We start from the raw sequence: 72089 nt of genomic DNA on the forward strand, positions 1-72089 counted from the left end.
TTTTTTAAATTGCACTATGCAGATGACTTAAGTTATTATGAACAACCCATAAGATCAGATGTGTTTAAAACTCATAAATGCAGCTAATGTGAAAAACATTAAGAAATCGACTTTGATGTCTGCTTTTTTCAAAAATGATAACCCTGTCTAGATCTGTAACTCCTATGATATCCCCTTCTCCAAATAGGAGACATACACCTATCTTTTCTATCACATTTTGTTAAGGACTTAATATGTTCTCCCAAAATTCGTATGTCGAAGCCCTAACCACCTCCCCACCATGTGGCTGTATTTGGAGATAGGGCGTCTAAGGAAGTAATTAAGGTTAAATGAGGTTATAAAGCTGGGGCCCTGATCCCACAAGGCCTTACCACTCTCTTTCCTAAAGAACACAGAAAAGAGGTCATCTGTGTATAAAAGGCAGCCATCCATAAGTCAGAAAGAGAGCTCTCACAGGAACTGAATTGACCAAAATCAACCAAGTTGATCTTGGACTTCTGGCCTCCAGAACTGTGAGAAAATTAATTTCTGTTATGTAAGCCACCAAGTCTATGGTATTTTGTTATGGCAGCCAAGAGCAGACAAATACATAATTATTTCATATAATTTGTATATTTGTTTGGTACTTACTTTGTACCAAAACAAATCTTAAGCTATTGACTGATTGGATTCTACTAAATACAAGCTTCTTCTACTATCTGGACTTTGTATTCATTCTGCAAATTGGGGATTGTGAATGTGTGGCACCCATGCTACCATTCTCCATACCTAAATAAAATGGTAGACATTGCTAATTAATCATAGCATTATTTCCTACTGAGTCTAGACCGGGTCAGCAATCCAAGCAGCCATCATCAAGTGATGATGAGGTGGACATTTAAGTTGAAATCTATGCATCGTTCATGGATTAGACTATAAGCTCATTGAGTGCTTGGATATTATCTTATTTCTTTGTTATAGCCTATAACCCTTCACATGATAGAAGCTCAGTAAATATTCACTGAATTAAATAAATTGTATCCTGAGTATAAACCTTCTATAAAGAAAGATCCCCATACAAGAGCTCTGGGCCTTGAGTCAAGATAAGCTTGTCTTGATTCTACATGAATGCATGAGAAAGAAAGCATCGTGTGTACTTCTAACTTTGACTGAATTTTCATCAGGTATGAATAATGAGTCATAATAAGGATCATACGAGTAATTCATAACAATAATACATAATTCATAATAATGAATGGTGCATTACGCATCATTATATATGAAGTTCAAAGCTGGAAGATACAAGGACACAAAGGAGTAGAAAGCTCAGCCCCTTGCCTTGAAGAACTCCCCATCCAGTTGAGATATTAGACTCTTACACATGACATTTCACTCACAATATGAACAGAACGTGACAAGTGCAACTGCCAAGTGAATGGTTTTGACAATAGAAGCATAAATGTTAAGAGGAAGATGGTTGCATGTTCCCCAAAGAGGTGCATACTCTCTACACTGCCCTGCCCCATCATATGCAAAGCAGATGGAGGGGAATGATTTTCTCAATTCTTGAGCAGCCTGGGAGATGCAGTATATCCTCCCTTTGATGACTCAGTAACCCACGGTCAAAGTCTTGTCATCCTGATCTAAGATGTTCTTACCTTCAATAGCAATTCACAGCAACAGAAAAAACCCATCTTTGGGACAAAAATTCTAAAAGCTAACAAATTGGTGGCTTTCTTACCCTCTGACAGACACTTCCTAGGGCTACACATACCTTACTGAGTTAAGTCAGGAGAGCAGCATTTCAATTTTTAACTAAGAATGAATTCGGCCTTGCTGGACTAGTGGTAGTGAATCACTATTATTCTTAAAATCACCGAGAAAATAGCCCGTCACCCATCACATGTTAAGCGATAAGCAAATCAGCAATACATATTTATTAGCATTTGATTACAGAGAAACTCTAAATCATTCTGTGAGTCTGGTAATTTTCTTTCTTTTTTTTTTTTTTTTTTTTTTTTTTACCAGTGAAGCCCTGATAATTTTCTTTTTAAGTGGAAACTAGATGAAGAAAAAGTATCAAGTTTCCCATGCATGAGGACTCAAAATACCCTTTAAAGACACTGAAACTTGTACCAAGTGGCAGCCGGAGTTCTCAGAGCAGTTCACTATAGTAGATACTAAGAATCATGTCCCAGATTACTTTTTCCCTGGCAGTCATCCAGTTTACTTATAGAATGAGATAAAAGGAAAGAAATATCCCCAGGCTCCATGCTGGGTGAAATAAGGGGGCATCCCCTGTTCTCCTCTAAATTAAAAAAACAAAACAACGCAGAGTCTTGTTCTCAAGATGTAGAACCACATCATCCCACCTTCAACCTTTCACCTTCAACCCCACTTCCCTAGGACATCTGGATCTCAGGATAAAATGAACCCAGACTCTGGTTGATGGAGCTACATATTTTTAAGAATAAGGTTAAAATGACCTCATGTTTGAGAAGAGCTGGCAATTGGTAGAGCTTTCCCTGTTTAAAAAGGAGAAAAGTTTTGTGTTACCAAGTGAATCACTTTCTCCAGCTGTAAACAAATAACTGAAAGAGCATGAAGGACAGAAATACTGAAAAAGGAGAGAAGGAAGGGGTGAAGGCTACCACTCTTATTCTTATTTTTGAGGAGGTAAATAGGCACAGGACTCTTTCTGGTTCTACCTCTCCCAGACCAACAGTGGACAGAGGGGGAGAAGGGGGGTGGCAAGGGCATGCATTCAGTCCCCCACACCACCTGCTCTCCCTCCCATCACCTGCTCAGTTGGAGAAATCATTGTGTAAGTGGTTTTCTGGCTCTTCTCAGAAGAGAAATCCCCAAAGGAATCCCCCAAAAGTGATGAGTTATTTGGCTGAGATCCCGGGGATGAGAGGGAAGAAGGAAAAACAGAGGAAGAAAATCAACATTATTGAGCTCCTAGTTAAAGCCAGATACGTTTAATCTATTTAATTCTAGCAATCAGATATGAGACATTGAATTCAGATGAGACCTAGATTTGAATCCCAACTCTGCCACTTACTAGCTATCTAACTAAACCTCTCTGAAAATCATAGTCTTGTCTGTAAAGTGGGGTTGTTAATAATAATCTTCTAGGATTATGGACAAGATTATGTGAGGTCATGCCTGTATACTACTTAATGTAACAAATGGTAGTAACAATTTATCAAAAATGAGCTCTGTTTTATGTATGAAATATATGACTCAGAGGTTTAGGCAGCTCTCCCACCAAGTGATACCCAAAAGACAGCACATTTCCCCCTGGGATGATGCCTGACTCGTTCAAAACATTATACAAGTATGCACATGTCTTTAAAAGGCACATACATTCTATACATTCAGGAGTCACTTACTAAAATCCCTTCATAATAATGTGAAACAAAGATCTTTGAAAGTGACCTTGAGATACTGCGTGTCAGTCCCTGCCCCAGGCCATCCTATTGGTCAGAGTGAGAACTCAGCGAGCCGAGGACTCCTTGGAGCTCGTTCCTGACAAACCAGGCTCTCCTGTTGCCTTCCTCCACCTCTCTTTTGGATGGGTTCCCTTGCACTTACTTCCCTAAACTTCAGTGGCAGCACCCCTGCCCACTCCTGATGGGATTCTTACCCATGGATCTTGTGGTAGAAATAGAATTCTCACCAAATACTATACTTTCTCTCCTACATTTCCTGAGCCCCTTAAATTTACAGGGCCATCTGATTAGTTCTAACCAGTAAAATGTGACCGGAAGTTACATATATCACTTTTGCACCAAGGAAGTGAAAAGCCCATGTCAGATTCCCCAGTCCTATTTCTCCTGTTGTGGAGCATAAAGTCTACAGGACCCAAATGATGCAGAGAGTAAAGTAGCAGAGACTTGATTAGCTTGGGTCCCTGAGTGACTGTGTGGAACAGATCATCACACCGTACCACACTGGATACCTTGTATAAGAAGTCAACTTTCATTTTGTTAAAACACTAGTTTGGGGGCTGTGTGTTATTACAGCACAATTTAGCATACTCTAATTTATACAAAATGCAATTCCTGCCTATAAATTAGAAGTGGATCTCTTGTTCTTGGCCACCTGTCCATGACTCCCATGTTGGTTCTCATTTTGCCTTTTTGATCCTAGCATGCTTTGCAGCAAGTGCAGAACCTGAAGCTCTAGTCACCCAGGAGTTAATTATCTGAATTCCTCCTTCTCTTTTCTACCCCAAATCCTACTTCAACCCCGAGTTGGTCAGGAGCTGAGCCAGCTGGAGATTAGTTAAGTCACCAAATAGAGAATGGAACAGGGAGTTTTCAGCTGAAGCAGAGTCATTAGAGCATGGGAGGTGAAAGAAGAGAGAATTGACTTCGCAGAGATCAGGGGGTAAATGTGCTCAATCAGATGGGGTTGCTCAGAAGTGGGAATTAAAGTCAGAGACTTGGATCCAAGAGCTTCAGGATGGGAAGATGAGGCCAAAGGGAAAGTGGGTCATGATCAAAGTTTTGATGGTCCTGGGCAATTCCCTCTAGCCCTGGTTGGTGTACATGGCTTACCCCTACTAGGCTCAGCAAGTGAGTATGCAGAGGTAATTCTGATTGGCTTCAAGGATCAGGTGTCTACTAGCACAGAAGCCCTGACCAATCTGCTGTGCTAGGTGATCTGTTAAATCCTATTGTGCATGTTAATGCACTGGGAAACATGGTTCATTCCATGCTCCTTGGTGCAGGGTCTCTCTTTTCCCCCAGATGCAGCAATTCATACATCTCTTACCAGTGGTCTCCAACCTAACATGCTTAATAACTTGCTTCGTATTGTAAAAGCTTACAACCTTATTCACTTGTGTAATGCAATTTCCCCAGAATAAGCACAGAGCTAATTGAGGAAGTTAATGACTAATTTCTCAAGCCAAACAAGATGTTCACCTTACCTTTTGACATTCAGGTTTGTGACCAGATTATCTGATTTGGCTATGAAAGCAATAATCACACCTTACACCCCAAATAACATTAAAGATTAATGTGCAGTGGAAAAGTTAATTAAGATTATGAAATATTAATTATCCTTTTTGATCGTTTCATTAAAAAATCCATTCTTCCTTCATTTGCTCTATATTCAAAGCTGAACTGTAGATGATGTATCTGAATTTACAAGGCTATAACCAGTGATATTTACAAGATAAATCTTCATATCACACACTGAATATTCAATGAGAAGCAGCACACTGCCCAGTAGCTCCTCTATTATTGATACTCTGCATATCTGGAGAAACTGTACATCTTTTCATATAGACCAAATTAAGTTTGTGATTAAAGGAAAAGTCAAAAAATCCATCTACTTCAGGCCTCCAGATATAGTGAGAGGAAATGTTGCCATCAACGAGTTTTATAAAATGATCCAATTTAAACTGAGCCAAATGCTTTTACTGTGAAGGAACACTGAGTTCACTTCTAGAGTGGTTCCCACATCATTAAATTCCACCTGACTATATTTAAGAACAGATTCCATTGTTCAATTCTTTTACCTTTCAGAAATTGTTTTTTCACTTTGTGCTTATGGGACCTCATATATCTTATTCACCTTCTGCCAATGTAATAATCCCCATCCCTGTTGAAACTGAAGAAAGAAAGAGTTCATGAAAATGTGTGCATTTAAAATCTGAAATTTTAAGATATTTTCAAATTCTAAACCCCTTTCTTTTATACAAAGCTGGTGCTACTGTTAGAACCTGTGGAGATGGTATCAATTTAATTTTTGTTGTGCTTTTCAAACCACATACAAGTTTTATTTGATGTTCTTGGCATGTTGGTTAGTATATTACTAAACAGACAAACCAAGTTGAAATGGGGTAGCTTACCAGAGGCACACCCCCTTCCCCAGATTTTACAATTGTAGTAGAGCTCTTGTCAGAAACTTCTGGGGCTTCTCAAGGCTCCAGGGACTTCTTGGAACTCTGTCTAAGGGCTTTCCTCTAGCAGTGAGAGCATACTTGGCCACCCTTAGAGCCAGCAAGAGTGCTGAAGAGTTAAAGTCTCCAGGAGAAGCCCTTCACCAATGACTGACAGGAATTTGGTGTATAGATACCATCTTACTTGCCTTTCAGCTGGGATCATTCTGAAGCATTCTACACTACTTCCTAGAGTTCCCCAACAGGGTAACTCTTTGATACATTATCTTTCACCAGCCTCCTTCACCTACTTACTTTACTTCTTAATTCCTTTACTAATATTTCCTAGGATCACCTCCTAAATAAACTACTTACACTTGAATCTTTGTCTAAAGGTCTATTTCTTAGAGGAAACCAAAGGCAACTTCCTTGTGCTTTTGAGTGTTCAAAAGAAAAAGTCATCTGAATGCCTTGATGGATAACTGAACAGAGAAGGGGTGATCCTGGGTCCTTGAGGTGATTAACCACAGAATTGGCTCTGATCCTGACTCAATTACTGTAGTAGTTCTGGATGGTAGTTGTGCATGGAAACGAATAAGAAAACTTCCAGCCTTGGAGTCCAAGCATGGGCAGCTTGGCTAAGGTTAGCTGAAGGAGTGGAATCATATCCCCCAAGAGTTGTAGTAGGAAGAGCAGGGCTCTATCACCTCCTCTTCCAAGGAGGGGACCAGCAACTGTGTGCAGGCAGTGCGGCACTGAATTTCTCTAAGCAACGTTATTTGGTGGTGGGAACGTCAGCTACTGTGGTTACTGAACCCAGTGATACTCAACTTGGGTGCAGAGGTTGGTGTAAAATTTTTGGATTGTGGAAGCTCCTAGAGCTATGGTAACAAATATGGTAGTCGCTAGCTGCATGGGGCTATTTAAATTTTAATCTAAATTAATTAAAATTAAATGAAGTTAAAAGTTCAGTTCTTCATTTGCACAAGCTACATTTCAAGCATTCAATAATCACATGTGAGTAGCATCATGGCAGAAAGTTCTATTTGACAGTGTCTCCCTAGAGTTATTGAGCAGTTCAGGAAGAGGGGAAATCTCAAGGAAAAAAGACATACTAAACTCTTGACAATAGGGATCTAACACATAGCACGGTGACTATAGCTAACAACATTCTACTGTATACTCGAAGTTTGCTAAAAGAGTGAATCTTAAATTTTCTCACCACAAAAACGAAACAGTAATTATGTGAGGTGATGGAGGTATTAGTTAACACTACAGTGGTAATCTTTTTGCAATATGTAAGCGCATCAAATCAACATATTATACACCTTAAGCTTATACAGTGCTATAAGTCAATTATATCTCAGTAAAACTGGGAAAAAACACAGAAATAAGTAGTAAGATAGCCATTCTAAAAATAAAAAGATGTGCCTTTATGTGTACCCTAAGTTTGTGAACAGTTCATATTAGTTACAGAATTATAGAAGTTACAAAATTACAGAATTACTGCAAGAAAGTTTAGAAATTATACAGGCCAACCTCCTGAACTAATGCATGAAAATAAGATGAGTGTACCTATGAATACTGGAAGAAGTAATGCATAAATGCTAAGGGAGCTATAACATCTCTATTGCAGTTAAAGAAGCAAGGATTAATTTTAGTTGGGGTCAATAAAGGTAGGCTTCGTGGAGGAGGTGGCATCTTCAATAAGCCTTGAAGTACATGTAAGATTTCAGTAGGTGAAAAAGTGAGGATAGGACGGGCACTTAGACTGAAGTCAGAGGCAAGAAAGCAGAAGGCAAGTTCAGGGAAGTTTTATTTGTCAGATTGTCTCTGGAGTAGACAATAAAGATGGACCCGTGAGCTGCGGCCACTTAAAGGAGAATGAAGTCTCCCTCCTAGCACAAAGCCAGACCTAAAGACCCTTTCTGGGAAGACAGACTTCATATCTTTTTTCCCATTTATCCCTCCTTAGCTAGCTATTGTTAGGGCAACAAAAAGTGATTTCTTACCACAAGACCACCTCAAGAGTTCTAATGATCTACACCCTCAGAGTCAGCCTCTGTCTACAGTTCTGCAGGTCTTGAGGCTAATTCTTAGTGGTGCCTTTACTCCTTTGCTCAGAGCAAACAGAACAGACTGCTGTTTCCATGGGGTGATTTCAGGAGAACATTCTATTATGATGCTCTGTCCTAATTCCCACCCTAAAACCTTATAAAATGGCCAATGAAAGAACTCTAAGTAGCTTAAGCAAATAGGGAATTTGTTGGTAGGATTCTGGAGGAGCTCAGACAATCAGAGAGAGCTTATCTCCCAAGCTCTTAGCAGGACAGGGAGGGCAGCGCTGAAGCTCTCAGAAGAAAACAGACTTGCATGTCATCTGGGCTTTCCCTGTCCCACTTCTGTGCTGTTCCCCCTGGGGTGGTCCTCATCTTTTCTATCTGCAGACAGGCTCTGTCACCCAGCTGTGGACATGGCACCACAGCTGCAAACTTGCATCCTCATGATTCTGTCATCAGAGAGGGCAGCTCCCATTTAAGTACTCACAAGGGAGAACTCATAGGGCATCTCTGGATCCATCACTGTGGTCAGGGAACTAGGGACATGTAAAATGATGACAGTCCTCATTTAGACCACATGACCAGGGGTCAGGAGACAAGAGGAGTTTCCCTCAAAAGAAGGGGGCAAGAAGGGTAAGACAGAATCTGGCTCAGATATAACCACTAGAAAAATTGTTGTGGTCAGTCACTCAAAATATCAGGTACAGGGAGCACCAAGAACAGAATTTTGAGGAAAACAGGGGCAAGAGTTTGCAAAAGGATCCCCAGTGCCAAGTCCCACTGTGCCAGACTACCAACCCAAGAGGTACAGGAGGCCTGATGTTAGCCAAACCATGGCCTTCTCCTACTTAACTCCAGTCTTGTAACCCTAAGGCTACAGTCAAGAGTACAGGGCAATTGCCCCCAGTTTGCCACACACCCATAAATTCCCAAAGCACAGAACTTTTCCAAAAGAACCTTGCTGCCATCCAAAGCAACGCTAAGCCCTGATTTCCAACCTCTCCTCTATCAGCCTCAGGATATTTCTTAGGCATACTTTGCTCCTTTCATTAAACAAATACATTTTCTAGGATTTGAATAATAAACAAATGCAAAATGTATCAGTCTGATGGATGACAATATATTTTAAGACACAAGAATGCTAAAATTAAGGGTGACCCCCAAATGGGAAATCTACTCAAGGAGACAGTGTTCTTGGCTGGAAACAGGCGTCCACATCATGGTATTCACTGCTTAGAGAGCTGGAGGCATTACTGACCTGCAACTGGCCCCTGCAACAGTTTACCACATTCACTCAAATGCAAATGTATCCCTGCAGAGAGAATAAAACTTTCAAAGTCCTTTGGAGAAAAGAGCCTTTTAAGCTGGATCTGCAGCTTCCGGTAGGTGCTCATTTTAGAGGAAGGGGCAGCAGTCTTGTGGGCCAGATCAGATAAATCACCCAGCCTTCAAACAGAGACAAGGGATCCCAAACACTGATTGTTCACAGCCTATAGGATCCTTGAATATCATTGCTGACTGCCAGTTTTATGGATATTTCCACACTGGCCAAATCCAACTGAAAATGTGGTATAAACTGTGAAAACTAAAAGCAAATGCATTATTTGCCTCCAAAATCAGCTTCTCTTCCTGACTTCCATATAGTTCTCAATGAAGATACCCTTCTCTCTGTATCCCAGGCTTTGAAACCCACCTCCTGATACCTTCTTTCTCAGTCCCTGCAGGTAGCCACAAAGCCTAGCAGTCCTTCATCCTTGGTCTTTCCTAGCCCATCCTTTGTGCTCCAGCCCACTGGACTGAGACCCAAATCTAACCTACCACCTGTTCTTGATAAATAAAGCTTTACTGGTACACAGCCATTCTCACATTTCCATATTATCTGTGGCTGCTTTCACACTACAATAGCAAGGCTGAATGGTTGAGACAGAGACTGTTGCCTCTCAAAGCCTGAAATATTTACTATCAGGCCCCTAACAGGAAATATTTGCCAACAGCAATATTATTGCAACAGGTCTGCCCCACTCTAATTGCTTTCCTGTTCTTCCTACTTTTTAAAATGTCCCTTAACCAATATCCTGTACTCAATTACTAATGGATATTATCACACACACACACAAAGACACACTGTTTAAAACTTACTAAAAGCACCTCATTGCCCTTAGAACAATGCTATGTCCTACATGATGGGGCGTGGCTTACCTCTCCAACTTGCCTCCCTCCTCCACACTCCAGCCACTAGCTGTTCTCATTTTCTTCAGGCATCAAGCCCTTCCTGTTCCAGGGCCTTTGCACCTGCTGTTCCCCTGAGTGAAACCCTCTTCCCCACCCACTGTCATCTGGACAATACCTCTCACCCTTCAGGTCTCTGAGTCAACGTCAACTCCTCAGAAATGAGTTCACCCTTTCTGATGATTTCTCTCACTCTGTTCTCTCCCAGTACCCTCTCCTTTTTGTCCATGGAGAGAAATGAAGCATTTATTTGTTTGCTTATTGGATTATTATCTGTCTCACTGATCACGATAGCTCTAGGAGGCCAAGGGTTGTGTTGTGTCCATTTTACTTAACATTCCACATCCAGCAGCTGTCAAATAGTAAGCTCTCAACTCATATTTTTTATGAATGAATGACCTTCTGTTCATTCTCAAATATTATTCACTCTTTGGCCTGGTACAATCTGGCTCTATTCTACTTTACAGTCCTACTTGCATGCCTCACTCTAGATGAACTGAGATAACCAGCATTTCCTACATACACACTGCACTTTTTCACCTCTGAACCTTCCTCATTCCTCTCCCCCACTGCCTCTTCTATCATTTTTGCTTAGGAAAATCTTTCTCTTCCAGGCTTAATTCAAGCAATTATCCTAGGAAGCTGTGTAATAATGAATAGTTTGAATAATGTAAAATCAAAGACATATTTCAAAAGGATGTTTCCTGAAACAACCTTTAATATAGTATCATACCTTCATGCCAAAGTATACAGTTCAATAAAAGTGACTCTCTGTGGGCAGGCTGTGATGTATTCCTGATTCTTCGATAGGCTTCATTCAGGGACAAAGTTTAGAGTGTGGATGGATGGCTTGCATAACCTTCAGGTTGTTTTCCATTAATATTCTTTCTCTCAGCTCCAGTTTTGAAAGTAATTGCATAATAATGAGTACTGACAGGTACCTTTACTCTATGTTTCAGTTAAACTGAGCTGGGAATAGAATTGATAACTTTGTGTGAAACCTGGGGATCCTGACTAAGATTCATGCCAAAGAACAAAGAACACCAACCCCCATTCAGTGATAATCCGGTGATAAGAAAGTACATCCTTATATCAATCTTGATGAGGTACTGTACCTAGGATATAGCAACCTGTCTACTGAACATTTTTAACTCATCATAATAAAACTTTATCATTTGCATAAAAGAGAATGCTTCAGTATCTATTGCCTATCGTCTATGTCCAGTTTATTAGAAGGGATAGCAAAGTATCCCCCCAAAAGTTAAAAAGGAGTGAGGCTATAATACATTTCTGTTGTGTGTGTACCTGTCCTCTCCCTTGTTTCACACATAAAGAGTGTAACTTTTTATTTCTCTTGCTTCTGAACTGTTTACTCATAGTAAGTTTATTTTTGACAAGAACCCAAATAATTTTTTTATGTTGCTGCTAATCTACAGCTTCCTGTTACTTATGCAGTTGTAACTGTAGGACTCAAGTATAGGAATGTACACACACAAATACATGCGTACCTAAATTTTGTTCTCCCTCACAGTCTCTTTATGTCAAGTGTGAATTTCATAGGTATGGACTCCATGGCTTTGTTCAAGACATTTATGACTCTTGAATCCAACAAGGGACACAATAGCTTCAGCATACCTCTAGTCTCTTCCAGTTGACATTTACTATCAATCAGTACCCTAATCAGTACCTCAACAAGCTCTTTGCCTTCACATCCAGTCCTTTGACATGAAAACATTAAACAAACAATATTGAGCTCCTACTGTGTAGCAGGCATCTCGCTGGGTACTAAAGTTTCAGCAGTTTAAAAAAAGAGACCATTTCTGACCTCATGACGCTTATAGGTGGGCCATAAGGCTATCTAACAAGAAGTAACATTTATTGAATCAGCCGCTATTCTAAGCACTTTAGATGTATTGTGTCATTTAATCTTAAAAAGAATCCCTGAGGAAGGTGACATTAATTATTTATACAGAAGGAAACTGAAGTTAAAGGAGATACTGTATGTGGGACTATAACGTAGTGCAGCCACTTCGGAAAACGCTCTGGCAGTTCCTCAAAGTTTAAATATAGAGTCAACCCGACAATTCCAGTCCTGATTATATACTCAGGAAAAATGAAAGCATACGTTTATACACAAACATAGCATTATCCATAATGGCCAGAAAGTGGAAACAACCTAAATGTCCATCAACTGATAAATACACTGTGGTATACCCAGATGTTGGAATGTTATTTGTTGATAAAAAGAAATGAAATATTGATACATGCTACAACATGGATGAATCTTTTAAACATTATGCTAAGTCAAAGAAGCCAGTCACAGAGGACCATATATTGTATGATTTTATTACGTGAAATGCCCAGATTAGGCAAATTCACGGTGACAGAAAGTAGACTGGTGGTTGCCTAAGGCTGGTGGGATTGGGGGAAAATAGGCAGTGATTGCTAATGGGTACAGGTTTCTTTCTGGGTTGACGAAAAGATTCTAAAATTGATTGTGGTGATGGTTGCACAACTGTGTGGACATACCAAAATCAACTGAATTGTACACTTTAAGTGGGTGACTTGTATGATCTGTGAATTATAATTTAATAAAGTTGTTACTAAAAATTGATGGAGAAAGAAAAGAGTGCGAGGGAGGGAGGAAGGAATGGGGGACAGAGTTCTTTAAATATGGAACACTAAACACATTCATTTATCTCTCCCAAAATACCAGTAGAATACTGTGAAAAGAATTTTTAAAAAGGCATAACCCCACGCGGACAAATGATATGAGAAAATAATACTGCAAATAATACTGCAAAATGCCCATCATTGTGAAATTTCATAACACCAGAATTCTGGAAGAGCAGTTCCTTCAAAGTTCCAAGGGAAATTCTGTCTAAAGCAGAATTCTATACTTAGCAAAATTACTAGTCAAGTGTGAGGGTAGAATGTAGACCAAGGAAGAGGAAGTCATGTAATCCGAAAGATCAGGATTCAACACGGGAGAGAAACAAGCAAAACTCCCAGATTGATGGTGAAGGGGAGCTTCTGGGTGACAGCTGGGCTGCAGGCCCAGAGAACAGCCAGAGCAGATGGGAACAGAGGGTAAGAGGATTCTGAAATGCTTGTCTCCAAGGTGAGGGAGGTTGGGAGGTAGGGAGAACAAGAGATTACTGGAAGTGAAGACCTTGTAGAACGAAGGGTTCAGCCTTCAGGAGTTTAGGGGTGAGCTAAGCAGATTAAAAAACTAACAGAGCAAGTTAATAGCTCTAGAGAAAACAAAAGGTGCTATAAGAAAAGAAGGGTCAAATTGTAGTTGCTGAATCCTTCCAAGATACCTGGTAAATCAATTTCCTCTTCCCCGTGTAAGTTTCTAACAATTTGATAAATAAAACTGAGAAATTCAGAGGAAGGAGAAAATATCACTTTTTTTCGTGATAAGGTTGATTTGGATAATGTAAGTTAGTTGGGAAAGACAAAGGGCCTTTGAACCCCAGAACTGGGCATATCTTCTCACCCACTCCAGGGAAAGCTTGTTCCTTGGTAACAAACAGCTTCCAGTGGGGCAGAAGGAAAAAGGGCTGATGAAAATTTACAAACCAAATTAAGCCACACCTTCGCCCCCTAGAGAGAAGGAATGACTAAATGAGTAAAGGGGCAGAAAGAACAGAGAAATCCCACCTCATGGAAGAAAACATCAGGAGTGTGGAATACGCTTCCTTCCTGACATTAATGATGCTGTCGTGAAAAGCGATTTCACCAGAAATGAGAATAGAGCAATGTAAGAAGCGTCAGGGAATGTGGGTATTTATGACAGTGGTGGCGTAAGACAGCTAAATCCCCATCCTCAAAACAGAAATGCAACAGATAGTGTGAAAATGGAAAGTCAAGAAATGACAGTAAAACATATTATGGGGCAGCAAGTAGCCAAAGAAATAGCTGAAAACAGCTCTAAGAGTGGAACGTGGCAGACTTGGGGAGGAAGGGCTGGGTGGGGAGATGGAGAGCAGAGAACTCCTGCCCTTTCAACATGGACTTGTCTGTACTGCTGTTGAACTTTAAGACTTCGGATTACGTTGGATCAGTGAATTTGACAATATTTGACTATTTATGGCCTCAAAACTGGCAATCCCATATATACGAATATATGTTCATACAGTTCAACCTAAAATTTTAAAAGAAATTCCATTTAAAAAACCTTTTTAATGGAAGGAAAAGGAACGTGATCCCTGGAGAACTTTCTCTGCCCTTTTCTCTAGCCCGGTTTGCGTGCCTCCCTGAGCACCCCTCCCCGCCCCCAGCACCCGTTGATATACTTCTACTTATGTGGGTGGTTCCACAGCATTGCCATCATCTGACCCTATCTCCCCTGCACTGGTTGTGACTACTTTGAGGGAACGGCTCTGTTTATAAAGGGAGCCCACACAGCAGCAGGCACGAAGTAGGCACAGTTATTTTCTAAACGATATAACCTGTTTTAACAACCTTTGCTGGGTGCTTGGACCCGATGCTTCCGTGCCCGGGTGTATATAACAACCCTTTAATAGTCTATCATAGGATTATACTCAGAATCTACATCAAGTTCATTACTTGCAATTTGTAGAATCTACTGTAGTCTCCTTTTTTTTTTAGAAAAAACATATATCTTTTTAAACAGAAACCTATTTTCCCATCCAGCTGCTTACCATGGTCCACGTTTACATATTGGAAGTTCTCTCAGCAGCTGGAGTGCTGTGTGTCTGCACCAGGAGACCTGACCTCCCTTAGGACCTCTGGAGGCCAAATAATTGCACAGCTTAGGTCTCAGACTCCAAATCAGATGGCCAGGGTATACGTTGTGCCCCTTCCCTTCCCCTAATTACATGAAATTTAAGTAGTTTCACCTCCCTAAGTCTATGGCTCCTAATATCTAAATAAGATAGTGCCTAAAAGCACAGAGTTATTGTACAAATTAAATGAGATGACACAGGAAGCATTCAGATATGTGGCTCTTTCTATCTGACATGGGTTTCCTCCAGTCTGGACTTCTATTTTCCTTTCATCAATGTGTGTTCTATGCTTTTCAATCCAAAGATCATTCTCTGTTGTCAAAATGAGGGTGAAAGGAGGTGGAGGAGTGCTGATTTTGTTTTTGTATTTTTGGTCGGCACACAAGAATCACTCCAAGTAACAGGCCCACTCCCCCACTCTGCCTTAGGGGAGTTGCTCTGAATATAATTTTATGGGGTTTGTTGCCCTGAGCATTTCTTACTAGCTCATGGGAATTTAAACCTCCATAATACCGTTCCCACAGGTTTTGCCTCTCATCTCTGGCTCCAAGCACTCGCTTCTCTTTGCAAGTATTTTTTTTTACGGTACGCGGGCCTCTCACTGCTACGGCCTCTCCCGTTGCGCAGCACAGGCTCTGGACGTGCAGGCTCAGCGGCCATGGCTCACGGGCCTCGCCGCTCCGCGGCATGTGGGATCTTCCCGGACCGGGGCACGAACCCGTGTCCCCTGCATCGGCAGGTGGACTCTCAACCACTGAGCCACCAGGGAAGCCCGCAAGTATTCTTTTGAAACCAGAACTCATCAGAGAGCTCCTGTGTAGCCAGCTTGGCTTTTCTAAGCACGCGTTTTTACCCCTCATTGGGTGTTTGCATTTGTGTAGACAGAGCACCGTGGTTTTGAGAGCTCCTCATCCCTCCAAGTACCTGCTTTTCTCTGAATTCCAGGACTCGGGGTCTTGGCCTCACCAGGCCCAGCTTTCCTCCCTGGCCCTCACTGCCTCAGTGATTCTCTCAAGGTTCCTCTCACTCTCCATCACCTTCTCTTGGCTAGAATTAGAGCTCAAGCAGCAATTCTGCCACTTACTTTCTAAATAAGCTGGAAAATAACAGCTAATCAGAAAAACCCTACTTGTGTGAAGGTGTTCGTGGAAACTTACAGTACAAATGAGTAAGCACCAGTTTTCACTCAAAGAAGCAACTCTAATTTTGAGACTTTCTAACAGTTTGTTTAGCCAGCAAAAGAGAGAATGTTTGGGGCCCTGGATAACTTCTTGGTATCCTTTAAATCATAATGTTTATCCAAATGGCCACTTCCTCTAAATAAGAACCATCTTGGTGATGAGAAGATGCAAGTCCTCTGCCGTTACCCAGCTGGAGAGCGTGGACGAATTCCTTCCCTTGAACCTCTGCTTCTCAGCTGTAACATGAGGGTGTTGAACTTGATCCCAAGGGTCTCATCCCTATGAAAGTTTTGGGATTTTAAGTAGACTGAGGGTTTATTAGACTGAGGGGTTTTCCTGATGTCTAATATTTGACCTAATGTTAAACAAAATACTAGATCAAAGAAGCTTATTAGAGTTCAAATAAAAATTTTCCAGTATTAAGTAAAATGTAAACATCCCATCTCTTTCCATGTTTCCTTTTATATATTCAAGTTCTCTTTTTCTAAGTATTCACTCCTTTGCAATGAGGTCTCCACCAAGCCTGTTTTTAATCTATTGTTCTATTTCCCCAGTAGATGGCACCCAGTCACAACTTTCAAATACCTTCTGCCTACAAACTCAGGGCAGACAGTCCAGAAAATAAGAATGTGGGGAGCGTTTGTTTATCAAACACAGATAAATAAGAGGAAACTTATATTAAGCATTCACCTAAAATATTTATTGAGTTTCCTAAAATTTAAATAATAAATTAGGTTCTACGTATAAGGTGTCATAATTAGAGTGTTTTGATACAGACACGTCAGACTGTTGTATGTTAGAATTGAGCGCTACCCTTCAAAATTATGCAGCTATGAGATTTTGGCTGGTCCAAGTGATGCTGACACATTACTATTTTTAAAACATTTAGAAAACCATTTTCTGGTAGATACTCCCAGGATCAGTTTCTTGTCTACATGAGAAAAACAGTCTCAATGCCTCCTTTTTGACAATCCCTCCCCAGTAGCATCATCTTCCTTGATAATCCTCACATCAAGAGTTGTTTTTTTCTCCCCTTGGAAAAACTATTTCCAAATATTCCACCTCAATGAAATTTGACCATCCACTTTTAATTATTTTGGAAAGAACAGAACTCAGCAACTTACTACCACATTTTCAGCCCATGTGCTCTGTCTCCCAGCTGGCTGCTTTTGCCATGGTGGGTAGAGCATGGCCCATATTGTAGGAGAATTTATTCTGGTACACTGGTAAGCAAAGAAGCCAGTAATAGATGAGGTGGGAAAGACCTCTAGCATTGGGAAACATGAATCCTTACAAATTTGAATTTATTCTCTTGGAAAAGTAAGAAGGTGAGCAAACATCTCACCAGACTCAGGCCATAAAGAACCAGCCCCTGCTTCAAGCCTGGCAGTGGATTAGGAACCCCAGTCCTACCAGTATAGGTCTTATAAGGATTGGTCTCACTGCCCTTAGCCTACATGCAGAGCTCCTGGGACGGGACAGGCAACCTGATACCCTTGGAGCTAGAACCATCCATAATCCTTATCTGAGTGCATTCCTATTTCCCTATTGGAAGGAAAGCCCTGCCCTGAACTATTTCTCTGGGAATCCATCCCTGGTTCTTTAAACATGGCCAGCCCACCCCTTCAATGCACAGGGGGGATGCTCAAACACTAACATCCAGCCCGACCAACAACCCTCACCTCAACTGTGACTGACCTGTCCTTTTCTCCCCTTATCTCCTCAGGTATTGAGTTCCATGACCTTTATACTCCAGCTCCTAAAATCTACTACAAGCGTTGCTGTCAGATTCTGTAAACCTCTGGGTTTGGGCTTCTCCAGGTATGAGATGGGGTCCCACAGGCCCCATCCTCACTTACTAACTCCCTGCTGTCTGCTAGGAGAAAGGATCAATACCTGACTCTGACTCCCTCATTTCTCGCAACTGAGAGCTTAAAGGATCGGGAACATCAACCCATCGATGAGTTATACTCTGAAACCACCGGGCTGAGTTCACCCTAAAGACTGGTTGCATGATCTTCTAGACTTCTAGCTACATGAGCAATTAAGTTTCCTAGTTGCTTAACCCAGTTTGATTCGGGTTTTCGGTGATTGACTCTTTCAGCTCCCTCTGGTGGTTGAAGCCTCACCCACAGGCCACCGTGAAAGTTGACAGCTCTGAAGCTCTGCTGGTTTATAGGCCCAGTTTAGTGGCTTCCTAAGGATATGAGGATACTCATTTCAGTTAAGTAGTGGGGGAACTAGGCCATCTGGCTCCCAGGTTAGGTTTCCTTGGGCAAACCCTCACCGACTCTGAATTGCTTTCATTTTAACCTTCAATTATGTTTTCTCCACAGCCTGAAAATCCTCTGCTCAAGGAACTGGCAAACTAGGATGACAATGACAATTCTATCAACAGCCTATATCTCTATAGTAATATTTAAGTTTTCCTAATATTTATTGAGTATTTACTATGTGTTTGTCCCTGTTCTAAGCACTCTTCTTATATTATTTAATCCTGAAAACAACCCGAGGGGTTGGTATGATTATTATCCCCATTTTTAAGAAGAAAAGATTGTCATACATTTTCTCACATGCCACAAGCCAGAGAGAAAAACAAATACTCCTCTCTCAGATTCATCCACACAAATTTGTGACTCAAATGAGCTGTTTAGTCCATAAAGAGGCCTCAGGCTTACAGCAGTGGCCCAGGCAGGTCTTTCTGCAGGAGCTACAGAGCCCAAGGGGAGGTGGTGGGCCCATGGGGGACACTATCACCAAACTGCTCTCAGAAATTTCGAACCAGGACTTTTAGGAGTAACACATGGGTAAGGGCCAGCTTCCAAACAGACTTGGAACACAGAAGAGAAAGGATCTAGAGATGCATATGACATCTGATACGTGCTACCACTGTGATCTTCCAAAAGGGGGAGCAACTGTCCCAGTTTGCCTGGGACTGAGGGGTTCCCATCATGTGGAACTTTCAGTGCAGACACCAGGAAGATTCCAGGAAAACTGGGATGAATCACTCTGTCTTCCAAAGAAATTCAGTTCTATTTTGAAATATAAGAGACTGCAGGGGCCTCCTCTCTCCCCTCAAAGTTCACAAGACTCCTAATTTCATTGGCTTCCATCTCCCTCCAACACGCCTAAACAGGGATGGGGTCTACGCATCAAGTTCTACGTCACCTGCTGAGGGCTTTCCTAGTTGGCTGTAGTACATAGGAAGAAAATCTCTTGCTTCTTGCAAACAGTGATAAACCTGTGGAACTTATTACCCCCCAAAACAGAACTGGAATAAAATATTTTTTTTTCAAGTTTGGATGCAAAGGAGTTCAGAACATGCTACTCCAAAGTATGGCCATTTGGCATACTGATTATGCTGAGTTAAAGGTTTTGCAAAACAGTAGATGCAGGAAAGGTACTCTGATCTTCCTTTTCCTTGCTGAAAGCAGGAGATAAAGTTCCCATGTGCAAGTTGCCCTCCCTGTACAAGGAGGAAGAAACATTCTGGGGAGTCAGGCCAAGAGAAATCTGTACAAACAGACCTTGTTAAAATAACTCTCATCTTCCTTTAGTCATCCCATATATTTTAGTTACTTTTCCACAATTGCCACATTTTATTCAACCTGGAATATAAACACTTAGGCCTAGTCACTGCTTTGGATCTTCTTTTTTCTTGTGAGGGCTCCTAGGTACATATACATAAAATTTGTATGCTTTTCTCCTGTTAATCTGTCTTATGTCAGGCCCAGCTGGAGACCCTAGAAGGGTGGAGGAAAATTTTACCTTCCCTACAGATGAACTAATGAAATTCAGATCTCAAAGGATTGGAAACATTAAGATGGGTGTAAGGAAAGAAGTGATGTCACCCTATGAATGTCCCTCAGGCCTCTTAGCCAATAAAATTGTAGCCTAGGTGGACCATGGGTCTGAGTCGCTATAACAATTCTTACAGCAATTATTATGGGTGTTAGGGGAGAAAACAATGAACAAATAACCCTGACTAAAATAAATACATGACTGAAAGACGTCAAAATAGAAAACCAATTAGATATAGCTAAGTGATATTTTTATCCTTTCTTCCATTTTGCCAAATTTAAAATACAAGGGCCAAGACGAAAGATAATTCCAGTTTCTGATTTTCTTATCTTCTTCTCGTATTTTAAATTTTTATACTTCAAATGGCAAGTCTTCCTGAGATTAGGTAGGCACATAAAATTCTGTAGCATAAGGGACTCGTCAAGGATTTCCCTCCTGGACAGCCAGGCCTGATCCTTTAGTAAGCTCTACCACCCAAGCCCCACCCAGCAGCAGTTTCAGACAACTGTCCTGGACCCTGTGCATTTCCGGCTTGCCATACTCAAATCCGTCTTCCAGCTGTTGAATTTTGGCTCTGAACTCTGCTTTTAGTCCCTGCCTTTAGCCCCTACAGGCATAATATTTAAACCTCCTCCATTATCAAGATTTTAGCTACAGGACTTTGTCTGGCTTGTCCTTTGGGTTCCTGGGATCCTCCATGGGCTTTGATAGGAAATCACATCCCTATCCTTGACCCCTCAGAACCTAAGCCACTCCCCAGTTACTTAGGTGGGCAACACCGGCCTCTCCTATAGGAAGTAGTCAGGCCTGAGATTCAGGCAATCAGAATCTGGTAATAACTGTTTAACCCCATGGGCCTTCATATTTCCAGATTAAAATAAGGTTAATCCCTGCCCTTGCCCACCTCTTAGGCTACTTGGACCCCTCAGAACAACTTCAGAAACCCATGAGGAAGACTGTTATGATCCTAGGAACATCGTTCTACCCAACATTACCCTTGACTATGTTTAAAAAATAGGCCCCATGATTTCCGACTTTAAAAAAATAAAAGGAAAAAAACAGACAAGGTTTACCCAGACAAGCAAAGCAATTAGAGGGATTTAGGTAAATACCTTGAACAGTTAAAAAGGAAGATACTGTCTAAAACTGATCCCCAATCTTGATTTGTGCTCACATCTCCAGCCTAGAACCAATCAGTAGTACAGCGTTAGGAAACCACCAATAAACCCCATTTGGTATAATAAAATGGTGACCATAATTTTTACTCCAAGGGAAAAGACACAGGTAATGGAGACATTACTGCCTAGAAAATTGAGTTAATAGAATGAATAGGATTAATGGAAATGATCCATGCAATTCCAGTTTTCTAATATCACTGAAACCATGTCTCTTGCTCAGCAATTTCTCCAGAAGCGTCTGAGTCAGACTTTTGGTATCCTAGAGGTCTGGTTTTGTACTACTGCTCAGATTCCCAGGTTCAGAAATACGCTACCCGGTGGAAAGGGTCCTCATCCAAGAAATGAGACAAGCTTTCAGATGAAATACCCTTTGTGTCCTCCAGTGCCTCTTTCATTTGCTCTGTCTCCCTTATATCTCTCCGGGATAAAATTCATGTCACTTTTTAAATAAAACACATCTGCTTAATCCTGCCCAAAAGAAACTTCCATTGTCCTATTTAATAGTCATTTGATCTACTAATGAACATCAAACAGCACAGATTAAACAGGAACCCTCTCCCGAGTCCTGCTTTATCCATTAAACACATGTGAATCTGCAATGATCTCGCCTCTCCTTGTGCCCGATGACTAATTGAGTTTGAGACAGTGGCTGTCAAATGCTGGAAAAGGAATGATTTATGCTAAGGATATTTTTGGTCTCTGATATACCCAGCTTCAGAGGGAATAAAAGAAGTCATTACCATATCAGGATCGTGAGGATAGGCAGTTTCTAACAATGGAATTGCCCTCCTACAAACAAGCCAGTCTATTAACTGGAAGCATCAAGTTTCCATTTTTGCTTTCACCCCCTGCTCCTGTGCAGGTGATCCTGCAGATTTTTGTTTACATTTATTTCAGCTGCAACATTTAGTCCATTCCCAGTTATCCTTCACTGAGATCTTATTGAAGCTGGGAACCATGGAAATAAGTGATAACCTCAGTAAAGAACCCAGCTGCTGGGCCCAGCCCACTGTTCAGTTGATGTATGATGTACCAGTTGGCCCCTCTCTCAGAAACAGCAACTCAGGAACACTCTGGTTACCCACTGAGGAAACCTATTCCCTGCCTATAACCTGATACCATTGCCCTTGCTCGGGACTGTAAAATGGCAGTAGGTGAATAGAAATTTCAGGCTGATGTGTACGAACTGGGTTTACAATACTGCCTTCTTGGAACAAAAAGGGGGGTTGAGTAGGGGAGGGGGGACTGATTTTTACTTGTTTTAATATACACAGGGTGCATACGTCAGAACCCAAACTATGTCAACCTATAAGCTTTAGAAATCCCAATAACAATGCTGAATGTTGGTGACTATATATTGGCTTATTTTATCACAGGGATAGTTTCGTCAGCTAGCCAGATTTGAAAGACTGGCAAGGATCACAATGCAAAGAGATTTCTGACTTTTTGTGACTTTGCTTCACTGGATCTTCTGCTGCCCCTGGGAGTTGCCTCTCATGGATCCAGGAAGAGTATAACCATTTTCCCATTTTCCATCTCCTCCAAGCTCCATTGCTCTCATGCCATCAATTCTGCCCCTGGTAACACTGACAGAGCACCCTCTAGCTGGTCTCCAGCTCCTCAGATGGGCCCTGAGGACACACTTCTCTCCGTTTCCCACCCTAGCTGTCTCTCTTAGCCCCAAATATTGACTCCTACAAGGTTTTTCTGATAACAGGTTAAATGGATCTTCAGTGATGTACATGGAAATGAAAGCATAATTCCTCCAAGGGTTTAGATTCCCTGGGAGTGAGGAATTCAAAGGATGGATATTCACATCCCAAGGTAACAGAGGGAAATAGTTTTCATCTCACCTCCCTCCTGTCTCATGTTCTGCTCCTCGTGTCCCCCATCATGGTATCCAGTGCCTTCAAGCTGCCTCCACAGCTCTGCAGCCTCTCTCAATACTGTTTGCTTCCCTATGAAAAGCCCATTCTTTTCTCTGAGCCCAACAACCCTGCTCAGAACATCCATCAGCAAGAATCACACAAAGATTGGGCTGTGACACTCAGCTATAAGAGATAAACTTAACACAAAGGTAATTTACATAAATGGGAAGTTCACGGGCAAACTAACTCCAGGCATAGCTGGATCCAGGGGTTTAGACACTGTTTTCAGAAAGCTATCTCCATTTCTCAGCAATTCCTTTTTGGTCTCGGCTTCATTTTACTTTTTTTTTTGCGGTATGCGGGCCTCTCACTGTTGTGGCCTCTCCCGTTGCGGAGCACAGGCTCCGGACGCGCAGGCTCAGCGGCCATGGCTCACGGGCCCAGCCGCTCCGCGGCATGTGGGATCTTCCCAGACGGGGGCACGAACCCATGTCCCCTGCATCGGGAGGCGAACTCTCAACCACTGCGCCACCAGGGAAGCCCTTGACTTCATTTTAAGGCACTGCCTCCCTGAGTTATAACAGGACTGCCAAAGCTCTATATTTACCTCATCCTTAGAGCTAGTGGTCTTGGTAATTCCCATAAAAATCCCAGGTTGGGCTCTGATTGGCCGAGCTTAATCATGTATTATCCCTGAACCATTTACTATGGCCAGGTGGACTGTATTCTAATTAGTCAGCCTGGAGTTCTACACCCACCTGAAAGCACTTGTAATGGGCTCCCCACTGGAGATAAGGGTTTTGTTACCAAAGCAGTTAGGTCAAGAGGCAAGCTTGGGAAAACACACTATAGCTATGCTAACAGTCCACTGATTAAATGGATTAGTTTAATTAAATTAATACTAATTAAACAGCCCCATCCCAGATAAATAGGTCCATGATGGAGAAAACTCCTCCATTAATAACAGGCTAGTAGGAATCAGGGCCTTTTAGAACCATTCTAATCATATTTCCTGCATTTGGCTATTTATCGCAGCCATATCTAACTCCCTCAAAATGTAATTATAATATGTGGAGTATTCATATTGGAATTGGCCCTGCTTGGGCATCATTGTCTAAAACAACAATATTCAAATTTGTTTTTAAGTACCATCACTTTCTTCAAATAAAATTGTATGTAAAATTCCAATACATAAAATAGATGAACCTGAGCTGCTCTATTTACAGCTGAGAGTTGGAGATGATGAAGAGTAGAGGGGCAGACACAGATATGAGGACCCAGCCCTTTCCCACTTGTTGGCTCAGGGGTGGGTACATCCTTGGAACCCCTGAGGTTCCTGAGAGAACAATTTGAAAATGATACATCTGACTGCTCTGGACACCAGTCTCTTGACTATGAATGTTAGTTAAGCCTACCTAATTCAGTTTCCTTATCATAACTAACTGTGAAGGAGCTCATTTAAAATAATAATAATAGTAATAATAATATATTAAGACACTTATATTGAAATAACAGTAACCCAAAAGAAAATTACTCACATCACAACCTGAAGTCAAATCGATATATTTCAGTTTATCTATGTCAATCTGCTATGTATTGTCTAAATGAATGTTCAATCTTTAAATATCTATGATACTACCCATAATTGCATATTCTAAACTTTACATTAGCATTATGCTATGTATAGTTTCTCTTCTTTCTCTTCTCCCCCCATCACTAAGTAACCACTATTAACAGCCTGTTTCCTATTTTGTACACCTTTCCTTAAGCTTGTACAATCATATGTAGACATATATACACATCTATGGGGAAAAGTAGTGGGTTTTTGTTTACAAATACGAAATTATTATACAGTGGATACTTATCTACATCTTAAATTTCTCACTGCAGAATTCTTTGTGGAAATCCCTCTTGCTCAACTAGTATAGACCTAATTCATTCTTTAATACATACTAATTCATGATACTGACATGCCAAAATTTATTCAACTATTTCCTACCAATAAGTCTTCAGGTTGCTTCTACCTTTTTAAGGTTTTGTTTTTATAAAATTTTGTATTTGTTTATTTTGTTCTGCTTTACTATTACAATGTAGCAGTAAACATTTGTATAAATATACCCTTAGATATCAGTGATTTTATTCCCAGATATGAAATAGGTCAAAAGATATGTGTATTTTAAAATTTGACATTTTTTATTGCTTTTTTTAAGCAGTATTGTAATTCACATTTTCACAAGTAATGATTAAAATGTCTTTTCTCGGAGGCTTCCCTGGTGGCGCAGTGGTTGAGAGTCCACCTGCCGATGCAGGGGACGCAGGTTCGTGCCCTGGTCCGATCCATAGGCCCATTATCATTTGTTATTGTCATTCTTTTTAAGCCTTTACATTTTACTCAATTCTCTATAACAGGTATCTTTATGATGGGCATGAATGGTTTTCCATTGTACCTTTCATTGGCATTTTCTTCACTGTTAGTAAGGTTGAGCATCCTTTCACTGAGATGGCAATTTTGATTTCTTCTTCTGTGGATTCCCAATTCATAGCCTTTGCCCATTCTACTATTGGGTTGTGTATTTTTTTTTTGTGTGTGTGTGTGTGTGTGGTACGTGGGCCTCTCACTGTTGTGGCCTCTCCTGTTTGCAGAGCACAGGCTCCAGACGCGCAGGCTCAGCAGCCATGGCTCACGGGCCCAGCTGCTCCGCGGCATGTGGGATCTTCCCGGACCGGGGCACGAACCCGTGTCCCCTGCATCGGCAGGCGGACTCTCAACCACTGCGCCACCAGGGAAGTCCGGGTTGTCTCTTTTTTTAACCACTTCATGGAGGTATGATTGACACACAGAAAGCTGTAGATTTTTAATATATAATGATGTGTTTGAAGATAAGTATCCAAACCCATGAAACTATCATCATAATCAATGCCATAAACTTATACATCCATCCAAAAGTTTCCTCTTACCTGCTTTGGTTTTTTTCTTTTTTTGTGTTTTGTTTTGTTTCTTTTGTAGTAAGAACACAACATAAAATCTACTTTCTTAGCAAGTTTTTAAGTATACAATACAGTTTTGTTTTTTGTTTTTTTGTGTTACGCGGGCCTCTCACTGCTGTGGCCTCTCCCGTTGTGGAGCACAGGCTCTGGATGCGCAGGCTCAGCGGCCATGGCTCACGGGCCTAGCTGCTCCGCGGCATGTGGGATCTTCCTGGATGGGGGCACGAACCCATGTCCCCTGCATTGGCAGGTGGACTCTCAACCAGCGCGCCACCAGGAAAGCCCCACAATACAATATTTTTAATCACATATCCTATGTTGTACAGTAGATCTCCAGAATTTATCTTACGTAACTGAGACTTTGTACACTTTGACCAACACCTCCTCATATCCCCCTCCCCACAAAGCACCTGGCAACCACCATTCTGTTCTCTGCTTCTATGAGACTATTTTAGATTCTACATATAAGTGAGATCATGCAGAATTTGTCTTCTGCATCTGGCTTATTTCATTTAGCATAATACCCTCTAGGTCCATCAATGTTGCTGCAAATGGCAGGTTTTCCTTCTTTTCATGGCTGAATAATATTCCATTGTGTTGGGGCTTCCCTGGTGCAGGGGACGTGGGTTCATGCCCCGGTCCGGGAAGATCCCACATGGCACGGAGCAGCTGGTCCCGTGAGCCATGGCCACTGAGCCTGCACGTCCAGAGCCTGTGCTCTGCAATGGGAGAGGCCACAACAGTGAGAGGCCCGCATACCACACACACACACAAAAAAAATTCCATTGTGCGTATACACCACATTTCTTTATCCACTCATCCATCAATGAACATTTAGGTTATTTCCATATCTTGGCTACTGTGAGTAAAGCTGAAATAAGCATGCGAGTGCAGATATCTCTTCGAGATGCATATTTCAATTCTTATGGTTATATACCAAGAAGTGGGATTGCTGAATCAAATGGTAATTCTATTTTTAATTCTTTGAAAAGCCTCCATATTGTTTTCCACAGTAGCTTCACCTATCTATATTCCCACCAACAGTTTACAAGGGTTCACTTTTCTCTACATCCTTGCCAATGTTATTGTTCTTTATCTTTTTTATAATAGCCATCCTAACAGGAGTATATCTCACAGTGGTTCTGATTTTTATTTCCTTGATGATTAATGATGTTGACCATCTTTTCATGCACCTATTGTCCTTTTGTATGTCTTATTCAGAGAAATGTCTATTCAGTTCCTTTGTCCATTTTTAAAATCAAGGTTTTTTTGCTATTGAGTTATAGCAATTCCTTATATAGTTTGGGTATATTGTCAGATATATTGTCTACAATTATCTTCTCCCACTCTGTAGGTTGACTTCTCATTTTATTTTATTTATTTATTTTTTGCTGTGCAGAAGCTTTTTAGTTTGATTCAGTCTCACTGGTCTATTTCTGCTTTTGTTGCCTGTGCTTTTGGTGTCATAGTCAAGCAATCATTGCCCAGTCCAATGTCTAGACGATTTTTCCCTATCTTTTCTTCTAAGAGTTTTATTGTTTCAGGTCTATGTTTAAGTCTTTAATCTATTTTGAGTTGGGTTTTGTATGTGGTGTGAGATAAGGGTCCAATTTCATACTTTTGCTTGTGAATATCCAATTTCCTCAACACCATTTATTAAAGAGACAATCTCCTCCCAATTGTGTATTCTTGGCACACTTGTCAAAGATCAGTTGACCATATATGCCTGGGTTTATTTCTAGATTCTCTATTCTGTTCCATAGGTATATATGTCTGCTTTTATGCCAGTACTATACTGTTTTGATTACTGTAGCTTTGTAATATGTTTTGAAATCTAAGTGTATGATACCTCCAGCTTTGTTCTTCTTGCTCAGAATTGTTTTGGATATTCAGGGTCTTTCGTGGTTTCAAATAAATTTGAGGATTGTTTTTTCTATTGATGTAAAACAAATACCATTACAATTTTTATAGAAATTGCATTGAATCTATAGATTGCTTTAGGAAATAAGGACATTTTAACAGTTAATACTTCCAATCCATGAACACAAGCTATGCTGCCATTTATTTGTGTCTTTTAAAATTTTCTTTTGTCAATGTTTCATAATCTTTGGTGTACAAGCCTTTCACCTCTTTGATTAAGTTTATTCCTAAGTATTTTATTCTTTTTAATGCTATTGTAAATTGAACCATTTTCTTAATTTCCTTTTCAGATAGACCATTATTATAGAAATGCAACTGATTTTGTATGCTGATTTTGTATCCTGTGACTTTACTGAATTCACTTATTAGTTCTAACATTTTTTTGTGTGTGTAGTCTTTAGGGTTTTCTATATATAAGATCATGTCATTTACAAACAGAGACAGTTTTACTTCTTCCTTTGCAATTTGGATGACTTTGATTTTGCCTGATTGCTCTAGGTAGGACTGCTAGTACTATGTTGACTAGGAGAGGTGAGAGTGGGCATTCCTGCTTTATTCTGGATCTTAGAGGGAAAGCTTTCAGCTTTTTACCATTTGTATGATGTTAGCCATTTATAAATAATCTTTATTGTGTTGAGGTAAATTCCTTCCATAATTCCTAATTTGTTGAAAGTTTTTACCATGAAAGGGTATAGAATTCTGTCAAATACTTTTTCTGCATCTGTTGAGATATCATGTAGTTTTTATCCTTCATCTGTTCATGTGGTGTATCACACTAATTAATTTGCATATGTTGAACCATACCCATATCCCAGGGATAACCCTACTTGGTTATGCTGTATGAATCCTTAATGTGCTTGTTGTTTCAGTTTGCCAATATTTTCTTGAGGATTTTTGCATCTATATTCATCAGGGATATGGTATTTTTGATGGTGTCTTTGTCTGGCTTTGGTATCAGGGTGATGTCAACCTGATAGAATGAGTTCTGAAGTGTTCCCTCTCCTTCCATTTTTTTTTGTGGGTGGTGGTGATAATTTAAGAAAGATTGATATTGATTCTACTTTAAATGTTTGGCAGAATTCACCCATGAAATCATTTAGTCCTGGGCTTTTCTGTGTTGTGAGGTTTGTTCTTATAACCCTTTTAAGCTCCTTATTTATTTTTTATTTGTTCAGGCTTTCTATTTCTTCTTGATTCTCTCTTGATAGGTTGTATGTTTCTAGAAATTTCTCCACTTCTTCTAGGTTGTCTAATTTTTGGCACATAATTGTTCATATTAGTTCCTAAAGCTCTGTGGGATTGTAATGTCTTCTCTTTCACTCCTGATTTTATTTGAGTCTTCTTTTTTCCTAGTTAGCCTAGCTAAACGTTTTTCAATTTTGTTTATTTCTTCAAGAAAACCAACTCTGTTTCCTCATTTTAAAATTCTTTTTCTATTCTCTATATCATTTATTTCTGCTCTGATCTTTATTATTTCTTTAGATAATTTGGGGTTTAGTTTGTTCTTCTTTTCCTTCAGGTATAAAGTTAGATTGTTTATTTGAAATGTATCTTCTTTTTAAATGTAGGAATTCATTGTTATAATCCTCCCTCTTAGCACTGTTTTTCTTGCATCCCATAGGTTGTTTGCCTTTTCTTTTCTTATTGAAGTATAGTTGATTTAAAATATTTTACTAGTTTCAGGTGTAGAGCATATTTTTAGTTTATACTCCATTAAAAGTTATTATAAGATAATGACTATAATTCCCAGTGCTATACAGTATATCTTTGTTACTTATCTATTTTATACATAGTAGTTTGTATCTCTTAATCCTTTACTCCTATTTTGCCCCTTCCCCCCTTTCCTCTCCCCACTGGTAACCACTAGTTTGTGTTCTATATCTGTGACTCTGTTTCAGTTTTGCTATATACGGTCATTTCAAAATGTTTTTTAAAAATTTTTATTTAGTTATCTATCTGTATTCTCTTGTAGTTCACTGAATCTCTTTAAGGTGATTATTTTTTAATTCTTTGCCAAACATTACATGAGTCTCCATTTCTTTGGAGTCCATTACTTTAGCTTTACTAATTTCCTTTTACAGTGTCATGTTTGCCTGATTCTTTGTGATCCTTGTAGTTCTGGCTTGGTGTCTGTACATTTGAAGCTGCAGTCACCTCTTCCAGTCTTCACAGGCTGGTTTCAGCAGATAAAGACTTTCACTAGTCAGCCTAGTCAGAGATTCCAGACTGATCAGCTGGTGGTGTCTACAGGCAAGCTTACTGCTGGGATTCACAGGTGGGGCCATCAAGTCCCTGGACAGGTGGGACTAAAGCCAGGTCATGGTGCTGCCTCCATATCTGCAGTCAGGTTCACAGTTTGTGGGCCTGCTACCGGGGCCATTGGCCCCCCTTCTCCGGTCAGCTTTCCTTAGTTTTGGGCTCAACCTGGGTGTCACAACCTCCTACCTGGATCCTGAAGCTTCCAACAGAGGCACTGTTGTCCATGGATGGTTGCTAAATTGGTGATTCTATGGGGGACAAGGTCTGGGGTCCTTCTATTCTGCCACCTTGTTGACATCCATGTTGTCTTTTGTTTTCCAGTTTTATTGAGATATATTTGACATACAGCACTGTATAAGTGTGTAAGGTATACAACATGATTTGAATGACATACAACATGAAATGATTATCACGATAAGTTTAGTGAACACCCATCATCTCATATAGTTATAAAATTAAAGACATAGGAAAAAAACTTTGTGATAAGAACTCAGGATTTACTCTCTTAACTTTCATATATAACATAGAGCAGTGTTAATTATATTTATTATGTTGAACTTGATAAATCCTTAGTACTTATTTATCTTATAACTGGAAGTTTGAACCTTGTGACAGCTTCGTCCAATCTCCCCTCCCCCCACTCTCTGCCTCTGGTAGCCACAAATCTGATCTCTTTTTCTGATGAGTTTTTTGTATGTTTGGGAATTTTTTGAAGTATAATTGACATACAACACTATGTTAGTTCCTGTTACACAACATAATGATTTTTTTCTATACATTTCAAAATGATCATCACAATAAGTCTAGTTACGATGTCACCATACAAAAATATTACTTAGTTATTGACCATATTCCCCACACTGTACATTTCATACCCATAACTTATTTATTTTGCAACTGGAAGTTTGTACCTCTTAATCTCCCTCACCTATTTCTTTCCTCCTCCACACTCCCCTCTTGTCCTCCGACAACCACCTCTTTGTTCTCTGGATCTATAACTGTTTCTCTTTTGTTATGTAAGTTCATTTCTTTTGATTTTTAGATTCCACATCTAAGGGAAGTCATACAGCATTTGTCTTTCTCTGTCTGACTTGTTTCACTTAGCATAATACCCTCTAGGTCCATTCATGTTGTCTTTTTAAAGTCCATTTTGTAGGGCTGCTTTTATATTACAAATACTTTCTTTTCCCCCCATAGTGGTTTATTTGACTCAAGCCTTTAAACATCAAAAAAGATGGTTGAGAACAGACACAGTGTAAAATGAACTATGTGAATTATATATTGCCTTTTAAATAATTAAAAGCTCAAACATAAATGCATGATTAGTAAATTAAAGATGATATTTAGATGTCAGTGTAGCATGGTTCAGGAGGTGACTATCAACTCTTCATGGGAAAGGTGCTGATCGATTCTTAAGCACTGCTGGGTGGTAGGTAGATCATTGTCCCAGCACCCATTTCTGGAGACCTGTGTTCACACCATGTCTCTGCCTCAGGTACTTCCATCTTTCTCTCAGGAATCAGAGGAAACATGTGAGGAAAAGCTCAGAGAAATTTTGTGACCCAAGGTGCAGTGTCAGTTAACTTATTCAGAGGCAATTTGGCTGAGGGCTGGGGCACAGCAAAAGAGAACGCTGAACAATTTGTTGATCATACAGAAAATGAACGTGCAAGCATGTCATCGATCTTTCCACGGACATTTTAAGAGACTCTCCAGTAAGTGGAGACATGCAGTTGAAACATTCCCTGGAAGCTCAGAAAAATTACTGTACTTTTTGTCCCCATAACAAGGGAACCAACCATTGTTGAATACTTACTATGTGCCAGGCCTCAACCTCGGCCTTTAATCTTTTATCTTATCAATTCTCCTAACAGCCTTGTAAGGTAACAATTATCATACCGACTCAGCTGAGAAACTTCCCAAAGTCACACAGTTGGGTATGTAAGTGGTAGAGCTAAATTCTAACCCAGGTCTGCTTATTCCTAAGCCAGTCCTCTTACCTCTATCTCATTATAAATGCAGCACCTAGGATAGACTATTAATTGAAAAAAGCTGGCACCAAGTTGTATGTTTCTAATATGAGGCTACCTATTTAAAAACATAAAGAGGTGATTAAAAGATTGAAAGGGAATATACTAAAGCATTAATAGACCATCCATCTGGGTTGATGAGATTATAATAATTATACTAATAATAGCTCAAATCTAAGCTTTTACTACATGCCAGGCACTTTGCTAAGAACATTGTATCAGTGTCTCATTAAATCCTCATAACAACCACTTGGGGCAGGTGTGGTTATTTTTCTCATTTTACAGAAGAGGAAATGGTAAGTGACTTGCCCAAAGTCACACAGCTTGTGAGTTCTGGACCCAAATTCAATCTCCAAAGACTTTGCTCAAACAATATACCTGTGCCTTTCACCAATAATAGACATATACTTAGTTTTTACTTGGGAAAAAAACTAACGATTAAAATGAAATCAGATTTTTTTAAAAATCCAAATTTTTTTCAGGGCATGGTTACTTAGCAGGACATGGGAGCTTCCTGGGCTTGGCCCATTGTTCACCATAAAGGTTAATCTGGGCTGCGGGGCCTTTCAGCCTTACCCTGGCCAAGTGCCTACAGGACACGCAACCCTACAGTCACTTTCTCCAGCCAGCAGATGCCCTCCTTCACGGTGGCTCAGCTCATGCCCTCTCTGGGAACACTTGCTGGGTGATCTTCTTCAGAACCAGTGGTCTAACCCAGGGGATCTAATGACTGTTGGTTTGACCTGTGCTTTCTGTTTTTCCAGACTCTAATGCCTACCTCAACTCTATCCCCCTTTTGCTTCCAAGTCTCTGGTTCACCTACAGGCAGAACCTATGTTGCTCACTTGTAGGTAGCCTTAGAAGAAGGGATTACAAAGCCCACAAATCACAGGCACAGCTTCAAAAATGGTCAGGGGCTTCCCTGGTGGATCAGTGGTTGAGAGTACACCTGCCGATGCAGGGGACACGGGATCGTGCCCCGGTCCAGGAAGATCCCACATGCCGCGGAGCGGCTGGGCCCGTGAGCCATGGCTGCTGAGTCTGTGCGTCCGGAGCCTGTGCTCTGCAATGGGAGAGGCCACAACAGTGAGAGGCCCGTGTACCGCAAAAAAAAAGGTAAAGCTGCCAGCATAATTTCCCCTTGCCCGGCTGTCTCCTGAAGTGGGGGCCACACCGTGACTGATGGCCCAGCACTTCTTGGCTCTGTCGACTTCCCTGTTAATAGGTCTTCTCCAGGGGCAGGCAGCAGGGGATTTCTCCCATCCTGCCTGCCCCTGGCTTGAGCCTTGACCATAGCAGCCCTTCCTCATGTCTTCAGCTGAACACTGAGCTGGCATTGCCTCTCTGACACACTCAGCGCTGTCGTCCTTCTAGCTGAGCAATTCTGAGCGCTGAACTTCTGCATCCAAAGTGGGGTAGGGCGGACACCCATTCTGCAGCCACTGCGTCAGCCAGCTTACAGCTTTTCCTGACTTTCTGTGGCTTCCCTCTCATAGGAACAGGTCACACAGATCCACCTGGAGCTCACGTATGGCAGTTCACAGGTGGCTAGTCCACAGCAAGTCTGTGTGAATTCGTAACCTCCTAAGACTCTGATCTTTAGTGACTATGGACTCTCTCCAGCTTTTCTCAGGGCAACACCGAGTATTACAACAATCACCAAACAGTTTTCTTTACAACAATAGTGTCCTTTGAGAGGCTTGATAATATGTTACAAGGGGTGAGGGGAGTGTCTGTTATCAAATGAGTTTGGAAAACTCTGCCTCCATAACCTTTATTGGAGATTCACAATTCGCATCAGAATATACAAGCGTCTGTGAAATCCTCCCATAAGGAAACCTGCTTAGATGGGCTGCATCCAGTGTTTTGCACTTATTTATAAGGCCCCAGCTCACCCCTATGTTCTCCAGAACACCTATGGACCTCATATTGGACACTGATGTTCTAATGAACATAGCTTGGAAACCTCAGTGGCCTGAGAATGAGTAGATGAGGGTAATCATCTAGTGATGCCTCCAGCCAGCCTTACACAAGTCTCTTCACCTCTCTAGGCCTCAGGTTCTTCATCAGTAAAATGGGGGTTAGATTAAGGCTATTTTCAAACTAATCCTGAGGGAAGTTTAAAGTGTCTATGGCCCTACCTCACGAGCTTCCTCAAGGGGTGAAGTGGAGGAGAGGTCAGCTTGGAGCTCTCCAGATCCCCTCCTCACAACTGGCTGAGCTTTGCTGAAAGCTGTTTTATGTATAATAAATTGTCCTTCTCAGAGAACCTTCAGAAACACCTTTTGGAAGAGAAGGCAGTGGGAAAGGGATAGAGGAGGGGAGGAACAGTGTGAGGATATAGATTGCTATCTTGTTGCCCTGGCTCCTGTACTACTGTCTCACTCTCCTAGTCTGGACATTGGTTCACTACTCCCACCCCAACTCCTCTGTCATCCAAAGGCTGGATATGACATGGTCTGACACCCCTGTTACCACCAGCAAACTTCTATTTCTCAAGGTGAGGCATATGGACTAGATGCTTATTAAAATGCAGATTCCTGGGCTCTACCTCAGACCTACTGAATCAGAATAGGGGAGAGCAGGACCTGAGAATCTTCATTTTAACAAAGGCTCCAGCTGATTCGTAGGGACTCTGAAGTTTCAGATCCACTGCCCAGACCTTGGGAGCTGGTAAGTTTCCACCATGCTAGGCATTTGATCCCCTCCCTCCACTGATGAGGGTTACTTCTCTGGCAGGTGCTAGACAGACAAGGGGTTTCTTATTTGTTCTAGTGGAACTTGTAACACAAAGTAAAAAAAAAAAACAAAAAACAATAGAACAAGTAAACCAATTTTCCTCATAAACAGGAAAAAACACACAGAATTCCTGGATGTGTACTGGAAGGTACAGCTAGGAATCAAAGTTCTGAAAAGACACTCACCCTTCCTTAATGGGGACATGCTTCTTCATCAGCTCACCTCACTCCTGATCGACTTCTTGTCCTGCCAATGCTCCTTTGCCTTCTGGATTGTGGTTCTGAAAGCTTGATGTGCCTCAGAATCGCCTGGAGGGCTTGTTCAAACAAAGATTTCTGGGCCCACCCACAGAGTTCTGATGCAGGGAGTCAGGGGCAGGGCCTGAGAATCTGCCTTTTCACAAGTTCCAAGTGCGGCTGCTGGCCGGAGTCCCCATTTCAAATGGCACGTCCCTTATGAGTTACTTAACCTCTTTATGCCTCAGGTGCTGCCTCTATTAACTGGGGATAAGAACATCTACTTCACTGGGTTCTTGTGAGGATTAAATTAGTTACGCCTCAAAAAGTACTTAGAACAGTTTCTGTAATTGTTAAGCCCTCAGAAAATGTGGGCCATAATCCCAGAGAGAGGGTTGCAGTAAGGAAGCACTCTGCTAATAAAATCTTCCGCACCTGCTTTATAGAACTCAAGCAGTCCCGCAAAATGAGTCCCTTTCTCCTTGCGCCCATCACATCATTTCAAGCTAGATTAAAAATAACAACACCTAACATTTATTGAGTACTCGCTATGTGCTAGGAATACGAAGCAATTACATGCATTCTTTCTGTCACCTTCACAATAATCCTGTGAAATGGGGCTGTAATCCCACTTGCGCAAATAAGGAGAACGAGGCTGCCAGAGCACCTACATTTCGTAAGTATCTTGCTCTGTCTCACAACCTGTAAGTGGCAAAACTGGGATTTGAACCCCCTAAACCCACGACTGCAAAGCCCACGCCCTTCACCATCCCAGACGTAGCAAATAGGTTTCATCCTCCGTCATCCCATCTGCTAACAGCTGCCTGGGGAACAGGATTCTGAGGCATAAATATCCTGACTTAAGGGGAAGGATTGCTAGAATTGATTAGAAATGTCTAGCTGCCATGCAAACTGGTGGGGGTGGGGAGGATGTCAAAACGTAGACCAGATATTTGCTGCCCCTGCACTTTGCTATGACAACACAGATGGTGGTAAAGATTTCCTAATTGTATTGCAGATTATATTTAAATACACACAAATCAGGTGGATGCTCTCAGGAGCTGCTAATGATTTCAGATCTGTAGTCCAGCTCCCCTGCCCACTGTAATTTAATTCACATTGTATTTCAGTGCACACCGATGAAGGCAAATAGTTGTGTGACTAAGTCTCATCCGTAGATGATCCAAAACCATTTGTCTTCGGTTTTAGAGTTCCAGCAGGGATACGGTGCTTTAAAATTGTCATTAGACTATCTGACATGATTGCTAGATATTCTAGCCAGTTTTTGGATAGTATGCCAGGATTTAAACGGGAAAGAAATAATATTCCATCTTCAGGTAAAACTTGAAGAAAACAAAGCTTTAACCTCCTGAACCTGATTCCTGATTCTGTCAACGTATTTTCCGACTATCTTAAGCCCGGCGTTCTCAATGCATGGGAAAATTGACATCAGGACATTTGTTAGAAAGCAGATTTCCAGTTCCTAGCCTGGGAGATTCTAATCCAGACTGTGAGGGGTGGAGCTGGGCAACTGCACTTTAAACAGGTACGACAGGTCTTAGGACTACACCTGGGAAGCCTTACCTTAAGCAATGCTATAGAACGGCAGTTCCCACTGTTTTTCAACAGGAGGAAAAACCCTTTTCTATTCAAAACATTTCTTAGACATCACTTGATAGCAGCTGAGAAAACAAAGGATGGCAAAAAACTACAATTCATTTTGTAGTGATTATAGATAAACATGTATATGTTTACCACAATAATGTGCAAATAGATATCTGAGAGTGAGAAGGAACTATGTGCAAGAGATTGTGTTTAATTCATCTATGTGCAATGTTTGATGCACATATACATTTGAAATCTTTTGCAGATGACTCTGCAAACCTTTCCTCCACCCCTCTCCTAACCCTGCCTGCCTACAGAGGACCACAGGCCAAGGTGAGAAACCACTGACTCCAGTTTTAATTCCTACCCATTCTAGCACAGTTGTCCCTTGGCAGGTAGATGGGCCACCACTCACCTGAGGAGAGAAGCAAAGTCACATTCGTGGAGCACTTACGTGACAAGTGTAGATCCATATTAGCTGCTATACGTATAATTCCTTCTTCCATCATCTGCATCAACACAGTCAAAACCCAAGTTTGATTAATAAATTCTCATTTTACTGTAAAATCAGATGTCTCCATCTCTTAAATCTCAATTCCAGTTTCTATGGTTTTTATGTCTAAAACTCACATTTGTAAATAATATTGAATCAGATAAAGGTGTTGGGTAACTACTGTGAGAAAAGCGCTATACTGAGGACCATAAAGACTTCATTAAAAATCAGGTTGGGTCGAACACTGGGGATTCTCATCATTAAAGAAATGTTCGTTTGGATATTTTTGGATGGTTCCTATTCTGTTTGTCAAACTCAAAACTCTTCTCAACTTTAGAAATGGAGAACTAGGAAGACAGGATTGTCTTTGCTTAATAAAGAGTTCCTGGGTTCTAACACATGTGGCTTAAATAAGATTATGATCCCAATTGCCTTTTGCTTAAACTCACATTCAAATTAGCTGGGGCTCCCTGAGAAATCCCGGCATAGACGGTGGAAGGTGCTGGGCTAGAATTCAAAATTCACAGAGAAAATCTATGAAGCACGTGTGGACAATAAGAAACGATGAATATATGTAAAGACAAAGACACCATAATTATCAGTAACCAGAAAGTTTTTGCCCAGTGTCTGTCGTGGCTGGCACTGAAGGACTGGCTGGACATTACAGGTTTGTTTGATATTGTCGTAAATGGTAACAATGAGGAATTGGACTGTGGTAAAAACCTAAACTTAGTAACACAAGGACAAAAGCACTCAGAAAGTTGTCTTAATCGATTCAGTTCTGATCGTTTCTGGCTAGGCTATGCTCAGATTTAAAACCATCATGCTCATAGATGATTGAGCTGTAGTTCATTAAGAAATGCTTGAAGGGCGATGAGAAAGGAGAAAATGAGAGCTGCTTCATTGGGAGAATTTTTTTTTAATGCTATTTGTCTTCATGATGCCAAGGAGAAGCACAAGGAGATTCAGCAGCCACATTTAGTTTGTGATGACCTTTCACCTCTGTTGATCTCTGACCCAGCTGTTTCAATCACACAGACGTGGCAGCTCAACAAGGAGATGTTTAAGGAGACAGTTTCCTTTGTAGTGCAGTGGGAGGGAAAGAGGTTGAGGAGAAGATCTCTCCAGCAAAACAAATTGCCTCTGTGCTTTAGCTGACAAAGGGTTAACAGACCATCAGGTCCAGTTTCTGCTCAGCAGTTTAATTGCTGCAGGCCAGGGAAGCATTGGAGGGAGAGAGGGCCATTACTGGGGACCTCATTTTTCAAACACCTGTCAGAAAGCTAGGCCACGGCATGGATTTGATACAGAAACCAGGAATTGGGTCTCTTTCCCAAATTCAAATGACTTGGGTCCTATTGACTTGTTCCTCAGCAGGAATTCTCTAGCTGTTAGCTACCAGGGTCCTTTTATCTGTGAATAGATTGTTTCCCCAAAGAGGCACACCATAGAGAGGGAGAGGGAGAGAGAGAGAGAGAGGAAGAAAGAGAGAGAGAGAGAGGAAGAGAGAAAGAGAGAGGGAGAGAGAGAGGGAGAGGGAGCGAGACAAGGAGAGGAAGAGAGACAGAGAGAGAGAGAGAGGAAGAGGAAGAGAGAGGAAGAGAGAGAGAGAGAGGGAGAGAGAGAAAGAGACAGACAGAGAGAGAGAGGGAGAGGAAGAGGGAGAGGGAGCAAGACAGAGAGAGGAAGAGAGAGAGAGGGAGAGAGAGGGAGAGAGAGAGCTTAGGATGCATCAGAACCACCTGGAGGACTTTTTAAAACAGGCAGTAGTCAGCCCACACTGTTAGATTTGTGTCAGTAGACCTGGGTGGGACCCAGAAATTTACACCTCTAGTAATCCCAACGTGATGCTGCTGCTGTTGGTCTTAGGACCACTTTGTGAGAACGGGTGTTCTAAAATACACTTTCCACTGTCTTCTGTGGGCCTTAATAATTACACTTACATACACACACACACCCCAGGATAATAAAATGTTACATATTTTAAGTTATAAAAATGCCAAATATTATCATTATTAATAATAGCTACTTTGAGTACCCACTGTGCGCCAGTGCTATTAATTCTCCAAGGCAGGTATTACTGCCCATTTTACCAACTAAGGCCTGACCCAGCCCAAATCCAACTCCTAAGCCTATGCACTTAACTTCTTTAATACTTTCTTAACAAGTAATAAAATGAGTCAAAATTAACCAACATGCAAGTATTTTTAATCAACGTATTTTCTACATTTTAATAGCATACATACCTGTATTAACTCTAAGTGGAAGAGTATACTTTTCTATATATCACTTAAAGCTGAAAAAAGGAATATCCAAGGACTATTGCAAAATCAACCAGCCAACAAAGGTGTACTGAGTTCTTCCTGATACTTGACGACCACAGGACAAGCCAGCTTCCTGACCTAATGCACCTGAAACAATCAGGAAATAGTCTAAGATTAGCGTAAATGTCGAACATGAGTGCCGCCAGATTTTTTTTCCTGCCTTGACAGATAGTAGTAAGTGCAAAAGATAACGTGGCACCCAAACAATGTCTTAGAGCAGCGGTTCTCAAGCTTTCCCCAGTGTCAGTCACCTGGAGAGCTTGTCGAAACTCACACAGCTGCCTCCCAGTTTCGGATTTAGCACAACTGGTGGGAAGCCCAAGAATTTGCATTGCTAACCATTTCTCAAGTGTTGCTGAATCTGCTGGCGCAGGGACCACACTTGAAGAACCACTGTTGTAAAACAAGCCTTCCTGGATTCTGATCCAGTTTTGGGGCACTGATTCAGCAGACATTGCTGGAGTGCCTACCATGTGTAAAGCTTCTTTCTAGCTCTGAGGATAAAGCTGTAAACCAAACAGACAAAAATCTCTGCCCTCGGGCTTCCCTGGTGGCCCAGTGGTTGGGAGTCCGCCTGCCGATGCGGGGGGCGCGGGTTCGTGCCCCGGTCCAGGAAGATCCCACGTGCTGCGGAGCGGCTGGGTCCGTGAGCCATGGCCACTGAGCCTGCGCGTCCGGAGCCTGTGCTCCGCAACGGGAGAGGCCATGGCAGTGAGAGGCCTGCGTACCGCCAAAAAAAAAAAAAAATCTCTGCCCTCAAGGAGCTATCTAGTAAGGATGGCTGACAGGAAATAGTAAGTATATAATGTAACAAGGGATTCTTTGAATCCCTTGTTACAAATGGGCAGATAGAGGACTCTTAGTGTGTTCACCTCTCTGAGGAGATAATATCCATCAGAACAAACCAGTGTAGACATCTAGGTGAAGAGAGTTCCAAAGAGGAAGTACAAAGGGCCCTGAGACAGAAATGTGCTCAGTGTGTTCAAAGAAAGGAGACTAGTGGCAGAAGGGGCGTGTGCAAGAGGAGAGTGGTAGATGAGATTCAGATTTAACAGGAATCTGCATTTTTAAAAAGGAGATTGTAATACACATACAGGTTTGGAAATGACTTCTCAGGTGCAATTATTTCTAAAGCTCATCCAACTTTTTCTGTTTCTCATCAACACTATTTTGGTGTGAGATCTGAGAGTAGACATGTTCCCTGCAGCAGAAAACAAAGAATGCATCCTCATAGGGAAAGGTTTATTAGGCATGCCCAGGGACTGAGCTTTGCATGATTTTTATTCAAAAAAATCATTTCTCTCTCCTAAACAAGAGTCTGAGTCAAGCTTACATACTGAATGTGCAAATGGCGTAAATAACTGAATCCAAAGAGGAAAGGGAAGCTCTTGGTGACAGACAAGATATGGAGGGCAAAGGAAGGAACGAATAGATATGCAAATGAGGATTTAGAGAAGGAAAGGAATTTACATGCGGATGACAGCAGGTCTGGTTCTATACCTAATCTGTGTGAATCTAATGGAAGTGCGTGTGTGTGCGCACGCATGTGCGCACATGCGCTAAGAAGTAGGGGAGATAATAAAACTTGGGGAATAGGTCATGGCTGTTTGCAAACAGGTGATAAATGAAGCCCCCTAATTAAGTAAGTTCCCTGAAGAAGTGAGCGTGTAGGGTGGAGAACAGAAGGTTGGAACTCAGCCCTGGTGTGGAGAGATGACCATGGGAGAAAGAAGAGAGAAAGAATCAACAGCAGAGTACAAGAAAAGTGCAACAGCCTACCAGCCTATTACCCTAAATTACTGTGTCTGACAGAACTGCAGTAAACACAAAATGGGCAAAGGTCAGTTCTTCTGTCCTTATGGGTATGTAACCAGCTGGTTTGTAAAAGGGAGCTCGTATTATGGAGAACACTTTATCCCATAAATAAGTCAGACTCAATTATTTTATATCAAAATAGTATCTTCGCTTTTAACGAGCACAACTGCCAATACCCCAGAGTCATGCATTATGAATCACTATTTGCTCCTTCCTACACTTTCTAATTTCCTGCTAAGGAGACAGGGCTGAGTGGGGTCGTTAATCTGAATTAGAAATACTGTGACCTGCTCTGCACTTTGCTTGCTAACACTGTGGCAGATCTGGATCTATGGGGGGTTTACTTTCCGTTCAGTTCTGAGGAAGAGGGGGTTACACATGCGGGAGACGCTGAGCTAGTTTTAACTTTCAAGCCTTTTTTTTTTTTTTTTTCGGTACGCGGGCCTCTCACTGTTGTGGCCTCTCCCGTTGCGGAGCACAGGCTCCAGATGCGCAGGCTCAGCGGCCATGGCTCACGGGCCCAGCCGCTCCGCGGCATGTGGGATCTTCCCAGACTGGGGCACGAACCTGTGTCCCCTGAATCGGCAGGCGGACTCTCAACCACTGCACCACCAGGGAAGCCCTCCTTTTAAGCCCTTTTAAATTCCAGATACCATTTGGGCATCTCACTTTGGGCTTTGAAATCATTGCTGTCATTTCAATGTTTTTACTGGAAATGTCATCAAATGACAAGCTTTGCTCAGCCTCTGTCTGGAATTCTAGAAGGCTCACCTAAGCAGCCTAAAATAACATGCTGGCTTTATTAGAAATGGGGAAACGTGTGTATTTTTCTGGCTGAATTGATGTGACTCTGGATATTTCACTGGTGATGCCATGGAGGGAAGAATCTGTATGAGGCAGGGGCACCTGCAGGCAGTTGGTTCAATAAGTCTCTCTCACCACCGCCTCCTTACTTCAGAGGAAATACAATGAATGGCCCTTGGGAAAACATAACTGCAAAGCCATCATTTACAGCTTTCAGATATTTATTTCACTTGCAATAACTGCTTACTCTGTGGGCTAGGAAAATACACAGAGAGAAAACTCAAGTTTTTAGTTCACCTTCTTGTTTAGAACTCTGGTAAGAATTTTGATGGAATTACTGGGGCTGATGGGAGTTGAGAATTCTCTTCAGAGCTACGCCAGCCTTGTTCTCCCAAAGCACCTGGACCAGAGTCGCAGATGATAGCAGACACCTACTGCAGCAAACTTTGGTCGAAAGATGCCAGTGCCTTTCTTGACCTACCCAGCCTGGCTCTACCCCCTAACTGGTCACAGCCCTTACTGCTAACAGTACTACTAAGGGAAATTCATTAGAAATAGAAGTGGGTTTCAAAAGGGCTGGATGAATTCCCAGCAGGCATGTCTGTTAGGGTGTCTGCAGGTACGGCCGCCAGCTTCTGAGGTCAACAAGAATGGCTGCATTCCCTCAAGTCACGTCGGACGTCTCTCCCAGACTCTGAAAGCAAAGACTGAAGGAAATGTGGGTTTGAGCTAAGAGTCATTCATTTGTCTGTCCTGGCCACTGGGCCCTACCTCCCCATTCCAGTGTCCTTGGAAGCTGGGAGGATGGGAGCCTCACATTTTCTTCACAGCTTAAGCATGAAAAATGTTCCCTTTCTGACTCATCCCCTGCCCCCCACACGGCCGTCCATGGTCCTGGGTGGGTAGGTCCCTGAAACAGGCCCATCTACAGCTTCACCCTGACCCCCTTGGGCTGGCCAACATCCCAGTGCCCACAATACATACCGCACCTCCTCCTGAGAGACCCAGAGGTGACTGTAGCCAACTTGCTTTGGAGCCTTGGGCTTTGGGGGTTTTGTGGATGCTCTAGGGCTATGGAAAACTTGAGTAATTTTCTGTGGTCACAACCCCAGGGTCCCCAGTCAGTGTAATTATAAGTCAATCACTTCCCATCCAATTCTGGCTTCTCTTCCCTTTGGGCAGGTAAAATCATTACCATGGCTCCCTTCTCCCCTCAGTCAGACATTTGTACAGGCCATTTACCTCATGCCTCATGAATCTTCTCAACTGAATGTTATTTGGGGGGTTGTACTTATTTATTGAACTCAGAACAGCAGAAAGCCTGTCATCGATCTCGCTGCCCTCCACAGCCCAGGGCGGCCTTCTGTTTCCCTAAGTGCAAGGGCCAGGCAGACGATCCGCAGGAAGAAACCTTTCTGACGCACAGCCCTGGCGGGCTCCCCAAACTGCAGCCCTCAGTAGATGCCCCCGGGGTGTAATGAGGCCAAAGGAAGCAACACTCTCTCCACAAGGGAGGCACTGAGGGCAGGACGGGGAAAGAGGAAGCTTTATGTGTATTGAGAAATGTGAGGCAGAATCCCTTGCAAAGAGGTCCAAACCTCCCTCACTACAGTAACTAGAAGAAAGAAAGAGAGAGAGAGAGAGAGAGAGAGAGAGGGAGGGAGGGAGGAAGGGCAGGAGGGAGGGAGAAAGGAAGGAAGGAAGGAAGGAAAGAAGGAAGGAAGGAAGGAAGGAAGGAAGGAGGGAAGGAGGGAAGGAAAGAAGGAAGGAGGGAGGGAGAAGAAAGAAAACGCCTTCTTGAGTCAAGTAAAGCAGTTCCAAATACAGGATGGTTATTTATGAGTTACTTTTGTTAAGCCAGAATCCAGGGGGCTGTTTAAATGCTCCCCAGGACACCTCCTAATTGCCCTTCCCCTCCCTGCTCCATCAATGATCCCACCAAACAAACCCACAGAAGGTGTTCGTATTAAGGCTTTTCATGATGTAGAAGGAGTTCCTACTTTGGCCTAAACCCAGCCCACAGAGCTCAGATCCAGGGAGGCTCTATCCCTGAAATGCCCCACCATCTCTGAAACCTTAAAATTCCCTGAGTGACATGCATTTCCAAGGTTCCAAGTTTGCAGTCTCCCTTTTCTGAGGGCATGGATTTTGCAGTTGAACTTGGAGCCAGATTCACTGTCCATTCCTGCCCCAACAGCACATACTTCAAAGGCCTTGTTGCGTTTTTAATTATGTCGTTTAACCGCCGTCAGTATTGCCACAATCATTTCTTATGTTCCTTCCTCTAGCATTTTCCAACTTAACAGCGATTCCCTACAGAGGATGTCAATATAGCAGCATAAAGTGGTAGGAGAGTATGGTTGTAGAGTCTGGGGGACCTGAGTTCAGGTCCCAAGTCAGCAACTTAGAAGCTGTGTGTCTTTGGGCAAGTTACTCAACCTCCTTAAATTCCAGTGTTTTCATGAATAAAGTAGGGGTGATAATGGTACCTAACTCTTGGAATAGCTGTGAGGATTAAATAAAATAATGAACAAAAATAGTTTTCTTGGGTCTAGAGCAGCACTGCCCAGTAGATATATATTTTGAGCCGTGTATATAATTTTAAATTTTGTAGTAGTTTCATTTTTTTAAAAAAGGAAGACAGTTGAACTTAACTTTATGTATATGTTATGAAATATTACCATTCTAAAACAGCATCAATATAAAATATATAAATGAGATATCTTTAAATTCTTTTTATCATACTAAATCTTTGAAATCTTTTATGTATTTTATACATCTCAATACAGACTAGCCACCTGCCAAGTGCTTGTGGGTAGTGGCTATAATATGGGGCAGCACAGGTCTGAAACATGGTAAATATTAGGTAAAGGCAAGTTCCCTTCACTAAGACTCTGTCTTTCCATGCCTTGGGGTTTAGAGATATTTGGAAATGAACTCTGAGATCACCTTCAGCCCCAGTGCTGAAAGGATGTTTCTGAGTGTCAGTGTTGGTCTTTTCCTACAGGAGGACAGGCAAGGACTTGGTGCCCAGTCCCCTGTGCACAGGTAGAGAGTTCTGTGGATTCTCAATTCTATTATCCTGCCAAACAGGAAGATGATTCTGTCGTCCTGATTTCCTGGAACCCAACACCTCAGATTTGCAGGAGTCCTCAGTGGTTTAGCCCAATCTCTTATCAGATATATGAGCACCTTATACAATGCCCATGCTACTCCCTCAGCCTCTCCTTGAATGCCCCTCAGCGATGAGCAGCTCACCACACCCCCTAGGAATGTCAGATGGCATTGGTTGTAAGGAAACTCCTCCTTTAGAAACACATCCTTCTCTCTACCTTCTATTCATTGGTGCTAACACCAGTCTCTGGGAAGAGAACAAGTAAGCCATCCTCTGTGTGACAACTCTACCAGTAATTGAAGCTGGCTCTCGGGCCCCCTCCAGGTCCCCTCCAGGTCTGTTTGTGTTGAGGATAAAAGCCCCAGTTATTTCTATCGTTGCTCATATGACCGTGTGTGAAACCCCCTCTCCATACTGCGTGTATGTGGTTGTTGTTGTGTGTCCTTTGCAAAGTGCACGCCCCAGAACTAAACATAAAATGTGTGCCGTGGGCCTTGAAGCCAACTGCTCCTGATTCTGGATACCCTCACCACCAATGCCTTCTTTGCCACAGCTGCATGGCATCCTGAGCCCCTGGAAGCAGGCAGCTCTCCGCCCAGGTGGGTCCCCGCACGCTCAGCTCCACGCCAGATGTCAGGCACTCTCCATCTTCCAGCTGGAAAGTCACCCTGAGTCTGGCTTCTCTCCCTTCCAGCTGTTATGCAATGAGGGCCAGGAGCATCCGTTCCACCTATCCTCCCACGTGCCAGGGTCTGTGAGCCATTCCCAGCTCCTTCACAGCTTCATACACAGAGGCAGGGGCCTGGAGCTGCACAGGCCTGTCCTCTCTCTGCGTCCCTGAGCCCCTCTGGCAGTGGGAGAGCCCTTGGCCAGCATTCCCCTTGTGTGATATGGAAATCCCTGCCTTGCCAGGAGCCCGGCACTGGGGCTACAGGTTTGGCCCCTCCTCTTCAGGGTCCCTAGATGTTTCTCCGCCACCTATTAACTTCACACCAGACTCCCATTAAGGCCCAGTTCAAAAGAGTGGGGTGGGCGACGTGTGGGGATGTTGGGTAGGGCCGAACACACTTCTCCAGAGATATGGAAGGAAAGGAGCAGCTGCAAGGGAAGATTAAGCTCAGCTGCGTGCCCATGGATCAATAAATCAGTCAATGTTTATCGAGCTCCTCTGCCTGCACATGCTCATTAGCCAGCATGGACCCAAGAGTTGCAGCTCTGAGTCTGGGATTTGAGGGGGGAGGAGTAGGGCTCTGGTTAAAATATTTTCACCATAAGTTCAGTGGTTTCCTTGTAGGGTCATTAGCTAATTCATGCTAAGGTGTTAATGACTTATCAGCTTTCATTCTTTCTAAAGGGACTCTAGCCAGGGAGTGGTCCTGGGTAGGGACCACCTAAGAGGGTAAAGGATGGAGAAGTAAATGCTAAAGGCAAATTATGCCATTTTCCCTAGGGCTTGGGATGGGAATATTAATTGGGTCAGGACAGAAGGTAGGAGCAGGGCTCTGGCGACAGTACTGCTTTCATTCTCTCAGCTCTACCCCTCACCGAATGTGACCAACAGCTGGTTAATTAGCCTCTCAAGCCTCTGCTCTCTCACCAGTACAATGGGAGTGTCCGCCAAAAGAGTTGGGAGGATAAAGCACTTAGTACAGCTCTCAGTTTAAAACAAAACAAAACAAAAACATGGTGGTTACTTCTGTTTATATTGAATTAAACCCAGACTGACAAGAGCTATGACCTTTGAAAAAAGGGACTGGCTAGTGAATCTTCCTTGGCCTTCCCCTATAACAATTCCTGTCAGAGAGGCCTCATTTGGTGGCCTTTTATGACACTGTCATTTGCAAGATTGTCCATACCTTTTTGATATTCATCCTGGTTCATTTGTATATCCCCCTTAGCTTACCTCTTAATTACTGTCTCACAAGTTTATTGCTCTAAAATCATCTCCTGGAAATATCAAAGGCAGCCTCCCCAGCTCAGTGTTTTGGGATTTGGTGGCCAAATGGCATTTTCCTTTTCCTTCTGGTTCATAATTTTATAGATTCTGCCTGTGTCTCGTGTCAGACACAGAGCCTGCAGCATGTCTTTATGCCACAGTCTTGCCTGCTTCACATTCTCCATTCATTCATTCAGCAAACATTATTGGGTTTCTTCTAAGTGCTGCTAAGAAGGGCAGGGCCACAAAGATGGTCCCTTTTCTCATAGCCATTACCTACTAATAGGTGAAGACAGACAAGAAATAAACAAGCAAATGAATAAAATAATTTCAGTGCAATGAAATGAAGAAGAGAAACAAGAGTCTGAGACGGAGATGACTAGAGAGAAGGTTGTCCACATGAAAGAAGAGGTCCTCAGGTGGCGAAAGGCTCAGAATGAGACCCTGACATAGAATTAGGGTGGCTACAGCCTCGTGAGCTTGGGGGAGTCAGGCAAGCAGTGGGGGTGAAGGGATCAGCTGGAGCCAGATCACCAAGAGCTTTGTAGTCCATCATAAGGAGACTAAACTTTATTTATTTGTTTTTATTTATTTATTTATTTATTTTTGCGGTACACAGGCCTCTCACTGTTGTGGCCTCGCCCAGCCACTCCGTGGCATGTGCCATCTTCCCGGACCGGGGCACGAACCCGTGTCCCCTGCATCGGCAGGCGGACTCCCAACCACTGCGCCACCAGGGAAGTCCCTAAACTTTATTTTAAACTTGTTGAGAAGTTGTCTAAAGGTTTTAATCATGGCAGTAACATAATCTGATGTGTGTTTTGCAAGATTAGCTTTGCCATCAAGGGTAACTGGGTTAAGTTTGGGAAGAAAACAGATTGTAAATTTGGAGACTGTTCTCTTAATCTAAATGAGAGATGATGGTGGTCAGGACCAGTGGAAGAAAGTAGATAGATTCCAGGCACATTTACAAATTAGAGGAGAGAATTAGCATGCCTTGCTGATGGACTGGATGTGTGGAGTAGGATGAGGATAAGAATTATCAAGAATGATTTCCAACTTTCTCTGTGGAGTAACTGGATCAAGGTACAAAGGTATCATTAATGAAGTAGGGAAGATACAAAGCAGGGGGTAGAGAACTAAGTGCCCTGTTTCAGACACACATTAATTCTGTGATGTGTCAAACATGTGGATGGATATGTGAGCCTGGAGCTCATAAACATAACCAGACATGAATCTGGATGTCATAGCATAAAGATGACCCGTAATCCTCATTGGTCAATCCACTCACTGCCTTCCTGCCAAGCATTCCAGCTCCTCTCCCAGAGTCACAATCCAGTGCTACTGCATTTGCTGAGCCCCCAGCAAGGCTGGACCCACCGATTTCCAGGTCTGACCAGGGAGTCCCAGAAGACAAAAACCCAGACACCCAGTAGTCACTACTGTTTCCTGTGGAACCACACCCTCTCATTCAATTCTAAGGAGCACTGCTCATGGCCCCGTATTGTTTTCTCCCAGGGCTTATTGCAAGTGTTACTCTATGTACCATTTGGCAAAATGGCCATCTCAGTAGGTATTCAAGCAAACACTTGTTCTGGTTTTGAAAGTGGACATAAATGACCATTCCTATCCAGAAAATCCTCTTACTCTGATTGGCACCACAGCCTTTGGGTGGCTAAATTTACTCTCTATTACTCCTGGTGTTTTAAAGCAAATATTTTAAGCACTACGTGTGCCCATGGCTATGATATCAAATGAAAGGAAATACAAACTTTGGTAAACACAGGAGAGGCCAAGAAAAGAGACTGGGGCATCTTTTATCCTGTGCTTTCATCCCTAGAGGGCCCAGATTTCCACAATGATTCTTCTCAATGAGACATTCCAGGAATCATGAGCTACCAGAGAAGAAAAACATTACTTACGACATCTAGTTTTTTTCCAGCTTTTACATTTCTCCCATTTTAACGGAAAGGATGTTGGGTTGTTTTCCCGTTCTTATGTGTATAGAATTGACTCCTAGACAAGGTTTCACAAAATTTAAATTTTGAGTTTTTAACATATTTGCAGAGGGTAGTCATTTATATAGGAGATTCCGGTGAACGTGTACTTCAAGCAAAAATCACTACACTATTAAACACTTTTGCATGCTGTTGTAATGTTTCCATATAAAATTACAAAAATTTGCTAACTCTTTACCTGCTCTCAGCCTAAGGAGAATCAAAGCCATCAGTGTATGCCACGCCAGCAACTTTTTTTTCTGTTTCAAACTGCACTAGGGAGCTTGAATTTGCATGCTAAAATAAATGAAACAATTTGATTATATTTGCTGAAACAGCCCGTTACTGTGTATCATTTCAGAAGACCACAAAATTTAGCACATATAATCGAAATGGATTGCCTCCTTCTAACTGTGAGAGCATTGAGGAGAAACTATAAAAACACTGGGTATTGTGATGAATTGAGTTCTCAAAATAACGCTCGTTAATTTTCTTACCAATTATCTTGCTATTACTTGAATACAGTTTAAATACCATAGAAGTCTTAAGTCTTCGCATCTTCCCTACGAGTATGTTGGTGTTTCCCTTAGAAAGATTTAACTCTGCATTTACTACTTTACACCTAATCTTCTCAGCCAATTAGTTATTTTTCAGCTTTTGCTGCCAAAAAAAGTATTGTTGGATGTGGCAAGTTGCTTACTCTATAGGGAAGATTCCCAGCATGTGACAATTTAAGTTTTAATATAAAAATTTCTAATGTATCCATTTTCTAGTCAACATACAAATAAAATGTGGGTTAAAGGCAAGTTTCTTAATCTATCGCTATGGGAGTACTTGTACTTAAGCAAGCCAACAAGCTAAAATTAGAAATGTTCTCTGACTCCACAAGAAAGCACACAATCTACAAGAGGCCTGGGAATTGAACAGAGTGGGAATAGAAAACAAGTCATGACATGGAAACACTTGACCTGGTGTCAGCTTTCTGTGTAGATACTTGTGTTCACCTTGGTTGTGTACAAATCCCTTCTGCTCACCTGGTTTCTATCTGAGATTTTGGTTAGGAAATCATAAGCCAAATGTGCAGGTGTGTCAGCATAATTCTGGGCTTTTTGTTTCAATTCAATTGGGAAACGATTTTTTTCACCATTAGAAAAGAAGGAAGCCTACTGCCCACAAAACAAATACAAAATCAAACGAAAAATAAAACAAACAAAAAACCTTAAAGAAACACGTCTCAATGAACTTTTCTTATGAATGCTTCTTGACACAGAACATCTTAACAAGAATATCAGTTCAATATTGGGCCAAAGGTATAATGATAAAACAAGAATGTTATGAAAAAGAAAACTGAAGACCTGTGGAAACAAATTGAAAAACCAAAGCAGTATCATTAAAGAAATAAATAAACTAGAAAAGCAAGGAGCAGAATAAGTACCACTGATAATTAAATTACTGGCATAGAATAAAGGCTTGAGATAATTAGGATACACGCATGTATTGAAAGATTAATTAAAGCAGTGGAAAAAAGACAATTGATATAAAAGACATAGGATAACTGATATTCTTGAGAAACCCTAATATACAGAATAGTTACATATTCAAAAACATACTACAAGAAAATTTATCTGAATCAAAGGAAACTTTTAGAAATTACCTATAGTTGGAAAGAACATGTGTTCTGAGAAAATTTAACACAGGACTCTACACCAAGACAGATTCTAGTTAAACTCCTGAATTTCAGGAATAAAACAACTTCAGGCATCTGGACAGAAAAAGCAAATAACCCACAAGGAACTAAAATCAGGCTGCCTTAGATCAATCAGTGTTGTAAAACAATGAAACCACTGTTCTGAGGTGAAAATAGCATGACTCTAAAATGTTATATCCAAAATGGCAATCAAGTATAAAAGCATTATGAACCATGAGAGGACTAAGAAAGCAGGCTACCCATGAGCCTGTCAAAAAAAACTTGACAATGAAAACTTGCCAATTTATTTTTGATCAAAATTTAAAACTCAGAGAAATAGAGTCTTTTTAAAAAAGATTAATGGTGGGCTTCCCTGGTGGCACAGTGGTTGAGTGTCCGCCTGCCGATGCAGGGGACACGGGTTCATGCCCCGGTCCGGGAAGAACCCACATGCCGCAGAGCGGCTGGGCCTGTGAGCCATGGCCGCTGGGCCTGCGTGTCTGGAGCCTGTGCTCTGCAACGGGAGAGGCCACAACAGTAAGAGGCTCGCGTACCGCAAAAAAAAAAATAAATAAATAATGGTGAGCAGTCAATTCACTGACTATTAAACATAGGTAAATTGAAGTTACAGAATAAGGTGCAATGTTATAAACCCAAACAGTATGAAAATAATAATAAAACACACAAAAACTGAAGGCAAAGGGGAGAGAGAAGATGTGAAGATGTGTGATAGTACTATGGCCCTATTCTCTCATAGCAGAGTAAGTTTAAAATTAAAGTATGCAACTTTAAAATCTTGATTCCAATATCAGCATTTTTCATGTTTTCTTAACTTTGGGCAGCTTTTTTATGAAATAAAAGAGGAAATATGAGATGAGATGAGATGAAGAAATAGGTAAGTGAAGTTCAATAGTTCCTCTAGTTTTACTTCTGTAACTTCAACTAATATTAAATTTAATGCTTTTTATTTCAAAATAGCATTTATAATTTTATAAACATAATGATAAACTACTTTTTTTTTTTTTTTTTGCGGTACGCGGGCCTCTCGCTGCTGCGGCCTCTCCCGTTGTGGAGCACAGGCTCCGGATGCGCAGGCTCAGCAGCCATGGCTCACGGGCCCAGCCACTCTGCAGCATGTGGGATCTTTCCGGACCGGAGCACGAACCCGTGTCCCTGCATCGGCAGGCAGACTCTCAACCACTGCGCCACCAGGGAAGCCCCTATGGTTCATTTTAAGTAATAGAAATAGAGATTATTAAAGTTTCGTCTTTGCCCTTTTCTGTAATTTTTTTAAATTATAAAAAAAAAAAAATTGAAGAGTTAGAGCTGGACCAGGGGTATCTGATAAGAATTTTTCTCAGATTCTCCCCATTCTAGGTAGGTTGCTAAGAGTTTTTATCTAAAGCAGCTAGGAGACTTATGTAGCTATCTGTATACTACGTAGGCACATATTATAGTATAGATGTATGTTTGTATAAATGTTTTTACTGCTAGAAAAGGAAATAAGTAGCCCTTCCATTTTCTTCATTTTATGTTTATTCCTCTAACTCTCCCCTCTTCAGGCCCTGGCTCTCTACCGTTTTTCCCTTTTTCAGTGGATTGAAGGAAGCACAGCATGGTGTAGTGAAAAGGTCTGCTTCCTACTTCCTCACTTAGCGACAGGGGCGGAACTTCTCTTTCCAGGCCTTACTGCTTCATCTCTAACACATTATCTCCTGCCTGATGATAGGACTTCAGTAAATGACTGAGCAGACACTTAGGTTGGAGCTGAGAAGCATGGAAGAGGACTGGCACCTGAACAACTACAGCGGTGTTCCCAGTGGGGCTACCTTTCCACCCAGCCTTCAGGAGGGCTGTTACCCAGAACCAGAAGGGTAACTGGTTCATGGCTGGACCAAGGTGCTCAACCTTGGCGGGTGAAGGCCAACAGCATATACATACTGGTTAGTGTTTTTTAATCCTTAAACTTTCCTATTCTTTTTCACAGACTTAGGTGGGGGAAGGTTGGGAGGAAATGGCACAGGGACCAAGAGAACACGTCCTGTAAGTTCATTAGTATGCAAAGAGAAGAGAATTCGGGGAGGGACGAAGGCGCAAAGCAGCTGTAGGACAGCCCTTTCAATAAAATGTTTGCATAACTTGGGACTTCACACATGTACCTTCCTTGACCCTCATGATAACAGAGAGTAAAGGAGAAGTGGCATCACCATGGTCCCTACTTTACAGACCACAGTCAGGGATTTCCCCAAGGTCACTAGACCAGTGAGTGGGGAATTAAGATCTGCTTCCCCTGAAGAGGATGTTCTTTCTAGTACAACAGTCTTTCAAATAGAAAGTCATCACAGCCCTAAGTTCATTTAGCAAACAAACAAAGCAGAGAACCTGAAGAAAGACAGAAAAGGGTCAAAAAAAAAAGCTCTCCAACTTTCCCAGTCCTATGTAGGGAAACCTCTTACTCCTGACTTGCCCTGGACCTTCTTGTCTGAGGACAGCATTCCACCTGAATGCCTCGGAGTTCTCCACATGCTTTGCACAAGGCTCAGCTAGAGCCCTGCACAGAGGAAGTGGAATAGTGTCTGGGGAGGATGTGTGTGTCCCACAGAAACTTGCTCATGAGGACCTCATTCCGCAAATCCTTTGATGACTTCATTGACCCGCTTGCAGCCTCGCAGGGCTAACTGGTAGGTGCCACGCAAATACTCTTATATCTAAAGAAAAGAATAGTTTTTAGAAAATATTGATATGCTGTATATTTCTAAGCCCCTGGGAGACCGCAGTTCTGTCAGTCTTTTCAAGCATCCCTTTTGCACAGGCTCCAGTGGCTTATTTCCTCACTTACCTTCATTAATGTAATTTTTGGTAGTTTGAATTAAGATTGTAATTATAATAGCTCACATTTCTTGAGCACGTATAGGCACTGTGCTAAGAGTTTTGTTGACTTTATCTCAGTTAACAGAATTACTATCTTGATATTTTAGATGATGGAACTGAGGATCAGAGAAGTTAAGAAATTCATTCCTCATCACACAGCTTTTATGTAACAAGCATGAGATTTAAGCCCTGGTCCAGCTGATTTCAGAGCAATATTCTCAACCACTAGACTAGCATCCTACATATTCTTTCTGGTTAGCACCGCAGCTGAAGAGCACAAAACACCTGTTGAATGCCTGAATAACCCCTTGAGAATAAGCACGGAAAAGCTTTATGGCAGCATGGTTTTATGGCTAAAAGTTTGGGCTTTGGAGTCAAGAAGCCTCAAGTTCAAATTCCAACTCTGACACCTACAACCTGGCAATATACTGGAGCCTCAGCTTCTCTAGGGAAATAGGATAAGAGCAGCAGCAGCATCACAGCTGTTGTAATGATTAAATGCAATAGTATCTAAAGTACGCTTAGCTTGGCTGCCGTGCTGCAGAAGTTCAAGAACGTTACTATTATTCATATTGAGCCAAAATAGAAGCAACTACCTTTTGTCAACCTCCATCAGCAACTTAGTCAGAGTACAACTAATAAGAGTGCACAAATTTTAAAACTATTGGCTGAGATGAATCAATCACCTGGAGATCCCATCTTTCTAGTAACACATTTTAATATCTACCTGAAAACAATACTGCAAAGACTGTCCAAGGTAAATTGACCAACTAACATTTATGAAGCATCTAATATTTGCAAAGCATTTTGAGACATACCAGCAAGTATAAATCTAAGAGGCTGCCCTCAAAGAGGTTTCAGGCCTTGCCATATAACAATGGAATGATATGTAACCACAAGAACAACAACACAAGAGATAATCCAATATAGGTGACTTTTACAATGCCGTATTTGATAAATCTCACCTGAGGCATGTAAGTTGTGACATTCTTAGCACAAAGTAAAGCCTTATGAGCCAGGAAAGTTGTACAGGTTAAGAGGGAAAAAAAGAATTTAAGAAAAGGGCAAAGACAGTGAAGAAGAAAACACAGTACCGGTGGTGCAGAGTCAGGGAATGGGGAGAGACTGGGAAAGGCAGTTCGCATGTAAGGAGTTGTAATGGGCATGTGCGCAGTTCTGGTGGAAGGAGTAAAGCAAATAACGAAGTTCTCCCACCCCTTCCACTCTTTACTCATAGATCCAGCTAAAGAGTAGGAAAAATATTAAAGCTCTATCGTAAAGGGAAATTCCTAAAATAATTTCCTTTAGGGACTCTCAGCAGCATTGTCTCTTGGAGGAGTTTTAGGAGAATGACTGCTCACCGCCTTAAATCTGCTCTGAATTTCCAAGTCATGTAGTCAAAATACAGTACCAACTCATAAACTGATAAGGCTGGGTGAAAAACGGGGTTAGATCTTGGCCAAATTTTGCAACTAATTTTTGCCCCAATTAAAGACAAAATTATATAACCACAACCTCGCCCCCACCCAGGTCCTTCCCCAGATTCCACCCAGGGCAGATCACTGCACACTGCAGAAAAGGAAACCATATACATCAGGAAGGTCTCAGGACTCCTATCCTCCTCCCAACCTCCCAGTCAGATATGGAGCAAGGAGAAGAGGACAGACATTTCCCTCCTAATATCAGCCCCTCCTGGGGAGAGAAAAGTATACTTATGAGGCTAGTAGAATGCAAGGAGGTAGAAAATGACAGTCTCTCTTTGTCTCTCTGTCTCTGTCTCTCTCTCTCTATATATATATATGTCTCAAAAGTTTTAGAGTACAATAAATAAAACTAAAATAACACTTTACCTTCTGCATTTGCCCTAGGAATTTATTATTGAGATTTTGAGCTAGGCTGGGACCTGGGACCTGGGACCCTTTGCTGCAGTGCTTGCACCTGGACAAAGTCTCCATGAGCAACAAAATATAAAGAAACTATAAGGGACTAAAAATAACCGCGTGCATGCACAGTTGGGCTAAATTATGAACAACAAGATACAAAAAGACCAAAAACCCAACTGCCACTTCTGAAGAGCCTAGAGTAAAAGCAGGGTGTTAGGAGAAAAGCAGGGTATTGCGCATGCCCCTTGCACTCATCACCACCAAAGGGGTGGGCAAAGCACCTAAGCCACCCCTCTGGCCCAAGCCCTGGACCCGCCCCTACCCTCACCCCATGTAAGGAGCCAGCCCCCCTCCCCAGCAGCAGGAGCCCCAGTAAAGCCTTGCTTGAATTTCTTGTCAGGTGACTGGGAGGTTAACCAATAAATTACCCATCTTGGAAAGAGGCCCTTATCCAGTTGGCTTGGATCTCTAGGTATGCTGAAGAATTCACAGAAGACCACATCCCTGAGTTGGTGAACTCAACGTTGGTACTGACATTCCAACTATGATATCACAGTAAGAACGTTCAGTCTACACACACACACACACACACACACACACAGAGCAAAATTTCAGACTTGCTATTTTTTTCTTCAAATAGCCTTTTTCTACTGTCCAGACCCAATCTCTCTCTAATGTTGCAGACATTATCACCCTAAACCAAAATCCAACAGCCACAATGCATCCATGTCATCTCTCAAGTAGAGCACACATTCATCACTCCCCCTAAGTTTTCTCACACTAAACTCTCTTTTTTCTCTCCTATATTACCAGACAATTTTTTACAAATTATCCCCTACATAATTTATCCCACCAACTTATTCTGAGATCCAAAGGAGAGGACTACAATTAAACAAAATTTTAAACAAGAACACACTTTACTAATGGCATGGGGACTGTAAAATACAGACTGTTCATCTTCCTGAGCCCTCATTGGGCACAAGAATCCTTAGTTCTGCAGAGTCCAAGTTACTAGTTGGATACCCCTTGGTGGTATCTTGTGGACTTAAGAGCACAGGCAGCCCGAAAGCAAATAGATTCAACTTTCCCTAGAAGAGGAAAGTCAAGGAATCACAATGTACTTGGTACTCAAAGGGAACCATCTGTATCTTAAGACAAAGCACTAAAAACCAAAAAAAAAAAAAATGGGGACATTTTAGTTGTATTAAAGTGCTGGCATGCAAAACCAATCAACCTCTCTCATTGTGTTGTTACAGACAGCCTCATTCCTCTGCTCTTTCTCCTTTTTAAATGCCCCTGGACTTTAGAGCAATTCTCAGTGATTTTCCAGGCCAGGAGCTCAGTCTCTCCCAGGAACTTGTTAAAAATGCAAATTCCTGGGTCTCATCTAAGACCCACTGGATCAGAACCTGTGAGATACAGCCCCAGCAATATATGTCTTAAGGAGCCCTCGGGTAGTTCTGAGGCTCAGTAAAGTTGGAAAAACACTGCTTTAGGACATTTTTCAAGCATCCCCCTTTTTCTCCTTATGCTACAGTTGACACCACCAGTTAACAGTCCTCTTCCCCATCCAAAACTAGGTACTGTCTACTCTTTGGGGGATCCTGGGACTTACAAGAGAGAATACTATAAAGGTTTATATTCAGGGCACAGGATACTGGGAACAGGTTTTTATTTTCCCTTTATGGGTTTTTATATACAAAAGAATAGGCCATAAGACTATAATACCAAGTCTCACATCACAGCTTTTGAAGATAAAAAATAGCTTAAGGGCTTCCCTGGTGGCCCAGTGGTTGAGAGTCCGCCTGCCGATGCAGGGGACACGGGTTCGTGCCCCGGTCCGGGAGGATCCCACATGCTACAGAGCAGCTGGGCCCGTGAGCCATGGCCGCTGAGCCTGCGCGTCCGGAGCCTGGGCTCCGCAACAGGAGAGGCCACAGCAGTCAGAGGCCCGCATACCGTAGGAAAAAAAAAAAAAAAAAGTTTAGATTAGGTTAGACTGATTACAAACAAATTCTTTTAAGAAATTAAATAACCATTATTTAATTTCTAGTTGGATCCCAGGTGAACAACTGACGCTTGACCTTGATTTTAGCACCACTACCACCATGACACAACTAATTTAAACTGCACAATTTTAGAAGTTCTTCGAAACATTATTTGAGTATTTAAGAATCTGATCAGCAAAGACTGTTTTACTTACTGTCATTTCCTTCCCTCTACCTTTCCCTACCTTGTTTCTAACTTGTGACCAAGTCTCTCAGCCAGCAAACTGTCTCATGCCCACAAACATCTGTAAACATTGAAAGTCCACTTTGGTATCCAATGGTGAGGAAAGGCCAGCTGGAAAAGATGATGAAAACAGAACTCAGAGAGAACGAGGGAAATTCAAATTCTGGAAGGTGAGGAAGGATAAGACAAAGTTCAAAGAAAGACACGAGTCTTCAGCAAGGAAATTTGGGTCCTGATGTAGCCCTTAAGCTCAGCGTACTGAATTAGCAACTTCGGTAAATTGAGCTGAAGAGGAGCCTAGCTGCTAAAAACTCTATTCCAATGCAACTTTTTTTCCTTCTCCAGATAATCATGACCTGGCTGGAGCAAAATAGGTTTCCTTCCCTCTATTTCTCATCTTGCAGGTAACTCTTATCTTTTTCCAATATATTTTTGAGAATTCCTTTGACCATTTTCAGATAGAGGATGTTGTTCTACTGGGTCCTATCTAAATTTTCTATGAGTGCTTTGCAAGAAAAAGGGCTGATCCAAAAGGAGTAGTTTGGATGAATCTGGAGAACTTGGACATGTAATTGTGATATTTATACCCAGTATAACAAAACGAAACAAATCTCTTCATTTCCTCTTTTACTTAACAAGTAAACATTTTACAAAGACAATAGTTATTGTTCCCTTGGATGGCATTGGCAAGCTGCATATTCAGGGAAGGATGCATTTGTATAATATGTGGTTAGAGGTTAATCAATATTTCATTCCTATTTTACGGCAACCAAAGGCAACATAAGTTATTTGGTTGTTCTTTGGCATTGTATTAGTTATATTAAATTAATTTATTCCACAAATATTTATCAAGTGCCTACAACAGAGCCTGTTACATAGTAGGTATTTATAGTGGGTACTTAGTAACTCTTTATTTATGCAGAGAATATTTCTTGAGAACTCACTATATGCAGACTCAGTACTAAGTTCCCCGGCTGAGACGATTCACAAACTGCAATGGGAAGTTTTTGCTCTCAGAGCCCTGAGTCTATGAATATGAAGTCATTTGCATACCAGGTGACTCTGGCCCCTTCCTTCCTCTACCCCTAGCCATTCCCGCCACTGTTAATGAGACGAGTAATCGAAAAGCTTGAGCAACCTGCCCGTAAATCCATCTCTAAGGCTCTGTTCATTAGTATGTCCTCCCCTGGGCCCACTGCAGGAAAATATGCACCATTTGAAACCTGAACTATCTGCTGCCATAGTAAAGGACATGAATCAAATGCCCACAACAAAGTCTGATGCTCACTGGCTCATCCTTGTAGTAACTCCAAACACTGGTGTCACATTGCTTTGCCAGAAAGAGGAGACTCATCAACAGCTACCACTCAGATAGCTCTCACACAACTGGGGAACTTAGAGACGGCAGTAATCCTACTACTCCCCTCAGGGTTCTCCTCACGTGGGTGCCTTCCTGACACTCCCACCCCTTTTCTTCAGCAGGAACCCCTTTGTTCTTTGAGCCTCCCTCTGCACTTTGAAAAACTCTCAGTGATATCGATGATCACTTTCTACTAAAATTATTTGTTTGAGTGCTTCTTAAGAATAGGCACTCTGGGTGCTTCACCTCTAAAGCCTTAACACCTCACATGCATAGAGATGGATAAATGGTTTTCAGGTAGATTTTGTTTACTCTTAATGAGTCAATAAAAAAATATCATTTAGCCAGATCCTGCCAGCCCTATAAGCGTTAGAAATATCTATTCAATCTGCTGTCTGCCCACCTAACAGTCCTGAAACGTCCTTGCCATAGTTCATTACTACATGCAAAACCTAGAAAATATTTTTCTCAATTAATTTATTAACATAAAACTGCATAAGTTTTGAACAGTGGTGACCTTGGAGACCTAGCACAATTCCCTTAATTTCATGGGTGAGGTATCTAAAGTCCTAAGAAGTTAAGTCAAGGTCATACAGCCAATGAATGGCAGAGAGAGAATAGAATCCAAGTCTCCCTGCTTCCTGCCCAGTACTTGGTTTACCAGTCCATGACCTGGATTCAGCTTGTTGAAGTTCCATTTCTTGAGAGGCTCATGAAAAGTTATGGAGAAGGCTCTGGCAGTTGAGCTGTATTCGGAAAGAGGGAGAAAACCTCCACCAGATGCTCTGTTACTTTTTCTTCCCTGGAGGCATAAACACTGGCCAAAAAAGCTGTCTTAGTGCAAGGAATAAGAAGAAGAAGAAATGATGGAAATCTACACAATATGCAGCTGATGAGATATAAGGAGGCCCTTTAGGACAGTCTCAGGGTTATAACTGAGGGTCAAGATAGGCTGCTCGCAGGTCAAATCATCTGCAGTAACTGACCTCCAGAATAGAACTTTTGGGCCTGCCCTAACCAGAATTGATGTCCCTGTCATGGACCTAGAATGTGAATAGGCCATGACCTTAGGGAAAAGGGGGGGAAGGCAACACTTCCTGAAGCTTTCACCAGATGGTGCTTCATCCAATAACTCACCAAACTTCCACTGAGCATGTACTAAATGCCAGGCAAGGAGCTGAGTACTGTGGCTGCAAAGATGAATGAAAGAGAATCCCTCCCTGCTCTTAAGATGCTCATGTCTGTGATATCTCCCACCAAGAGCTCTTTAGAGGGCCTAGTACACCACACACACACACAGACACACATACACAGGCACACAACACAACACACACACACACACACACTCACCCGCTAAATGTATTAGAAACCCAGGAGCATCTCTGTCACAACTCAGGATTGGACACTCAGTACTGGCACCCAAAACTCTAAACTTTCTGTCTCATGACTAACACCATTTAGGCTTTTCCATATGTCTTGTCCTACCTAGGTCCTCAAAACAAAAGGCAACTCTGACCAAATGCTGTGAAGGTTTATGGATTGTACCAACTGCAAGGGTCATAGTAGACACTGCTTCAGAGCAGAGGAAGATTTGAAGAGCAAAAGCGCTTAGGCAAGAGAAAGGGCAAATTAATTCCCTTATCAAATCTTCCCTCTCAGAATGAATGGGATACATTCTCACCTGAGAGTTATTGTTTCTCTTCAGGTACCAATTTGTGCTTCTAGAGGTACTCACTATATTTGCAGTAGTTGCAGACAGAGCTTGAATATGTTACAATGTTAAGTAATTCATATTACTCTTAAATTTACCTTTTTATAGATCTAGATATAATATGTGAGAAGAATAATACAAATTCTTTATGTTGGCAACCAGCTGAACTTTCAACATTGGAACTGTGCAATAGTTTTATATTCATAAAAATAGTCAAATATTAAAAATAAATTTTAAATGCTGCCTTTATTTAAAAATTATTAGATTCATTAATTATAATATGTATTTTACCCCTTACTTTTGATAAATCTTGAATATTTTAGGATAAATGTAACTTTTAAACCTTATACAATAAATAATTTAAAAAAATTTTTTCCATTTACTCTATATTTTGACAAAATATAATCAAATTGTATACTTTTCATTGTACATGTACAAATACATTTTATTTTTAATCATTTAGCTCATTTCTATAACAACACCTAAATTATAAAAAATATTAAGTATAACAACACAGTGATTTTGTTAAAGAGAAAAGCTACCTTACAGAATAAATATATAATAATTGATGAAATATGCATGTATTTAAATACTAATTCAAACATCATCGGCCCAGGACTTCCCTGGTGGCACAGTGGTGAAAAAATCCGCCTTCCAATGCAGGGGACGGGGGCTCGATCCCTGGTCGGGGAACTAATATCCGACATGCTGCGGGGCAACTAAGCCCACGTGCCACAACTACTGAGCTCACGCGCCTCAACTAGAGAGCCTGCGTGCTGCAAACTACAGAGCCCATGCGCTCTGGAGCCCATGTGCCACAACTAGAGAGAGAACCCACACACCACAACTAGAGAGAAGCCCGAGTGCCGCAATGAAAGATCCAGCATGCTTCAACTAAGACATGACACTGCCAAAATAAAATAAATAAATATTTTAAAAATTAGGAAAAAAAGAAACATCACTGGCCCATCAACAGAATACCAAGGCACGTACAATAATAATTAAATTTAGTCATCGATAACATTTTGCCAGCTTTCTGTTTTATAAAAAACATGGCTTTACCCACATTATTATTTTTTTTGTCATTATATAGGTATAGCTGTCAAAGTAAAAAAAAAAAAAGAACATATTTCATTTAGCAGTTTGTTAGCTTGATTTAGAACTTCTATGTCTATAGACCTATGGTTTGTGGGCCTCCATTTGTCCTCTCATCCCAGGTGTTGAACTGTTAGGGGTGGCCAGTGTATGAGTCACCAAAAGTTAACATAAAATAATTGAAGCCACAAAGTAAGTCAACAACGTAAGTAGAAAAATAAGCCTCTTCCCATTTCTTAAAGTGAGACTCTTTTTTTCTTGAACATTCTCAGTCTCGGGTGGAACCACACAGGTACATAAGGCCATGGAAACTCCCAGTGTTTCTGACCGTGGAGCCAGTATCAGAGAAAGACCGATTTGGCTTTGCCAAATGTTCCTGGGACGACTGCTCTGTTTGGATGGGATGTAGTTTGTGCCTGTGTCTAAGGGCTCCCTAATGTTCAAGGCTAAAGTAACAAAGGGACTTTTCAGGTTTGGAGGCCCTGCCAGTGGTTGCCATGTCCCGACTGGACTGGGACTGGAAAGTGATCAGCCCTGCAAATTCCCTGCTTGGCCACAACTGGATGATCTCTGTGGGTCTTGTTCATTGCAGTATGTTCACAATGGTCTAAGCAAGGCTATGGTGAAACACAATTATTCTAGTTTTAGTTTTCATTTCAGAGTCCTTGGAGAGACACGCACTGATCTTTCATTTACACATCAAAGTCTCACCCTTTCTTTACATTTTGTGAATTTTTTGACATGTTTTTTGACTTCTCCAATTAATCTCCCAAAACAAACTTACTCTTGGATTTTCACCTTATTGCTCATGAAAGTCTGGTAAATTTTCTCTCTGGTAATTTTTACAGTTATTTTGAAGGTGGCTAAAATTTCTTTTATTTGACACGGTGCTGCCTGTGTCTTCACACCTTAAACACCTTCCGCATTCTAGAATTAGGGTCTTGTATTTATCAGGTACCCATTGACCTTAAGAAAATTTAGAGAAACAAATAAAATTTGAAGAGAGTGACAGCAGGAGCAAGAAAGGAATCCTATTTAAATAGTGCAGGGACATGGCCCTCCCCCACCTAACACTGTCCCCAACTTTATCCCACGCAAAGACAGCATGCTCAAGTAAGCCTGAGTTGGAAGCCTTGAATCTGCCATGTCCTGTGAGGTGTTAGAGAGACTGTTTTGAATGAATGAACAACAAAAAAAAATATCCAAGCATTAAGAAGTGTGTCTCTCTGGTGGTCTCTGTAATCCATGTAATGAAGTGGTCACCAAGTGACTGATACTGTCTTGATACGAGCTGTTTCTAAGACACTATTCAAAACAGTGTTTCTCAAAGGGTGGTCACCAGATCACCTGTTTCGAATTAGTCGGATGTATTTGAAAGTAAATGTACAGGCCCCAGCCCATACCTCTTGATTCAGCAACTCTGGGAGTGAGGCCTCAGACACTGCATTTCCTCAGGCTCTTCAGGTGAGCATACACTCCAAAATTAAAGCACCAATGTGGTGGTTCTCAGTAGTGTCTGTGCATTGGAATCACCTGGAGAGATTTTGTGAACTAATAATACCTGGCCCACCACAGACTAATAAATCAGAATCTCTGGGATGGGTGGGGCCATCAATGTATCTTTAAAGCTCCTCAGTCAGGAGGAGAACCTGTGTAGTCATGGCTGAGAACCACTGCTTTAGTCAGATGCTTCTTTAGCCCACTCACAATCTGTTACATCAGCTACATTCAGCAAACAGTGGGCAATAGGAAAGAACTGGAGAAAATCAAGGAAAATAAAAAAGACAAATGTCAGGGTCTGTGAGATAGCTGAACTCTGGGCAAACTGCCTCACAGCATGGGCTTCTGAGGTAGTCAGCATCACAGTCAAAACGACTGGCTCTAACCAGGCCAGTAAGAGAGCAACATTGGATGGAGGCATCAAAGAGAGGCTCTTTGCTACTTTATGTGTTGCCTATTAATAATTAAATGGAATCCATGACACTATTCCTAGGACTGGCTCATGGCCTCCCTCCTTGGAATTAGAGGAGGATAAATTAATCCCTTGGTTTTTTTTTTTGTTTTTTTTTTTTTTTGCGATACGCGGGCCTCTTACTGTTGTGGCCTCTCCCGTTGTGGAGCACAGGCTCCGGACGCGCAGGCTCAGCAGCCATGGCTCATGGGCCCAGCCACTCCGCGGCATGTGGGATCTTCCCGAACCGGGGCACGAACCCGTGTCCCCTGCATCGGCAGGCGGACTCTCAACCACTGCGCCACCAGGGAAGCCCTAATCCCTTATTTTAAACAACCAATTATTCTACTGTTCTCTGAAAGAAATAATGCCTATTTTGTGTAAACTGTTTATAAAAAAACTATCTATTGTCTCTTATGAGCCTCCCAATAGCTATGTGCTATAAGCAGGAAAAGTACTATTGTCCCCACTTTAGAGAGAGTAAAATCTGGGTGGAAAAGATTAGATAGCTTGTCCAAGGTCACATACTTAGTAAGAACCAGGACATAACCCAAGTCTTCTGATCCAAATCCAATTTTTTTTCTCACTTCATTCAAGTTCATCAATACTATCTTTCCTCTAAAAAGAAAAAAAAAAAAAGGATTCACATTATATGGATTACCTGCCTGCACCTCTCTTATTATACTTATTACTTTCTGCTTTATATTTTATAATTATTTATAGAGCTAGATCTCTCTTATTGTCCTACTTAAGGAGGAATGGTATGTGGTTGATTCATCTTTATATTGTCCACAATGCCTATCTCTGAAAAATGGTAGGTAGTTAATAAATATTTCTTGTATAATTAGATGAAAAAAAATATTTAAAAGTTTTCAAATTGTAAAATCTTCAACCTGAGAGCAAGCATAATCCTGCTAATCACTGTCTTGAAGATGAATGGTATATGAGATTACACTAATGGATAAAACAGAAGAGAGACAAAGGCACTACTCAGAATAGAAGAGAAGGCACAAGAGAAGCCACAATAAAGGTGGGAGCTGTTACTCCACAAAAAGACCCCAAGAACTGGGGACCTGGATGGGAGCAGACGCTAATGCAGCTGACTGTAGAATCTGTGGCCTGGCTTTTGAGTGGTGCATAATGAAGAAGGCTTATGTTTCTGATGTCAACAAGAAAAATTAAAGGAAAGTAGAAATTCCAGGAAAAATAAAATGCTGTACAAAAATTCATGGCAAAAGTATGAAGCATGATTATAAGAAATTTATGGAGTCTAAGAAAAGAGAATCTTAAACTTGGAACTTGAAGCATTCTACTTCGAGCAGACTTGATTTAAGAACATAAATTACATCTCATCTACAGTTACACTCTGGTTCTACAATGAATAAAATTGAGCAATATCATAATATTCTAAGTAATTTTAAAAAATTAAAAAAATTTTTTTTGTCCATGCCACATAGCTTGTGAGATCTTAGTTTCCTGACCAGGGATTGAACCCGGACCTCCAACAGTGGAAGTGCAGCATCTTAACCACAGGACCACCAAGGAATTCCCCTGCAAGTAATTTTTAATTCTCTTTGGTTTTCAGAATCAATATATAGATAAAGCATAGAAGACAATTAAAGTTACCATTCAGGATGAACATGCTTTAAACCTTGGTTATGTAAAAATAATGGTAGAACTGACCAACAGTAGGTGTTGGAGGTGGGGAGGAGAGATAGGGGAAAGTGTAGAGGTGATCAACTCCACCACATTTTATACCATGGATAGTTACTCAATATGTCTAGCGTTGACAGAACAAGAAATAAAAGCCAAATGTATTATTTGAAGTATAACCAACAAGAGGGCCAAAAGCAAAAAAAAGAAAAAAACAGTTGGGAGAAGGTCCAGGGAAACAGGAAGAAGGGTAGTAGATGTGAGCTGAAATGGTCATTTTTTCACAGCAAGAAGTTAAAGCTTGAACTTATAAGCCAAGACATAGATATTTAAAGTTTTATATAAAATAGATATTTAGGGACTTCTTTGGTGGCACAGTGGTTAAGAATCCGCCTGCCAATGCAGGGGACACGGGTTCGAGCCATGGTCCGGGAAGATCCCACTTGCCACGGAGCAAGTAAGCCTGTGCGCCACAACTACTGAGCCTGCGCTCTAGAGCCCGCCAGCCACAACTAATGAAGGCTGCGTGCCTAGAACCCGTGCTCCACAACAAGAAAAGCCACCGCAATGTGAAGCCCACGCACCGCAATGTAGAGTAGCCCCAGCTGGCCGCAACTAGAGAAAGCCCACGCACAACAATGAAGACGCAATGCAGCCACAAATAAATAAATTAATTAAAAAAAATAGATACTTAGAGCTATAGTGAAAACCATTGGAAGAGCTTTATAAACATAAAGTATCATGGGTGTTAAGCCTTACTTTTGGGAGTAAGGCTATGGATAATGGAAAGAGACATACTTTTCATTTGACATCCTTACATTTTATTGAAATTTTAGTTCCATGATCATGTACTTTTAGATTCTCATTAGTATGCTGAATTATAACATCCCAAGTTTTCCACCTTTTCAATGTTCTAATCATCAACGAATGAGGCAATGATTCCATACAATGATCAAAACTTGAGAACAGGTGAAATTTCCATGGTCTTCAACTCTAAAGTCAGTAGCCACCTCACTGAAACTCTCTAAGTCTGAAATATATTTCCTTCTGGACTGTAGAAGCAGATAATCCTGAACTATCTCCAACTGTCTGCTTGTTTTTCCTGCCAGAATCACCAGTTTTCTATGAATGCCATTTTATCTTACAACCAAGCATCATAAATCTCTCAATAGGTCTCTTTACTAAGGTGTGCTGGTTAAGCCCAGGGATTCTTCACTTTTGAACTACCAGAAAAGAAAAGGCTGCCAGAACTGAAATCCTGACAATAAGACATTCCAACTTTGAGCTCTAGCAGAGGGTATTGATTACACTTCTGGAGCACTTGCAATCTTAGAAACTTCTGGATCCTAATGACAAGGTTGGAAACAATGGTTATTAAATCCTAGAAATATTTCCTCTGCCTACTTTAAATGCCAAAGCCAAATGCTAAATAACCAGAGGATGAAATTTAACACTGTGCAAACTGCTTTGGGAGATACAAGGTCGCCATACTTTTCCTCCACTCTCCATCTTCATCCAACCTCTAAGTGTACCCCTCGCTTCACTTGACCTTGCTCAGTTTAACATACCCCTAGCATCACTTCACTTTGCTCAGTTGAACATGTCTTAGCATCACTTCATCTTATGTGGTTTAATGCAGGATATAATACTGACAGAAGAACAAAATGGAAACTGTAGCTGAAATGATCAAAGCTTCTTAAAAGATAAGACCTTCAAGTTTAGATTTTTAAGTAATACAAACCTATTGTAGGGTTTCGAATTTAGAAGTTTAAGTAAGTTGAGTAAGGTCACACAGCTTGCAAACATTAGAATCCAGCCCAGAATTGTTGTTGTTGCTGTTTTTAAGTAAATAATGATTAGGCATACATGGAGATGATAATCCTCAAACCTATAAATCTATAACAAACTTAATGAATATTCCCTGACCTGCAAATTCATGATGGTACAAACTTTTTTCTACATATTGGCAAATTTCTACTGAGGTTTATTCTAAGCCTTGAGGGGGTATTTAAGTTCAGGGAAATAAAAATTTGGATTTTTCATTTCAGATAAATCACAAAAAGGTTGGGACAAAAATCATTCCAGCTGATTATATCAATCTCTGAGAATATTAAACACTAGAGTGTTTTGTTTTTAAATAATAAGGATTTTTTTAAAAGGCTAAACTATTTTCATTCCAATATTGTAAAATTAGCATAAAGTATATTTTCCTAAAATGCATCGATCTTTTTGTCCAACAGTCATCCTCCTTATATGGTTAAATGTGAAATATAAAATGTCTTAATTATTAGTGACTGCAGTCAAAATTTTTAAGAATACTGATCTAAATCTATACCAGCCATTTCCATAATACAGCTCCTCTATTTTACCTTTAATCTAGGCATTTATATTGCTTTCTAGAATTAATCTGAAAATAGATTACATTTTACCAGGCAATACCAGTTGGTAATAGTAGTTTCTTTCTTTTTTTTTAAAATAGGAATTGCTATCTATCTATTTACTTATTTTTATTTATTGCTATTTATTTATTTATTTAGGCTGTGTTGGGTCTTCGTTGCTGTGAGCTGACTTTCTCTAGTTGCGGCAAGCGGGCTTCTCATTGCGGTGGCTTCTTTTGTTGCGGAGCACGGGCTCTAGGCCAGTGGGCTTCATACTTGTGGCTTGCAGGCTCTAGAGCACAGGCTCGGTAGCTGTGGCACACAGGTTTAGTTGTTCTGCGGCATGTGGGATCTTCCCTGACTAGGGCTCGAACCTGTGTCCCCTGCATTGGCAGGCGGATTCTTAACCACTGAGCCACCAGGGAAACCCGGTAATAGTAGTTTCTTGAAGCACTGTGTTAAGAAGGATTCTGATGTTGCATCCAAGTTCAGTGCTAAGGAAGACCCTAATCAATTAACATGCTTACTATGGAAGCAAAAAGAGAAAATGACAGTATGTGCTTTTCACCTCTGTCAGGTGCTCAAATCTAGCACATTGTAAGACTCTGGATAGTTTTGTGTTTTCTAAAATAAAACACACTTTCATAACTTGAAATCTGTAATATAAAACCTATTCTGAGTCTTCAGAAATTATCAAAATTGTCAGGGTTACCTTAGCTGCCCCAGAAAGAAGATGGAAATAACTCCAATATAAATATCAATTTGTCATTCAGAGACTTGGAGGGTAAAGTTATAGAAATCAAATGATTTGGTAACCTAAGTCCTCTAACTTAACACCAACCTTCTCTAAATCCAGTTGATTTCTCCAGGGATCATTACTGTCCATAGACTAGAAACATTTTCTTTTGAATAAATAGAATCGATAGCCTAATAAGAGACCTATGTGAAATTTGTATAAAATTTGTATAAATTTGTATAAACTTAACATATGATCTAGGAGATATCAAAAATCAGTGGTAAAGGGGAGGACGATTCTGGACAACTAACTATTTGCATTAAAAAAAATTTTCAATTATATCCCCATCTCAACAAAAATATCCCCATCTCACCAAAATAAATTCCATATGAGTCAGATTTAAATGTGAAGACATATCATTTTTTTCAAACCCACAGAAAAAATAAAGGTAAATTTTTGCCTTATCTGATTAGGGAAAGAATATTTAAGTTTAAATGCAATGGAAGTAATGACAGAGAAAAAGATCAAAGATATAACTATCAAAAATTTTAAAGCATGTATGTATTTTAAAACACTGAAAGCAAATATTGGGAAAAAAGGAAAATCTTAGGGTTAAAAAAAATGTTAAATAAATTGATATAGGTAGGAATGTTTTGGTTGAGGGATTAAGTATCCATTCAAATGACTTCCTGAGAAAAACTTATGGGGACTCTAATTGAAACGAAGTATAGGAAGTACAGCTGCACCTCATAGGAACAGGAAAATGATAAAGCAGCTTCTCTCTCCTCTCGCAGTCTCCATCTCTCCCTGTCTACGTGGTCTTTCTCTGGCCCTCCACGCACCTCCCCTACTCTCTCTTCTGAAGGGAACTGTGCCTACTCCTCCACTGTAACTTTAGTTTGCATGTGGTTTTAACTGGCCTTGATGCCAAATCTGGCTCCAGAACCCAGCACAATTGTACTGATTCAATCTTTCGGTGCCTTTGTCCCAAACTTCTGGGAAGAAGATACAGTAAGCCCAGCTTGGTCAGGTGTCTATACATAGTTCAGCCATTAATGGCCACTGGGCAAGAGGGTATCCCATTGACATGGAACTGGTAAGGCCTACCTGTTTCTCAGCAGGTCTGGGAACAAGGTAACTCCAAAGACAGGGACATGGGATGGGCAGGCACCAAACACACATCTACTACACTGTTGATGGTATTGTGATGTAGCTTCACAATAAGAAGTTAAGTAAGAAAAGCCTACTGCAAAGTTTTATAGCCAAAATTCTTTTCAATATGTGAATAAAAACCCCTGGCTATGCTAGCAGTACTAGACAAGGGTGACTTTTTGTTTTTCTGATGTGTTACACTAGTTTGTATCAATACTTTGCAAATTTCCCATTACAAACATGCATAATTCTAATAATCAGGAAAGAAATAAAGTAAAAGACCAAAAGGTGAAAAGCCAAAAGTGTTGGAAACTAAGTGCCAAGTATTCCATTTAGGTTGAATTCTCAGGTCACTTTTGCTGAGATGTCCCAACTTTCAATCCCACCACTGTCCTCCGCACTCACTACTACACTCCAACCTCAGTAAGTGAAAGACTCTTCCCTGAAGACCCACCCACATTCATCAGCTGTGCCATTCTTGTGGTCATGTCGACTAGAATATCCTTCCAGACTTTCTCTGCCCATTGGATGCCCCTCATCCCTCAAGGCATGGATGAAACAGTGAGCCTTCCTCAACTGCCATTGTCCCCACAACGTCCCTTCTCCCCTGTGTCTTGTAGCCCTGAGTTTGTAGCTCTAGTATAATCCTCATCCCAACTGTGTTTTCATTGGCTGTACATGTCTCTGCCCTCCCAGCTGCACTTGCAATTTCTCTTAGAGAAGTGTTCTATCTTACGAATGCTGTTTCATCAGCAGCTAGCACAGGACATAAGCAAGAGTAGGTTCTTAGTGAATGTCTTGCCGAATAAACGTTAAAGTTTAAGGAATTATTTCTGTATTAGGGTCAAAGTCTTAAGATTGTTCTCATTCTAAAAAAAATTTTTTTTTACGAAGAAAAAGTATGAGATTTTTGCAATGTACTAGAAAAAAACATGGATTTCAGAGCCCAGCCAATAAGTTTTGAATCCCAGGTCTGTTACTCACTAATTGGGTCAATTATTAAACTTGTCTGAGTTTCCGTTTCCTCATCTTTAAAATTGGGTTGACAACATCTTTCATGCAGAGTTGATTCAAGGAATAAAGGTGAAATACATAAAATGGCTGGCATATAGTAGGGGTTTAATAAGTGGTAGCTATTATTCAAACAGGATTTACTAACTTGATGACATAGGTAGGAAATACTCAGAGAGTTGTGTACTCATGGAAAACGCATGATATTTGAATTACATTTCAAAACATTAAAAGAGCTTTCATCTCCAAAAATAATCAGTATATTTATAAATGTTTAGAAAAGCCAGTACCTCTAGAATGTATAGGACTGGAAAACTTACGTGAAATTCTAAAGATATTAAGATTTACAGGGGCTGTCTGATCAAATTTTAGCATTCAACCCACCGTTTCAGCTAATGGTGATCTTTTTCAGCTGAAAGGCCATTAATCCATTAAAGCACAGTATTTTAAACAAACCTCAGGCTGTCAAACTGCTACTACACTGCTCTGGTAAGTAGAGCCAGATTTTTTCTTTCTTCTTAGCTGTGACCAATGCAAAACACAATGGACTACTTATCCATAAAAACATTCTAAGAGGAAGGAACAGGCCAGGCCATAGAAGGCAGAGAAATTCATCTCCTGGCCCGGTGTACGATGTGCCAAGGAGAGTCACAAAATAAGAAACTCTGGTTCTGGATCAAATGGAATCCTCCCAAAAGCACGGATTTGAGGGGCCAGCACTTGCTGTGGGTACATGTGAGTGGGAATCTGAGTGGGGCATGGAGTCAGCTTGGTTGTGTGCTAAGCTTTGTGTTTTATTATATTTATGTACCTTTAATATACGTATTTACTGAGTACACACTGTGTGGAAGACCCCACACTGGGGAGTGGGCGGAATACAAAGGTAAAGACAGGGTCCATACCCCTAAGGAGTTTCCACTCTACCAGGGAATCATGACAAACCCACAAACAACTCTAACACCAGATCAGGCAGGATACGTGTCACAATACATGTATCTTAAGTGCCCTGCAAACTTTACACAGTTTCAAAGGACTCTTGGTGTCTCAAATATTATCATATAAGAAAAAGATTCAGAATGCTTACTGAAAAGTTATTCAGTAACAAACACAGCAATCTTAGGATTGGATTAATAAGATTTTTAGTCCAAATGCCTCCTGAAAC

The sequence above is a fragment of the Neophocaena asiaeorientalis genome, unplaced genomic scaffold, assembly GCF_003031525.2.
Source record: "Neophocaena asiaeorientalis asiaeorientalis breed wild unplaced genomic scaffold, Neophocaena_asiaeorientalis_V1.1 scaffold100, whole genome shotgun sequence".
In the NCBI taxonomy this organism is placed as follows: Eukaryota; Metazoa; Chordata; class Mammalia; order Artiodactyla; family Phocoenidae; genus Neophocaena; species Neophocaena asiaeorientalis.